A 72,089-nucleotide genomic window follows, 5' to 3' on the forward strand; every position below is an offset into this window, starting at 1 on the left:
ACAATATCAACTACAAACTAAAGACATCAAATTAAATCAACCTATACCAACCAATAAAAGAGGATTGATACTGACAATCATCTATTATGATAATATCCTTCTCATTCAGATGCGAGGAAGAAGCACTTGAGGGTCCAATCAATCAAGAATGAACTGGAATATGAGCTGTAGTACTAAGAACAGGACCAGGACCATCCAACACACTCTTTCCTTTACCCTTGTCCAATATATAACTAGAAGAAAGCAAAGTCTTACTACCCCCACTGGACTCATTAATAACAATACCCTCATTAGGCCTTGTAACACGACCAAAAGAGGGATGTAAACAATCATCAGACATCATAAACTCAGCAGATGGCCATGATGGAGTGATGCCCGCTAAGACGTCTATTCAAGTAAATAAGAGCCAAATCCTCCTCCAAGACCGGTTTAGACAGATATGCATTATAAGTCAACAAAGAAGTTATAGAAGGATGTAACACATGAGCATCCATCTGCATCCCTTACATAAGAGGAAAAGCATTAGCAACTGGTTGAATAACAAGAGGAGGTGATGCCTACAACACCTCACCTGGACTAAAGTCATGAGAGATTTCAAAAGCTTCTAGATGAGGTTCAAGACCCATGTCGAGGTCAAGAATTTCAAAAAGATCACCAAAAGATGCAAATACGCTAATTAAACTAGTGCAATGATTAAGAGCACACTCTGCCATATAGGCAGGTGCGCGATTCCTAGTAGCATAAACAGTTTAGACCCTGCAGCTTCTCTGAAAATGAGGATATGATCTATCCTTGTTGAACTCTGAGAAAAGTTTGTTATTTTATTGCACTGCCACTATGTTAGATATATTTGATAATGTCATGGCTAATATGTTTTATGTTTAGATTTCAGATCTTATTTGAACAGAACAAATCAGTACTTAACTGATCAGTACTTATACTGGAAGTCAGAACTTAAGGGATATCAGTACTTGTGTTATCAGGAGATAGATATCAGAACTTAAGTGCTGAAGGACGATCAGATAAGGACAGTAGCTGATTAAAGTTAAGAAGATCAAGATAAACATAAGAAGAGATATGCATGAAGAAGGAATTCCGTGAAGAATGGAATACTTGGAATAGAAGATATCTGATTGATATATTTTAGGAAGCAGAATTATATTCCATATCAATTAGCGAATATCTTGTAACTGTGTAGTATATAAACACAGACATAGGGTTTACACTAAAAGTGTTATCATTATCGAGAATATTATTTAATATAACTCTAGCAGCTCTCGTGATATTTTGTTCATCACTGAGAGATAACAGTTCCAGATTGTAACAGAGTTTATTGTTTAAATAAAGTTTGTTTTCTGTTACATAAGTTCTTGAAGTTTGATTTGATTGTAATAAACACTGTATTCACCCCCTCTACAGTGAAAGTGTGACCTAACAAGTGGTATCAGAGCTATCTGTTAGCACACATACAGTTAAAGATCCAAACACAATCATGTCTGACACAGAAACTCCAACTAAGCCTACCAAAACTGAGGAATCATCAAAGACATCAACTCAGAGTCGATATGAGACTATCAGAGTTCCCATATTGAGACCATCTGAATATCCCATATGGAAGGTAAGGATGACCATGTTTCTGGAAGCAACAGATCCAGAATACCTTGATAGAATCAAGGAAGGGCCTCACAAACCTACCAAGCTCGCTGTTGTAGTTGCAGGTGAAGCAGCAATGACCGTACCAAAGGAAAAGAATGATTACACTGCTGAAGATATAGCATCTATTGCTAAGGATGCCAAGGTACGTCACTTATTGCATAGTGCCATTGATAATATAATGTCAAACAGGGTAATCAACTGCAAGACTGCTAAGGAGATATGGGATGCACTGGAGACAAGGTGTCAAGGAACTGAAACAGTTAAGAAGAACAGGAAGACAATACTCACTCAAGAGTATGAACACTTTGACTCTAGGACTAATGAGTCATTGACTGATGTATATGATAGATTTGTCAAACTCTTGAATGACTTGTCATTAGTAAATAAGGAGTATGATCTTGAAGATACAAACCTCAAATTCATGTTAGCTCTTCCTGAATGTTGGGATTTGAAGGCAACAACAATAAGAGACAACTACAATCTTGATGAAACAACTCTTGATGAAATCTATGGAATGCTCAAGACTCATGAACTTGAGATGGAACAAAGAAGCAAGAGGAAAGGAGGAAAGTCAAGGACAGTTGCTCTCAAGGTTGAAGAGGAATCCCCCAAACCACCTTCCTCAAAGAAAGATAAGGGTAAAGCTCTTATCATAAAATCTGATACTGAGTCATCAAGTTCTGAGAGTGATGATGACTCAGATTCTGAAAGCTTGCCTGAAACTGATGCTGATGAGGAGATGATGAAGCTGTGTGCTCTTATGGTGAAAGGAATCACAAAGATTGCATACAGGAAGTTCAGGAAGGGAAAGAAGTTTTCCAGGAAAGGCATAAGTTCTGATAAGAAGAATTTCAGAAGATCTGAAGGAAGAGGAGGAAAGTCTGACAGAGGAGATTACGCTAATGTTAAATGTTATAATTGTGGTGAGAAAGGCCACATATCTCCTGATTGCAAGAAACCAAGAATGACAAAGGCAAAGCTCTTGTCACAAAGCAGAAAAGCTGGACAGACACCTCAGACTCTGAAAGTGAGGAGAACTATGCATTGATGGCAAATGCTGATAAATCAAGTTCTGAGAGCAGTTCTGAAGCTGCTGAAACAAAGGTACCTCAGACTACTTATGCTTTCATACTGATGATATTAATGAGTTGAGAAGATATCTTAAAACCATGTTTGTTAGTTATAGAGATCAAACTTTAACATGTGAAAGATTAACTTCTGAAAATCTTGCTTTTAGGAAAAGAAATGATTTCTTAGAAAAAGAGTTAGTCATGCTTCATCAAACTCAGCAGGATAGAGATGATGCTTTTTATGTTAGGGATGAAGTGCTAAAAATGAATGAATCTCTAAAAACTGAGTTAGAAAAGGAGAGAGAGATTATCAGAACTTGGACTAACTCTGGCAAAACAACTCAAAATTTGCTAAGCAGTGAAACTGGAAAGAGGGCTTAGGTTATGGAGAAAATAAATAAAAGGAACTGTAGAAATTAAGTCTGTTGATAAGCAAAAGCCGAAGTTAAAACCTGTTAAGTTTGTAACTGAAAAATCCGAAAATGAGAAATCAGAAGTTAAAAAGAAATTAGCTTCTGACAAACTAAAACAGGAAAAGACAGCTGAAGTTAACATAGGCTTAATGACAAAGAAGCAGCTTAAGCATAAGCTGAAAGATGTTAAGAATGCAAACAAGGTAAAATCACCTAGGAAAAACAGGAATGGAAAGGAAGGTGTGAATAAAAGCAATAACTATAAATCTGTTCCTGATGCTCCTAGGAAAGCATGTCATAACTGTGGAAGTTCTAACCATCTGGCTTCTTTTTTGCAGGAAGAATAAGAATATTAACTCCTTATCTACAAAGTCAGGAGTTAAGAGTCAGTCTGTTAGATACAAACCACAAAATCCTTGTTTTCATTGTGGTAGTTTTATGGCATTCCATTTATACTTGTAAGGAATATCATAGTTTGTACTATGATTATTATCAAATAAAACCTTCTTTAAAGAAAGTTTATGTTGTTCCTTCTAGTATAAGTTCTGATAAGAAAACTGTTAACATAAAATCTGATGCTAAATCCGCTGCAAATGTTAACAAACCTAAAAAGGCCAAAGGATCCAAGCAAGTCTGGGTCCTTAAAACTAATAATTAGTGGTCTTTTTGATTGCAGGGCAACAGGAAAAATATTTTAGTTCTGGACAGTGGATGTTCAGGACATATGACTGGAAATAAGGCCCTGCTATCAGACTTTGTGGAGAAAGCTGGCCCAAGTGTTTCTTATGGAGATGGCAACATTGGAAAAACTTTGGGATATGGCAATATCAATCTTGGGAATGTCATCATTAAAGATGTAGCTCTGGTCTCAGGACTTAAACACAACTTACTGAGTATAAGTCAAATCTGTGACAGAGGTTATCATGTTGATTTCTTTGCAGAACATTGTGAAATAGTTAGTAAATCTAAAGAAAAAATTGTTCTGAAGGGATTCAGGCGTGGTAACATTTATGAAGCTAAGCTTTCAACAAGTTCTGATGGTTCTGCAATCTGTTTAGTGAGTAGAGCCTCAACTGAAGAAAGCTGGAATTGGCACAAGAAACTCTCTCATTTAAACTTCAACAAGATAAATGAACTGATCAAGAAAGATCTTGTGAGAGGACTGCCAAAATCAGTGTTTGTTCCTGATGGTCTTTGTGACTCATGTCAGAAGGCTAAACAAAGAAAATCTTCGTTCAAGAGCAAGACTGAATCATCAATTCTTGAGCCTTATTATCTACTTCATGTTGATCTATTTGGTCCAGTGAATGTCATGTCTATTGCAAAGAAGAAATATGCGTTGGTCATAGTAGATGAGTTCACCAGATACACATGGGTGTATTTCTTGCACACAAAAAGTGAAACTGCATCTATCCTGATTGATCATGTCAAACATCTGGATAAATTGATCAAAGATTCTGTGAAAATTTTGAGGAGTGATAATGGCACTGAATTCAAGAATTTGATAATGGAAGAGTTCTGCAAAAATCATGGAATAAAGCAGGAATTTTCTGCTCCTGGAACTCCACAGCAAAATGGAGTTGTTGAAAGGAAGAATAGAACTCTAATTGAAGCTGCACGAACAATGCTTGAAGAAGCAAAGCTTCCAACCTATTTCTGGGCTGAAGCTGTGCAGACTGCTTGTTTTACTCAAAATGCAACACTCATTAACAAGCATGGAAAAACACCATATGAGATGGTGAAGAACAAGAAGCCAAATCTCAAATACTTTCATGTATTTGGATGTAAGTGTTTTGTTCTCAAGACTCATCCTGAACAGCTATCCAAGTTTGATCTAAAAGCTGATGAGGGAATCTTTGTAGGATATCCACTTTCTACAAAAGCCTTCAGAGTCTATAATTTGAGAACAAAAGTGGTCATGGAATCTATCAATGTCTCTTTTGATGACAAGAAGATCACTGGACTTGAAGATTGCATTGATCATGATAAGCTGAGATTTGAAAATGAAGATTCATATTCTGATATCTCAAGTCCTGACAGTCTAAGTCCTGATACTGTAAATTCTGATGGATTAAACTCTGATGTTATTGAAACTGTGGTGACTACGTCAAAGGAAGATGCACCAATGCAGGGGGAGCATACTCAAGATATTATCACATCTCAAGAAGCATCAGAACATACATCTGGCTCTTCAAATTCTGATTCGTCAAGTTCTGATAAGCCAAGTACTGACAGTACTGAAAATCTAAATACTGAAGGATCCAACTCAGAGAGCATAGTTTCAGGGGGAGCATCAGAAAATGAAACCGAAGACAGCATGAATCATGGGGGAGCATCCAGTTCTAGAGAAAATCTTCATCTGCAAGGAAGTGGACAAAATCACATACACCTGATTTAATAATTGGAAATCCTGAGGCAGGTGTCAGAACTAGAACAGGTACTTCGAATGAATGTCTTTACAATTCTTTTCTCTCTCAGTCTGAGCCAAAGAAAGTGGAAGAAGCTCTTCAAGATGCTGATTGGGTGCAAGCAATGCAGGAAGAGTTGAATGAATTTGAAAGAAACAAAGTCTGGACCTTAGTGCCAAGACCCTAAGAATAGATCGGTTGTTGGTACAAAGTGGGTATTCAGAAACAAAACTGACAGTGATGGCATAATTGTAAGGAACAAGGCAAGGCTGGTTGCAAAAGGATATTCTCAACAGGAGGGAATTGACTATGATGAAACATTTGCGCCAGTTGCTAGGTTAGAAGCCATAAGGATATTCATGGCTTATGCTGCTCACAAAAAGTTTACTGTCTTTCAAATGGATGTGAAAAGTGCTTTCTCAATGGAGAATTGGAAGAGGAAGTATATGTTGAACAACCTCCAGGCTTTGTAGATTCCAAACATCCAGATTATGTCTACAGGCTTGATAAAGTACTTTATGGACTTAAGCAAGCTCCTAGAGCATGGTATGAGACTTTAGCTCAGTTTTCTTCTGGAAAGTGGATTCAGAAGCAGTACAGAGCAGAGACTGAAGATTCTTCGATATCCACTTTCCAGAAGAAACTGAGCTAAAGTCTCATACCATGCTCTAGGAGCTTGCTTAAGTCCATAAAGTGCTTTATCAAGCCTGTAGACATAATCTGGATGTTTGGAATCTACAAAGCCTGGAGGTTGTTCAACATATACTTCCTCTTCCAATTCTCCATTGAGAAAAGCACTTTTCACATCCATTTGAAAGACAGTAAACTTTTTGTGAGCAGCATAAGCCATGAATATCCTTATGGCTTCTAACCTAGCAACTGGAGCAAATGTTTCATCATAGTCAATTCCCTCCTGTTGAGAATATCCTTTTGCAACCAGCCTTGCCTTGTTCCTTACAATTATGCCATCACTGTCAGTTTTGTTTCTGAATACCCACTTTGTACCAACAACCGATCTATTCTTGGGTCTTGGCACTAAGGTCCAGACTTTGTTTCTTTCAAATTCATTCAACTCTTCCTGCATTGCTTGCACCCAATCAGCATCTTGAAGAGCTTCTTCCACTTTCTTTGGCTCAGACTGAGAGAGAAAAGAATTGTAAAGACATTCATTCGAAGTACCTGTTCTAGTTCTGACACCTGCCTCAGGATTTCCAATTATTAAATCAGGTGTATGTGATTTTGTCCACTTCCTTGCAGATGGAAGATTTTCTCTAGAACTGGATGCTCCCCCATGATTCATGCTGTCTTCGGTTTCATTTTCTGATGCTCCCCCTGAAACTATGCTCTCTAAGTTGGATCCTTCAGTATTTAGATTTTCAGCACTGTCAGTACTTGGCTTATCAGAACTTGACGAATCAGAATTTGAAGAGCCAGATGTATGTTCTGATGTTTCTTGAGATGTGATAATATCTTGAGTATGCTCCCCCTGCATTGGTGCATCTTCCTTTGACGTAATCACCACAGTTTCAATAACATCAGAGTTTAATCCATCAGAATTTACAGTATCAGGACTTAGACTGTCAGGACTTGAGATATCAGAATATGAATCTTCATTTTCAAATCTCAGCTTATCATGATCAATGCAATCTTCAAGTCCAGTGATCTTCTTGTCATCAAAAGAGACATTGATAGATTCCATGACCACTTTTGTTCTCAAATTATAGACTCTGAAGGCTTTTGTAGAAAGTGGATATCCTACAAAGATTCCCTCATCAGCTTTTAGATCAAACTTGGATAGCTGTTCAGGATGAGTCTTGAGAACAAAACACTTACATCCAAATACATGAAAGTATTTGAGATTTGGCTTCTTGTTCTTCACCATCTCATATGATGTTTTTCCATGCTTGTTAATGAGTGTTGCATTTTGAGTAAAACAAGCAGTCTGCACAGCTTCAGCCCAGAAATAGGTTGGAAGCTTTGCTTCTTCAAGCATTGTTCGTGCAGCTTCAATTAGAGTTCTATTCTTCCTTTCAACAACTCCATTTTGCTGTGGAGTTCCAGGAGCAGAAAATTCCTGCTTTATTCCATGATTTTTGCAGAACTCTTCCATTATCAAATTCTTGAATTCTGTGCCATTATCACTCCTCAAAATTTTCACAGAATCTTTGATCAATTTATCCAGATGTTTGACATGATCAATCAGGATAGATGCAGTTTCACTTTTTGTGTGCAAGAAATACACCCATGTGTATCTGGTGAACTCATCTACTATGACCAACGCATATTTCTTCTTTGCAATAGACATGACATTCACTGGACCAAATAGATCAACATGAAGTAGATAATAAGGCTCAAGAATTGATGATTCAGTCTTGCTCTTGAACGAAGATTTTCTTTGTTTAGCCTTCTGACATGAGTCACAAAGACCATCAGGAACAAACACTGATTTTGGCAGTCCTCTCACAAGATCTTTCTTGATCAGTTCATTTATCTTGTTGAAGTTTAAATGAGAGAGTTTCTTGTGCCAATTCCAGCTTTCTTCAGTTGAGGCTCTACTCACTAAACAGATTGCAGAACCATCAGAACTTGTTGAAAGCTTAGCTTCATAAATGTTACCACGCCTGAATCCCTTCAGAACAATTTTTCCTTTAGATTTACTAACTATTTCACAATGTTCTGCAAAGAAATCAACATGATAACCTCTGTCACAGATTTGACTTATACTCAGTAAGTTGTGTTTAAGTCCTGAGACCAGAGCTACATCTTTAATGATGACATTCCCAAGATTGATATTGCCATATCCCAAAGTTTTTCCAATGTTGCCATCTCCATAAGAAACACTTGGGCCAGCTTTCTCCACAAAGTCTGATAGCAGGGCCTTATTTCCAGTCATGTGTCCTGAACATCCACTGTCCAGAACTAAAATATTTTTCCTGTTGCCCTGCAATCAAAAAGACCACTAATTATTAGTTTTAAGGACCCAGACTTGCTTGGATCCTTTGGCCTTTTTAGGTTTGTTAACATTTGCAGCGGATTTAACATCAGATTTTATGTTAACAGTTTTCTTATCAGAACTTATACTAGAAGGAACAACAGAAACTTTCTTTAAAGAAGGTTTTATTTGATAATAATCATAGTACAAACTATGATATTCCTTACAAGTATAAATGGAATGCCATAAACTACCACAATGAAAACAAGGATTTTGTGGTTTGTATCTAACAGACTGACTCTTAACTCCTGACTTTGTAGATAAGGAGTTAATATTCTTATTCTTCCTGCAAAAAGAAGCCAGATGGTTAGAACTTCCACAGTTATGACATGCTTTCCTAGGAGCATCAGGAACAGATTTATAGTTATTGCTTTTATTCACACCTTCCTTTCCATTCCTGTTTTTCCTAGGTGATTTTACCTTGTTTGCATTCTTAACATCTTTCAGCTTATGCTTAAGCTGCTTCTTTGTCATTAAGCCTATGTTAACTTCAGCTGTCTTTTCCTGTTTTAGTTTGTCAGAAGCTAATTCCTTTTTAACTTCTGATTTCTCAGTTTCGGATTTTTCAGTTACAAACTTAACAGGTTTTAACTTCGGCTTTTGCTTATCAACAGGCTTAATTTCTTCAGTTCCTTTTTCATTATTTTCTCCATAACCTAAGCCCTCTTTCCAGTTTCCACTGCTTAGCAAATTTTGAGTTGTTTTGCCAGAGTTAGTCCAAGTTCTGATAATCTCTCTCTCCTTTTCTAACTCAGTTTTTAGAGATTCATTCATTTTTAGCACTTCATCCCTAACATAAAAAGCATCATCTCTATCCTTCTGAGTTTGATGAAACATGACTAACTCTTTTTCTAAGAAATTATTTCTTTTCTTAAAAGCAAGATTTTCAGAAGTTAATCTTTCACATGTTAAAGTTTGATCTCTATAACTGACAAACATGGTTTTAAGATATCTTCTCAACTCATTAATATCATCAGTATGAAAAGCATAAGTAGTCTGAGGTACCTTTGTTTCAGCAGCTTCAGAACTGCTCTCAGAACTTGATTTATCAGCATTTGCCATCAATGCATAGTTCTCCTCACTTTCAGAGTCTGAGGTGTCTGTCCAGCTTTTCTGCTTTGTGACAAGAGCTTTGCCTTTGTCATTCTTGGTCTTCTTGCACTCAGGAGATATGTGGCCTTTCTCACCACAATTATAACATTTAACATTAGCGTAATCTCCTCTGTCAGACTTTCCTCCTTTTCCTTCAGATCTTCTGAAATTCTTCTTATCAGAACTTATGCCTTTCCTGGAAAACTTCTTTCCCTTCCTGAACTTCTTGTATGCAATCTTTGTGATTCCTTTCACCATAAGAGCACACAGCTTCATCATCTCCTCATCAGCATCAGTTTCAGGCAAGCTTTCAGAATCTGAGTCATCATCACTCTCAGAACTTGATGACTCAGTATCAGATTTTATGATAAGAGCTTTACCCTTATCTTTCTTTGAGGAAGATGGTTTGGGGGATTCCTCTTCAGCCTTGAGAGCAACAGTTCTTGACTTTCCTCCTTTCCTCTTGCTTCTTTGTTCCATCTCAAGTTCATGAGTCTTGAGCATTCCATAGATTTCATCAAGAGTTGTTTCATCAAGATTGTAGTTGTCTCTTATTGTTGTTGCCTTCAAATCCCAACATTCAGGAAGAGCTAACAGGAATTTGAGGTTTGTATCTTCAAGATCATACTCCTTATTAACCAATGACAAGTCATTCAAGAGTCTGACAAATCTTTCATATACATCAGTCAATGACTCATTAGTCCTAGAGTCAAAGTGTTCATACTCTTGAGTGAGTATTGTCTTCCTGTTCTTCTTAACTGTTTCAGTTCCTTGACACCTTGTCTCCAGTGCATCCCATATCTCCTTAGCAGTCTTGCAGTTGATTACCCTGTTTGACATTACATTATCAATGGCACTATGCAATAAGTGACGTACCTTGGCATCCTTAGCAATAGATGCTATATCTTCAGCAGTGTAATCATTCTTTTCCTTTGGTACGGTCATTGCTGCTTCACCTGGAACTACAACAGCGAGCTTGGTAGGTTTGTGAGGCCCTTCCCTGATTCTATCAAGGTATTCTGGATCTGTTGCTTCCAGAAATATGGTCATCCTTACCTTCCATATGGGATATTCAGATGGTCTCAATATGGGAACTCTGATAGTCTCATATCGACTCTGAATTGATGTCTTTGATGATTCCTCAGTTTTGGTAGGCTTAGTTGGAGTTTCTGTGTCAGACATGATTGTGTTTGGATCTTTAACTGTATGTGTGTTAACAGATAGCTCTGATACCACTTGTTAGGTCACACTTTCACTGTAGAGGGGGTGAATACAGTGTTTATTACAATCAAATCAAACTTCAAGAACTTATGTAACAGAAAACAAACTTTATTTAAACAATAAACTCTGTTACAATCTGGAACTGTTATCTCTCAGTGATGAACAAAATATCACGAGAGCTTCTAGAGTTATATTAAATAATATTCTCGATAATGATAACACTTATAGTGTAAACTCTATTTCTGTGTTTATATACTACACAGTTACAAGATATTCGCTAATTGATATGGAATATAATTCTGCTTCCTAAAATATATCAATCAGATATCTTCTATTCCAAGTATTCCATTCTTCACGGAATTCCTTCTTCATGCATATCTCTTCTTATGTTTATCTTGATCTTCTTAACTTTAATCAGCTACTGTCCTTATCTGATCGTCCTTCAGCACTTAAGTTCTGATATCTATCTCCTGATAACATAAGTACTGATATCCCTTAAGTTCTGACTTCCAGTATAAGTACTGATCAGTTAAGTACTGATTTGTTCTGTTCAAATAAGATCTGAAATCTAAACATAAAACATATTAGCCATGACATTATCAAATATATCTAACACCCTTACTAACGCTATCACTTTAAATAAGTTTAAATGTTCTAAAAAGTTATAAACATATATGTCTACTAATATATTTTTCATGAAGCATGTCATTTAAAGGTTTAAATGAACAAAATTAAGAATTGAATTCAATATATTTTAAAAAAATATATATAATATTAAAAAAAATATGTGTCATTCGTGTATCGCACGGGTTTTAAACTAGTAAAGATAGCAGAAGGAAGACCGACAAACTGAAATAATGACCAAAATATAAAAATAAATAATTTTAATATTTTATTTTAAGATTTCCTCAAAACAAATAGGGAGTATTTAATTTTTATTCCTCGGTTAAAGTGTTTTTGTTTGTAGGGCTGAGCATTTGGTTCGGTTAACCGAATACCGAACCGAAATTACCGAAATAATTCGGTTCGGTTACCGAACCGAAATAATTCGGTTTTTAATTCGGTTATGATATTTTGTGTTATTCGGTATTTCGGTTTTTTTACCGAAATAACCGAATTACCGAAATTACCGAAATATATATATTATAATATATATTTATATATTTATAAATATATAAATATATAAATATATGTATTATATTTTATTATTTTTCCTATTTTGCTAACCCAGGTCTTTTTTTTTTTAAGTTCAATTATGAGTTATCTATCCGCTATTTTGCTAGTGATGATATTTTCATCTCCTTTTTCCTACATATTTTGAAAAACGATAATTGTCAAGGTTTAATTTCCGTTAACATGGAGAAGCAGATCATTAATTGTTCAATAAAAATAGCAAAATTCTTATCTTAAAATTCAATTTTCTTGTAATTCGGTTTTTTAATTCGGTTTTCAGTTTTAACCGAAATAATTAATTCGGTTCGGTAAATAACCAAAATTATTTCGGTTCACTAATCGGTTATGATTTTCCTCCTTATTCGGTATTCGGTTACCTAATAATATTTCGGTTCGGTTCCCGAATTACCGAATACTCGCCCCTATTTGTTTGTTTGTGGGAGCTGCGAGACATTTTCTCTCTGCATATATAACAGATCATACACACCTCTTCTCCCCCGACTTTTCAAATCTCCGATCGTTTTCCGGCCAGATCTTCTCAATTGCCGTCGGAGAATCGTCGTTGATCCGGCCAATTAAGCCCTAATTCTACCTCGATTTGATCAATGGCGCCTGTTTCGGCTTTAGCCAAGTATAAACTTGTGTTTTTGGGCGATCAATCTGTTGGTAAAACAAGTATCATCACTCGATTCATGTACGATAAGTTTGATAACACTTATCAGGTAATTGCTAAAATTTTGACTATTATTTGTGTATTTGAATGTGTGATTTGTATTAATATGTCTTTTTTTGTTGTTTTGGAGCTGTATGATACTGATCTGATGTGTTTTTCTGTTTAAATAATTGCTTGTGTATAGAGTAACGCCTCGATAAATCGATAACGGAACTGGAGAAATATAGGATCACGTGTCAAGGTTTTAAAATTATCTAGTTTATACGGTTGATGATCAATGTGTTGAATATATATATTATATATATAGAGATGATTTTTTGTATATAGAGTAATGCCTTCGTAAATTATTTTTCCTTGATAATGGAACTGTAATGCTTAGACTAGAAAAATACGATCATATGTTAAGGTTTTAAAATTATTGAGTTTTCCTATTGATGATCAATGTGTTGAAACTTAAATGGATATATCAAAAAAATATAGAGTTGATTTTATAGAGTAAGTCCTATTTTATTTGCCTTGATAACGGAACTGTAATGGGTAGACAAGAGAAATACTCTTATATGTCAAGGTCTAAAAATTATTGAGTTTATACCATTGATGATCAATGTGTTGAATGGATATATTTTATATATAGAGTAATACCTCCATCATTTACTCTATATAGACCATAAATGTGATGTTTAGACGAGAAAAATATGATAATGTTGAGGTTGTAGATTATCGAGTTTATTTTGTTAATGATCAATTTGGTGATCGGATGTATCGGATACATAGAGTAACATCTCAATATTTTAATAGCCTCGACAACTGAAGTGTTACGTTTAATCGAGAAAAATATGATGATATATCAAGGGCCTTAAATTATCGAGTTTATTTTGTTAATGATTAATATGGCAATTGGATGTACCAGATACATAACAAGAAAATTATGTTTGAATTTTTTATTTCATTTGAAAAGCATTAGTGGAAATTTCAAGGACCGGATCCGGAGCCATTGTTTTGTTCACCAGTTTTTTTTTTCTTTCGGTCCCTTTTCGATGGAGAACAATTTCTTATAGGACTAATTGTACTTATTCCTTAATGCGACTAATGTTCTGCGAAGATTTTAATTTTACCTTTAAGGTTTGAAATATTGATTTTTGTGACCATTGTTTTATCTAAGCTGTACTGTGAGGTTTAATGATCTTCCAGCGTTTAAGTTTTCCAATCCAGTCTAAATAGAGACTTTAAACAGTTAAAGTGGATAACTGTAGTTAGTCAAGAATAGCTGAGTTGTAGAGGACCTTCATGCGTTGGACCATTAACTGTTCTATGAGATTATTATATTGGCACTTGTTAGCAAAATTGTTTGTAGATTATTGTTCATATGAATTTAAGTATCTGACTTGGTCCGTACATGATACAACTTGTTGTAAGAAAATCATCTACCGCTATTATGTTATACCTTACACACAGTTGCTGATTTTTTTGTTTAAAGTAGGGTCATCCATCATTTTATAGCAAGTATAATAATTTACTTTCGTGTTGCAACTTGCAAGTAATTTGGATATTGGTTTGTATGGAAAACTTCATTCAACAAATGTTCTACAACTTGAATGTTCTAATCTTGCTCAATTTGTATATGTTCTACTTGGTGCTCAATATATGCCATACTGACATAATTAATGTCCCTCTATTGTTGATTATCCTGACCCAGTTTATCATAAATACTCTTTCTAGGCTACAATTGGCATTGACTTTCTGTCCAAAACTATGTACCTCGAGGATCGAACTGTTCGCCTGCAACTCTGGTAAGACTATGCAGTTGGTATTGGGCACTGCTTAGTGCTGTTCTAATTTATTTTAATTGGATATGCCCTTACTGAGGAAATGGGAGTTCTAAATTCTAATCATATTTATCTTATTAAAGCCTTTATAAAATATCTTCGTAGACTTATTCAATATTTCCATCGACGTCTAGTTGAGAATCATCTATTCCTTTTCAGCGCCTTAATTTCTAAGAGATTTTATGTTTCTATTCAATCTAATTTGAGTTTTAGAATGTCACTTGATAGTTGCTTGTTGTTTGATTTGAAGTAAGAAGTGTCGGTTGCTTTATAAATAGAGTGTAAGGTAGAATTTAGATTTGATAGATAATTTTAAAATAATGTTGAAAATGGTTACAAAATTGAAAACTATGATCAGCCTTCTTGGGTTTGGACTTTTGACTTTAAGAAATGTAGGTTATGCATTGTGTCCTTCCAAATGCAAAGATCAAGTTTAAAGTTATACCACATCGGCCTGGAAATTAGTGAATATTTGATATTAGTGGTAACTTCTAGATAAGATGAAAATCTATTGGTAAGTGGTAACATCCTATTTACTGGAGAATCTAGCTAGCTTGAGAGTAGAAATATAGATCTCTATACATGTAACGATGTGTTTGACTTGTGGTGTGGATAAATCTTTGATGGGGTGTCATTTGGGTTGCACAATATAAATGCAAATTCTCCATTATCTTGGGACCGGACCAGATAAGGGTCCTGAAACTGGTTTCAGTTTTGTAGCATAAGGTTGTTGTCTTTATCTGGATATATATGTAATCATGTGTTTGAGGTAACGAGTTGTGATGTCGGTCGATCTCCGATGCGGATGTCTTCTGAGTTCCTTCAATTTTGAGACTAGCTAAGGGTTCTAAAAGTGGCTTGAGTTGTATGGAATTTAGTTGGTGTCTCTGTCTCATGTTATTATGGTGTACATTAGTACAGTACATGTAGATACTAAAAAGTAATAGAGGTACAAATCGCTGAAACTTTTTTTCCCAAACTGGGAAGTTAATATAGCTTGTTTTTGACAGCAACTTTTTTTTTTAAATAATAAAACAGTTATATAACACCAGATTTCATGAATGATGATAGGATGCTACAGGTACTTATATTTATTGGTAGTTGTTTTCTTGTTTCTTACTTTGGAAATATCCCAAACCTTATGATGAATTTACGGATGAGACTAGAAGTAATCAAGTATCCTGAACGTCTGTTATGAATGTTAATAAAGTCATACTTGAACTTCAATTAGTAATCTAGGAGATATTAAAATTTTCCCTTAATATTCATTTTGGGGAAATTATTGGTTATCACTTATCAGCTTGTTAGTTCCTTGCCCTTGGGTGAAGATACAGTCTACAGTTTTATCCACTTTTTTTTTTCTGTTTGACAAAGTGCTTAAAAGTATATATGGCATAAGGAAATTTAAAAATATTATGTGAAGATATTATGTAATATAGGTTGAAAAATGACAACTTAAGTATAAGCAAACTATGGAAGATATATTATGTGTAATCAGTTTGTGTATGGATGTATGTGTGTGTGTGTGCGTTTGTGTGTCCATAAGCATCTTTTAGGCCACGTGCTCCATAACCTTATGATGGATTGCTATTATTGGTATGATGATGCTTCAATGGTAAACTTTTGTATTCACCTACAGGGACACAGCAGGACAGGAAAGGTTCAGGAGTCTCATTCCAAGCTACATTAGGGACTCCTCTGTTGCGGTCGTTGTATATGATGTTGCAAGTATGCAATTTGTATTTTTCCTTCTCCTGCATATTCAAACATGCATAATTTTATAGTGTAATTTACTATTGTTTTAATATCCCATAAGTTGTCTGTTTCTCAACTGCTGCATAGGCAGCAGGAGATGCCCGTCTAAGCCCCAAAGTTTTGACCTGTCATGCGACTCACTATATGCAGTGTTATTGTCTATTAACATAGTTTCCAGAGATTAAGACAAAGACACCAGTTATTTCCCCACCTTGTCCTGTATTGTCGATACCCTGAGGGTCTCTTAATTTTCCTCTGCCAAACTGTGATACAGAACCATCTTCAAAGATCTCAAACTCTACCCTACTCATAAACTGCGCCAAACGAAGTTCATGAACAGAAACTAGTAGATATCTTTCATTTTCATACTTGGGATTGATTCTACCTCTAATTTTTTCCGATTAGATAAGGAAAACGCACATGTTCTAAAACCTGCTTGGTCTGACTTGATGTCTTTTCATGATTGATTCCATGAATAATGTATGCCTCTCAGCAATCTGTTTGCTATCTAGAAATCTCCCTTCATTGTTTAATTTTTAGAACATTGCGAGTCACTCATAAAGTACATGTATATGATGGAGAAAATAACATCAATATTTATTATCAGAAAATATTAATTGTCAAACCATGGATATATTAACATATAAATCTTAATTACACAACTTAATTTGTATGGCATGATTCATCTACAATGTACATGACTTGATATAAATTGTGTATACTTTCTATTTGTTATTTTATAACTGATAAAGTTCCTTAATTGTATCAGGTAGGCAGTCATTCCTGAACACTGTAAAATGGATTGAGGAGGTTCGTAGTGAGCGAGGCAGTGATGTCATTATAGTCCTTGTTGGTAATAAAACTGACCTTGTGGATAAGAGGTACTGATTATATGTAGTATTTATATACTTCAAGCTACCAGAAGATATAGACAATATATACAAAAAATTAAAAAAGAATCTTACTAACAGAGTACGAATGGATTCATGTTTCAGTAATAACAGTGTTGATATATATATCGCATAGCTAATTTTGAACAACCAATTTGATAACCCTAAAATCAAGTTGTTTACATGTTTAGTAATACTTAATATCAGATAGATTTTGTTTGTCTTCTGTTGTTTAATTAGGTGTGAATATTTGTTGGGTTTAGTGATGTTGGAGGTCTCTTTGTTGTTTCAAATAATGATTGCCATCTGAGAGGTGGCATTTCTTTTGCTAGGACTCTTCTTGTTCTTCAAAGCGATTACTATGTTACAAAATTTATTTTTGTAGTAGTAAGTACTCATTGTTAGAAAGTGTTTAGTAACCCAGCAGTCTTTCAAAATCTCAAGGTAACGAGGAGAAGGCCTTCATTTTGAGTTTATACTATTTTAACACTCCCCTTTGCTCGTGTGAGTGCACATCAAGACAGAAAAACAGGACAAGCAAACAATTGAATTTAAAGAATCGGGGAGGGAGACTCGAACCAGAGTCCCATCCCTTTACTGGGTACCATATTAAGTAACCAACTCTCCCAATATATTAAGTCATTAGGAGGTGGCCTTGATCGGATCTTGTTCTATATATTCAACAGAAAGTATACGTAGCTATTACTCAAGTTTGGTGTAGGTTAAGGGTATACTTTCAAAGAACTAGATAGTACAAATGACAAAATACATTTGCAAATAATCACATCTTCAGTCTGTTAAAACTGCAATGACTATAATTTAGCAAGAAAAAACTGTAACGACTATAAAGCATGTTCATCATATGTGGATTTAGTTGGTATGTAAACCAACTCTGTTATCTGCAGTATACATCTGTCTTAATTGTACTCTACACTCTACAAGTGGTTTGTGTAATATTACAAAATTCTCATACTTGTTATTAATATTCGGTTTGAAGATACTTTGATTCTGGAAGCATATAAATACAGAAAAATTGCATACTATCGCTAGAATTGTTTCCGGTGAATTATACTTCTCTAGATCTGTTCAAGTAATCCTTTGTATGTCAGTATATACAAATGCTTTATAAAAAGTAAATGTCGATTTTTTTATGGCCTTTATAATGTGAAAATTATAGTCTTTATTCAACTGTGTTTCAAGATTAAACATGGGCATGTTGTGGCTATTTACAGACAAGTCTCAATAGAGGAAGCAGAAGCTAAAGCTGGTGACCAAAATGTTATGTTTATTGAAACCAGTGCCAAAGCGGGATTCAATATTAAGGTAAATTTCCAGCTTAATAATCTGTAATTGCACAACTATTCTGAACATTAAAAAGCTTGGTGGCGCAAATGTGCTCCAGACTTCGTTCCTATTTGTCCATAGTAATCCTAACTTTTTCTAAAAATGAAAAGCTTGGTGTCTACCAAATGGCTCGTGCCTTAATGGAAGTGGCTAAGGGTTCACCCTTCGGGGAAGCAAAGTGGTTTGTGTCAATTAAATAATTAAAAAAATGAAATAATAACCGGATGCTCTAGTCTCTCATCTGTAACTGTAAGACAACTGTAAAGTTAATTCTAATGGATTTGCTATTTCTTCTGATGTTTTGTCTGTAATGTATGTTGATACTTTGTTTGATGAACTGGGACATGATATGATGATATATACAGGCACTATTTCGAAAGATTGCTGCAGCCTTACCAGGAATGGAAACACTATCTTCTGCAAAGCAAGAAGATATGGTTGACGTTAATCTTAAGTCAAACGCAAATTCGTCTCAGGCACAAGAATCAGGAGGATGTTACTGCTGATAGCTTTGGACAGTAGGCTTCCATTACATGCCGGTTCCTTTTCTTTTTTTGCAATCTTTGTGCATGTTTGTGTAATTTCAGAATATTGAGGCTTTATGACATAGAACATAAACATTTTAAGTAATGGTAGGTTGAATCTATTTTATGTTTGATTGTTTTGGAACTTTTTTGAGAAATTTTGTTTGAAATATAGTTTGAATGTTTATTCTTGTCTGCCAGATGAGTGAGTGGGGAAATAAATATGCTCAATTGTGACCAATTTTGCACAAGTTTTAAATGTCATGTTATGTTCTGGGAATTGGTTGCAGTTGCATTTTTCCAGGGTCTGACTATTTGTGCTAAATGCTGAATTGCTATAGTGGAAGATCTAATTTGTTTAGTGTATTATGTTTTAAGTTTGATCTATCTTTAGATGAATTTTCTTAATACGTAAATATATGTTTATGTTCCCTTCGTCTTTCAAACTATATGGAATTATGTCCGCAAAATAGGGTTAGAAAAATCGGCCGATTTTTCAAAAATTGTCAATAAATCGTTCAAAAATTGATTAAAAAAAATTGTTCGATTTGACTGATTCCCGATAAGTTGCAATTCGGTACCTCAACAACTGAATAGTTACGATTTTCGAAATATGTAATCATGACATAAATCAGCATTTTAACATATATTATATGGACCTAAATATGTTACTTCAGTAATCACTACACTTGCTCGTACTTGTAAGGTTAGAACGTGAAACTAAAACAAGCTTTGTAGTCTTGACAACAAATGTGAATCGGAAATGACCACATTTTAAACGAATTTGGGCTTTTTTGTTCGCTCCACTTCAGCTTCACAACTAGTTTGAACCAATTATTTTTCATATTGTATTATCTTAAACAAAAATGTAATTAAAAGGTAAACTATTTTTACGAAACAAATTAAAAATGTAGTTTAACGAAGGAGTAGGGAGGAGTATTGAATGTCATATGTATTGAGAAAACCATTGTAATGGCAAATTTGCAAGTACAAACGGTAAACACAGCCCGCTTCACAAAAATATTCATATATTTATTTTCTTTTAATATCAGGTAAATCTTCTGAGTTCATCCTCGGACTAGCAATCCCATCTATATTAACTAAGGTTCATTTTTAACGAGATAAAGTTTTACGAGAAGACTCCCACATGCATGTAATATAAAGATAGATGGTACTGTTATGATGTACTAGCAACAATGATGAAATGATTTGCAATGCGAAAGGTTTCAACCAGTAGGTCAAAAGCACTCGAGAAGTGGAGTGAGGTTAGTATCATATCACTTTCCACTTGGACACCAACTCTTATGATTGAAATATTTGGTGGTGGATTCATTTGTGTACCTCGGGTAACATGCTCGTGAAAAAGCCAGCAAATCTATACCATGAATTCAGTGTGAACGTTTGATTGAAGTGATGTCCATATTCAGTTAATGGATTTTTCTGGCCCCAAAATATTGTCCCGCAAACTTAAGTATGATCTTGTTCCAAGCTCACCGCTTCTCTCGAAAATAAAATGTTAACCTAAAATTTATTTTAACCGTGCCTATGAATTTTTTTTTTAAAAAAACAGCTAAACAATTCATTAATATAAAAATACATGACATTTACAGAAATTATCAAAACTGAACAAAAATATGACAAAATAGATCATATCAAAATTTTCTTCATTCAAACTACGATCGTTTATCAAATTTTAAATCGCATCCCCTCGTATCAGTGAAATAAACAATGTTTTTAAAAAGACAATATAACAATTCTTTCTAGTCGTCAAAAACACATGCACCTGGTGATAGGGTATAAGAGACCCGGTTAGAATTCAACCTGGATCTAAAGGATACCAGGCTCGATCGATGGACCGAGACCCCCCTCTCCCAGAACAATCAAATGGAGAGACCAGACCCAGGCCCATCCCATGACCCGGATCCGGAACCAACCCGGAACCCGGACCTAATGCCTACCCGGATCCGGATCAGGACTCAAGCCACCATGAGGGGGTTCCTAGCAAACACATGCACATCCCACAACCCGTCAAGCAAGGGTACGTGGGCACGTGACTTTGATAGCTATCAACAACCAACACACCAGACAAGCACGACGCGTGTCAGAGGCCGTTAGGACACTCTGAAGGTGGTCCTCCCCTGGACACGTGTAAGCCATCCCCCCAAGCCAGGCGTTCTCCGCTCCCAAAATCCAACGGCCCAGATTTAGAGGTAACTACCCCTAAACCCTACCTTGGGGCTATATATACCCCCAAGGCTGAAGGGTTTAGGGGTTGGAAAATATTCACTCTTGCACACTCACACTCTCTCATACACTCAAAAACTCACAGCAGCCACCACACATACACATCCACACACAAACACACAGTAGCCTTCACATTACTTACATAAACCTTCTCATTCTCCAAAGCCTGCTCTCATTCTCACACCGGAGGCGCCGTGGGAGCCAAACCCTCCTTCCGGTGTTGTTTTGCAGGCGCCCAACCAGCAGTTACACCTCACCCCCGCACAGAAGATCCAGGAACGCCGTCGGACGGAGCCGCCCGCTCACCGGAGTTATCATTTGGCGCTAGAAGGAGGGGCGCTCCATCCTTGGGTCTCGGTGCCCCTGGATTCATCTTCATCAGCAAACTCTTGAGAGAGTCCACTTTCAAACCTGTAAGAACATAAACAACCAAACCCTTTCTTGAATATGAATGTTCGTTTTAGCCACGTTTGTGTGAGCTTGTTGCTTTAGGCCATATTTGTGTGAGCCCGCTCTTGTTTGTTAAGTTTTGCTTGTTTAGGGTATGATAATCTTAATAATCTTGAAGCCTGTGGTTTGATAGTCTTGGTGATTTTAAAACCCAGAACTGTTTTAGCTTGCATATTTTCTTTTGTGTTCAAGAGCCTGCTGTTCTTGTTTGGTATTATTGTTAGCAAAACCCAGAAAGTTTGCTTGCTGTTATTCTGGAAATTTTTCGTAACATTCAAAAAAAACAACCTCCGATCCACATTTGTAGCCTCAAATCTTGGTCAGTTGTTTGTACAATTGTGATAATGGCAAGAGCAGGAAAAAGTACAGCTGGTAGGCCCTCCGCCAGTACCCACTCTCCCAGAACAATCAAATGAAGAGACCAGACCCAGGCCCATCCCATGACCCGGATCCGGATCCAACCCGGAACCCGGACCTAATGCCTACCCCGATCCGGATCAGGACTCAAGCCACCATGAGGGGGTTCCTAACAAGCACATGCACATCCCACAACCCGCAAAGCAAGGGTACGTGGGCACGTGACTTTGACAGCTATCAACAACCAACACACCAGACAAGCACGGCGCGTGTCAGAGGCCGTTAGGACACTCTGAAGGTGATCCTCCCCTGGACACGTGTAAGCCATCCCCCAAGCCAGGCGTCCTCCACTCCCAAAATCCAACGGCCCAGATTTAGAGGTAACTACCCCTAAACCCTACCTTGGGGATATATATACCTCCAAGGATGAAGGGTTTAGGGGTTGGAAAATATTCACTCTTGCACACTCACACTCTCTCATACACACAAAAACTCACAGCAACCACCACACATACACATCCACACACAAACACACAGTAGCCTTCACATTACTTACATAAACCTTCTCCTTCTCCAAAGCCTGCTCTCATTCTCACACCGGAGGCGCCGTGGGAGCCAACCCCCCCTTCCGGTGTTGTTTTGCAGGCGCCCAACCAGCAGCTACACCTCACCCCCGCATAGAAGATCCAGGAACGCCGTCGGACGGAGCCGCCCGCTCACCGGAGTTATCACCTGGCTAAAACAATTCATTCCAATTCTAGATGATCTTTCAAAAGAGGCCTCAGATTTTTCTTTGTACTAATATATTTCCGAAAAATTAATATTAAAATAATGCACAAGGTGGACTTGTTAACAGTACTGGTTAACAGTGTATAGAGCAAAAGTTAGCAAATCAAAATTTTAATTCAATTTCAAAAATATAATCATTATTCATTACTATACCAACACTTTTATAACTGATAAAAAAGTTTAATGTCGACGCATGATAAATGTTGGTGTGTGAAATTAAAATAAGCTTTATAGGCTTGATACCAAATATGAACCCTGATAACTCTAATTCTTCCCGGGTCTTCTCCTCTATCATGTAAGCTAGAGCCCTGTCCACGTGGCAGCTGGTGTGAGGTTAACCTGTCAGGTAGGGGACTCTGCAAAATAGAACCGGAGGAGGCTGCTTCCCGCGACAACTCCGGTGTGAGAATAAGAATGGGGTTTCTTGAAAAAGAAGAAAAAGAGGGAAGAAGGAGCTATTCAAAATATGTATAGTGGTGTGTGTATTGGTGTATAGCAGTTAGATATTTTCCAACCCCTAAACCTCTTTTCTTGGGGCCTTTTATAGGCTTCAAGATTTAGGGCTTTAGGGGTTTGTACCTCCTAATCCTAACCCTTGATCATTCTTAGTTGGTGAGTGAGTGGATGGTTTGCATGAACTGTGGGGTTGGATGGTTTGGATGGACTGTGGGGCTGAATGTCCTTCTCCCATCAGTGTTGTCTTGGGATCCCTACATGTGGACGGCTGTGATGTAATTGTTACATTTTAGGTAACATGAGACAGTTGACATTTTTGTCCTGTGCCACGTGGCTCCGGGGACTACCCTGGTTTGGGCCCGGGGTGTCTTCTATGTGGGCTTTTGCTTCATTTCATTTGGGCTTGATTATTTATGGCCTATCATTTGCCTCCCACTCCCTTATGCGGGTTTTCCCGGATGGGGGAGTAGTTTTTTCTTCTGGAGGTGTATTATGACCTGCGTGACTGAGAATTTTTTTTGCATTTTTCCTTTGATTGGTGGGCCCTAACCTCGGGGTGTTATTGGATACATGTCCCCGGGGTTGTGTTTGGGTGGGCCCCTTGATTCTTGTAATTTGATTTTTTTTTGCACTTTTCCTTTGATTCGTGGGCCCCTAACCCCGGGGTGTTGTTGGATACAAGTCTCCGGGGTTGTGTTTGGGTACTCCCCTGGATTTTTGTAACTTGGAAATTTTTTGCATTTTTCCTTTGATTCATGGGCCCTAACCCCGGGGTGTTGTTGGATACAAGTCCCCAGGGTTGTGTTTGGGTGGGCCTCTTGATTCTTGTAACTTGGAAAAATTTTGAATTTTTCCTGTGATTCGTGGGCCTCTAACCTCGAAATGTTGTTGGATACAAGTCTCCGGGGTTGTGTTTGGGAAGGCCCCTTGATTCTTGTAACTTGAAATTTTTTTGCATTTTTTATTTGATTCATGGGCCCCTAACCTTGGGGTGTTGTTGGATACAGGTCCCCGGGGTTGTGTTTGGGTAGGTCCCTTGATTCTTGTAACTTGGTACGAATGTGACATGTACACAGTGTCTGGCATTTTTCCCGGAGTGTGAGGCGGCGTTTGAGTTTCCTGTAAGAATATATGTATACCTATACATATATACGAAATGTTGCAGTCCCCCCCCCTTTTCTCCTCAAAAGCCGCGCTTGTTAAATAATTACAGAGATGTAATCATTAACTACAACGGTTATTTTTCTGGACACTCAGGATTGTGCCACGTGTTTAGATCCGACGAGCACGATCGTGTGGCAGTTTAGTGGTTTATTACCTCACTTGTACCTATAAATACCCCTCCTTTACCATTTCTTTTTTCTTTACACAATATCGAACACTCTTTACCACTTTTTTCAAGGCAAATTTGGGAGCTCTTCTCTTTGAAGCCGCCTTATTTCTCCTGCCTTCTGGTAAGTTTTCGAACTTTTCTCTGCATTTTTGCTTTATCGTGATTGCTCTTTGAGTTTATGAATATTTGTAGTTTGAGTTTTTCGAATGCATGCGTATCCAACATCCGAATCAGTCTATTTTGTTGTTTTGAGTTTTACGATTTAAATGTGGAATTGATGTTGTTCGATGTTCAGAGTTTTAGGTTTTTCTTGCATAAGAACAATTGATGTTTATAGTGAATATGTGTTTGTTTTTTGGCTTTTGTATATGTACGAATAAGGGGTTTGATTTATGCAAGAAACTGGGTCTGTTTTTGTTGTTCGTGACTGTTCGTGACTTGTACTTGTAAGCATATATATGTATGTATAGATTGTAGGATATATCTTGGTGTTTCAATTCGAAGGTTAACTGTTTCTGAGTGGCATTCTGTTTTTCTTTTTCTCCTTTTCCTTTCTTTTCCGAAATGGCATAGACTCCGAGGTTATATGGTTAGGAGAGGAAGCGTGAAAAAACTAGCTAACCTTAAATGTAGGCCCGACCATCCCCACTTCGGATTTCCTGACCATTCTTCAAGTGATTCTTCTCCGGAACCCGATAGTATGCCTCCCCATCGCCAAACCGTAGTTGAGGAGTTGCCCACCTTCCTTCTGAATCCGGGGCATACTCTGGGTAGACGAGATGAGTCTTGGGCAGACATAGACCACTATTTTGTTCAGACCCGAGAGAATAGTCCCCCGCATGATTACTATTTTAGGTATCTGTCTGCTGTTTATAGGCCCGGGGGGAAGGAGCCTTATGATGGGGCATGTATGGATCAGCTTTTCTATAACGCTCCTGGGACTAGTTATGTTCCAGCTCCCCGTCACCCCGACCTTTCCGAATATACCTTCGAGCAAATAGATGACTTAGTGAAAGTCGTTTTCCACTTCGGGGAGGGTATGGAGTGGAGGTGGCCCGAGCCTCACGAGAGGGTTTATCACCGTCCCGTGGGTGGTTGGGTAGCTATTCTTCTGGAGCATCTTCGTAGCATGAGGCCAAACCTTCACCAATTCACCAAGTCTTTATGTCGTGATATCTAGGGGATACCATTTACTCAGTTGGCCCCGAATTCTATTAAGTGGGTTTCTTGGTTCCTTGTTTGTTGTCATGTGAAGAAGTACCTGCCTACCTTCAAGCTTTTCCACTACCTCTTTAAGATTAAGAAATCCACCTTACCTCCCCTGTTTGAGTTCACATTCAACATAGATGGCTGCGGGTTTCCTGCTGATGTCAAGAGTGCACCTGTCTTTATATTGAATTCGCTCCGGCGCTGGCACCAAGAGTTCATCTTCGTCCGGGGTGAGGACCTTGAGTTTATGCCTGTGTATAAAACTGCTTTAAAAAATAACAAGTTCCTAACCGAGCAGCTCGGTGGAGCTGCCCTGGCGAAGATGTACGATTTTGTGGTGGCTCTGGGTGCCCAGTGGACACTGGATACTTTTTTAGATAACCAAACATTGTATAATATTGACTGTAAGTGTTTTACTCTGTAGTTTTTCCCTGTATTTTTTCTCAACTTATATCTGTGCCCCAATGTCTCCTTTCTAAACTGTTGTTCCCTTGTGCAGGTATCCCGTTGCTCAACCCGTTCCGTCACGCCATGTCGCAGCAATTCAAGGATTTGGCTGGTAGGTTCAAGAAGATCGGTGATGCTGTGCAGCTAGACTCGAGGAAGAAGAAGGTTGGTGTTGATAGTGGCTCGCAAGCCCGGGATGCTGGTTCCTTGGGGAATAACGTAAGGCAGAGTGCTCCGGTGGTTACTACGCCTATTATCCCGGAGCCCGATGAGGTTGAGATGTTGGAGCTGGAGGAAACGGAGGTTGGAGCGTTGAACCCTCGCAAGAGGAAGGTCGCGAAAGATGCTGCTGGTGACTCCGGAACTCCACAGCGTAGGAGGGTATCTACTTCGAGCCCTACTGAGGAGGAGAGCCAGAAGCTGGTGGAGGAGGACGCCTTGAAGAGCCTCTTGGCCCGGATGACTCTTGACGATCGCCGAAACGAGATGTTCGACAACTATGCCTCCCCTGCTGACTTCGAGTGCTATGTCAAGGAGGATCTGGATACTTTCCTTGATCATCTTGTTCGGTATGTTTCAAAGTTAAGAGTGTTCCCTTATCATCTTTTTTATTTCTCCCTTTGTATCAACACTGAGTCTTTTTTATTTCTTTTCAGGCTAACGCCCGGATCAGCAGCTGCTCTACCATCCTTCATAATTACCGTATAAGGGAGGCCAAGAATAAGACAACAGTGAAGGAGTTGGCTGGTGAGAATGAAAGATTCATCAAGTACCGGGAGGTGAAGGAGAGAGGATCCCGGGAGCATAAGCAGGCTGTTGCTGAAGCGGTGAAGGCCCGGGAGTCTGCTGAGCAGTTGGTTGGATCCCTCCGAGCGGAGGTGGAGAACTTGAAGAATGAGCTTGCTTCCAGGCCTGGGCAGAGGGAGTCCTTGAATCCTTCTGGGGTACTCCAACCTACTACTAGGAGCTCAACAACAAGATTTTTGAGAAGGTCAATATCTACCGGGACATTGCTTCTGCTTACCTGGCTGAGAATCCGGGCAGTGATATGGACGGGTTCATAGAGCTGTACCTCGCAGAAGAGCTCCATCGTGAGGAAGCAAAAACTGCTGGAGAGGGTACCTCCGGGGCGCAGCCACCTCCTCCTCCCGAAGAGGTCCGCGAGAAGACTCCTCCTCCCGAGAACTGAAGAATGAAGATCCAGGCTTCATGCCTTGTAATTTGTTTTCTTAGTTTGCTATCGTTCCATACTTAGCCCTTGTGGCTTTTAAACTTGTTATTTAAATTTTGTTTGACTCTGGCTTGGATTTGGCCTGGGGCTTGTTTTGCTCTAGGCAAACATGTAAATATATTTCCCTTTCTGTATTTGGTTTTTGCTATTTTTCGTTAAATTTTTCCTAAGTACACTTGATTTGTGTATTGGTCCCCGAGATGGGGTTTAAACTTTTAACTGGGTGAAAATTTTTCTAACACAAAGTTTGTGCAATCATCCCCGGGATGGGGTTAAGACTTTTAACTAGGTAAAAATTTTCTTACACACGGTTTGTGTAGTCGGCCCCGGGATGGGGTTAAGACTTTTAACTGGGTTAAAATTTTCTTACACATGGTTTGTGCAGTCATCCTCAGGTTGGGGTTAAGGCTTTTAACGGGGTAAAAATTTTCTTACACATGGTTTGTGTAGTCATCCCCGGGCTGGGGTTAAAACTTTTAACTGGGATAAATTTTTCTTACACATGGTTTGTGTAGTCGTCCCCGGGATGGGGTTAAGACTTTTAACTGGGTAAAAAATTTCTTACACATGGTTTGTGCAATTTTTCCCGGGATGGGGTTAATTTCTATTTCTCAGAAATTTTTCTAAGTTATATGGCGACAGTAAACAATCAACACAATAAAATTATCATTAAGCTATGGGGTGCTTAAAGTGAAGTTTTTCATTCAGATCAAAATAAAGCAAACATTACATTCTGGGGTGAACGAGGAGAGTGTTTACATTAAGTTATCATAACATAAAAGTAGAGATGATCCCAGGATGTGCACCTTGCCCCTACTAGTAGAACTTTCTTAGGCGGGCTCTGTGCCAAGTATTTGGGACTTCGCCTCCGCTGAGATAACATTTTTGTAGGTTCCAGGGCGTAGCACTTCCTTAAATATATAGGGCCCTTCCCAGTTGGGTTGTAGCTTCCCTTGGTTGGTCGGGTCTGAAGCTTCAGTGTGCCGAAGTACCAAATCTCCCATTTCATACTCTCTGATCTTTGCTTTCTTTGTGAAGTAGAGTTTTGTCTTTTCTTTATAGCTCTCCATCTTTCTTACAACCCGATCTCTTACTTCGTCCAGGAGCTCTAGGTTGGTCTTGAGACCTTTAATGTTCGAGACTTCGTCAAAGTTGGTGACCCTGTGGGAGGGGGCCCCGGTTTATCTGGAGGATGGCGGTATCGGGGATGGTTTCCAGAATATCTCGTACTATTGCTTGATATTACGCCAATTTAGGATCTTTCGCAATGTATTCACCAGTGGTTTGCTTGACCACGATCTGAAAGTTGCTGTATATGGTCATCTTCTAAACCCCGAGAGATTTTACTAGTTTGAGCCCGGAAAAGAGTGCCTCATACTCGGTTTGATTGTTCGTTGCTTTGAAAGCAAAGGTTATTGCTTGTTGAATGGTGAAGCCTTCTGGGCTAATAAGAATGAGGCCAGCCCCGGACCTTTCGGCCATTGATGATCCATCAACATAAAGCTTCCAAGAGTCCGTGCCTGGATCGGCATCTTCACTGTCAATCCTGCTGGGGGTAGGTGATTGTGGCTCGGGGAAGGTGTATTTCATAACGAATTTTGCCAGGTCCTGGGCCTTTATCGCCGTCCGCAGAATAAACTTGATGTTGAACTGGCTTAACTCAATGGCGTCTGGCTTGTGGATGATTTTTCTGAGCTGCTGATCTGTAATCTCTCTAATTTCTCGGCCTTTGAAATATTTCCTTAACTTCCTGCTGGAGTGCACGAGGGCTAAAGCGAATTTTTCCAGGTTTGGGTACCGAGTCTCGGCATCCTTGAGGACTTGGCTAACATAGTAGATGGGGCTTTGGATTCCTCCTTCCTCCCGGATTATGGTAAAAGAGACGGCTTTGGGACCATCGGCGATATAGAGAGATTAAGGCTCTACGGGCTTGGCTTTTGATAGCACCGGGGGGTTCATCAAGTGCTGTTTGACCTCTTCAAAAGCTGTGTTGCATTTCGGAGTCCAATCTACCAATTTCTTGTTCCGGGCGCATTTTAGTAGCTCGAAGAATGGAAGGCATCTTTCTGCAAGCTTTGGGATAAACCTACATAGGGCCGCTAGGCATCCCGCCAACTTCTGGATGTCCTTCTGAGTGCGGGGTATCTTCATCTCCATTATGGCCTTGATTTTCTCCGGGTTTGCTTCGATTCCTCTTTCATTGACTAGGAAGCCCAGGAATTTGCCTGAAGGTACCCTGAATGTGCATTTTTCCGGGTTCAGCTTCATGTTGTACCTCCTCAAATTATCAAAACATTCCTTGAGGTCCTTGATGTGATCCGGGATCGTGAGTGACTTGGAGATCATGTCGTCTACATAGGATTCCATATTCCTCCCCAGTTGGCTTTTGAAGATTGTGTTTATCATTTTCTGATAGGTGGCCCCGACATTGATGAGCCCGAAGGGCATCATGATAAAAGCGTAGACTGCCCGATGAGTAATGAAGGATGTTTTGGCGATGTCTTCGGGGTTCATGCGGACTTGGTTATACCCTGAGAAGGCATCCATAAAGCTGAGCATCGTGTGACCCGAAGTCGCGTTGATTAGTTGATCGATATTGGGGAGGGGATAGGAATCTTTTGGACATGCAGCGTTGAGGCTCGTGTAATCGACGCACATTCTCCACTTCCCATTCGGCTTCTTGACTAACACCACATTGGCGAGCCAGTCGGGGTACTTGATTTCGCAGATGATGTCGGCCTTGAGCAACTTCTCTACTTCTTCGTCTATAGCTAATTGCCGCTCCGGGGTAAAATTTCTCCTTTTTTGTTTGATCGGCCTCTTTCGTGGGTCCACATCCAGACTGTGCATTGCCACAGACTAATCTATCCCGGGCATGTCTTCCGGTGTCCATGCAAACACGTCCGCATATTCGTTTAGTAACAGGATGAGCTCATCCTGGAAAGATGTTTCCAAGCCTTTTCCAATCTTCAGCTTCCGGGTGGGGTTCCCGGGTTCTAACTCTACCTCCACAGTCTGCTCCGCAGGTTCTACCTTGATATTTTCTTTGACTTCCACAAATTTCTGTATCCGGGCATCGGCGTTGGTCACGCCGTACCCTGAATCCTCTATCATGTTGATGTCTAACCTTGGCCTTTTGCTAAGATGTTCACGATCCTTCTTCCGGCTTTGGCCTTTGGGTAAGGCCATTGCCTTCTTCCTGTTTTTGGGCTCGGTTTCTGCCATTACTAGGGCTTGCCCATAGCATCTTCCGGACACACCCCGGTCCCCTTTAATTTCTCCAATGCCTCCCGGGGTGGGAAATTTTAGCTTCAAGTGAATTGTTGAAGGGATGACCCGGAGCTTGGTGAGGGTGGGCCTCCCCAAAATCATGTTGTAGGAGGACGTAGCACTTATCACGTAGAATTTCATGACATGAGAGACTTGCTGAGGTGCGGTGCCGAAGACCATGGGGAGATATATTACCCCGCGGATCGGGATCATATTATTTTCAAACACGTAGAGGGGGTCTTCGAGGCATGGGTCCATACGAAGGTGTCCCAACTTCATCTTGTTAAGTTTGTGCTCAACAACAATGTTAGCGGAGGAACCATTATCAAACAGAATTCTTTGTACCTCATTATCGGCGATATCGAGAGTCACGACTAGGGCTTAGTTATGTTCGGGGTCTAGTCCCTCATAATCCGAGTTAGAGAAGTATATGGGTGCATCTTCAACAGGCGGGATCATCATGACATCATTGTCCATGTCCGGGCTCCGGGGTGGGGAGGAGGTTCCCCCGAAGATCACGTTGACCACATGCTTTCCGCTACTAGAGGACTTGTCTTTGTCATTAAGTTTCCTTTGCAGGTACTGGTTCATATTGCCCTTCTTAATCTGGTCTTCGATAAACATTTTGAAAGAAAAGCAGTTTTTCGTGGTATGGCCATGATCCTTGTGATATCCGCAATGTTTGTCTCGTGCCCTGTTCTCAAGAGGTGCTAGCAATGGCTTTGGAGGGTAATAGAAAGGTTTTCCTTTGACCTCTCTTAAGATGTCAGCCCGGGGTCTGTTAAGTGGTGTCCACTCGGGTTCTGGATTGGGCTCTCTCTTAGGCTTGGGCTTTCTTTCAAACCTCTGAGATCTGGAGTAGTTATCCCGGGGTGGGGTTCCCCGAGACTGCTGTACATAATTGGTCTGCCTGTTTGTCTTGTGCCTCTTTTCTTTTCTGTAGGAGGAGCGACCTTCCGGGGACTCATTATCGTCCCGGATTCGCCTATTCATCTTCATGGAGGTGAGGAAGTCATTTTCCTTGATGAACTTTGAAGCCATTGCATAAGCAGAAGTAAGATTTTGGGGCTCTCTATGGATCAGGTCTTTTACGTAGCCTTCGCATGAAACCGGTTGGAGGTTTCGCCGAAAAATATTTACGGTTTCCTTCTCCTCAAGGTTGGAGAGCTGATTGACCGCTTCCCGAAATCTCTTGATGTCTTGAGGTTCTTTTCCTTCCATAGGTCCATAGCCGCTTGAATTTGTTCCGGAGTCATGTTCCCTCAAGGGTTTGTAGAGGTTTCCGCATACTTGTGGGCTGCTTTCTCTATAGTTATTATGTGGTCTCCGGGCTGGAGTTGAGACAAAGCGCGAGTTATGGGGGCTCCTCTTCTATCTCCTCCATCTCGCCGTCCCTGGGTGGGGCAACGATGGGCTGAATAGTTCCCGAGACCGAAGTTTTGCTCTTCCTTGTGGCCATTTTTTCAGAAAATGGTATGGGAAACGGTAGCAGAGGTGCAACAAAGTGTGTGACTGTTTTGGAAGGAAGTTACAAGAAATGAGTTGTGAAGAGAGTGAGGCTGTTGTTGTTACTTGGGAGGGGGTTTTCTTGACTCTTAGAGCTGTGTAACATAGCTGGAGACGGCACCACACCGCCGGAGGTTCGACCCCCTCCTTCTAGCGCCAATGATAACTCTATTTCTTCCCGGGTCTTCTCCTCTCTCACGTAAGCTAGAGCCCTGTCCACATTGTAGCTGGTGTGAGGTTAACCTGTCAGGTAGGGGACTCTGCAAAACAGAACCAGAGGGGGGGCTGCTTCCCGCGGCAACTTCGGTGTGAGAATAAGAATGGGGTTTCTTGAAGAAGAAGAAGAGGGAAGTAGCTATTCAAAATATGTATAGTGGTGTGTGTATAGGTGTGTAGCAGTCAAATATTTTCCAACCCCTAAAACCCTTTTCTTGGGGCCTTTTATAGGCCTCAAGATTTAGGTCTTTAGCGGTTTGTACCTTGATCATTCTTGGTTGGTGAGTGAGTGGATGGTTTGGATGGACTGTGGGGCCGAATGTCCTTCTCCCATCAGTGTTGTCTTGGAATCCCTACATGTGGACGGCTGAGATGCAACCACCCTGGTTTGGGTTTGGGATGTCCTCTATATGGGTTTTTTGCTTCATTTCATTTGAAATTGATTATTTATGGCCTATCAAACCCAAAATGATCACACATTAAATGATTTATTTATTTTTCGACGCTCCCCTTCATTCTTCACCACTAGTCTGTGAACCATTTCTCAAGCATATTATGTTGAATAAAAAATGTAGTAATGAAAAGACAAACCACTTTTTTGGAAACAAATCTAAGCAAGTCAACCGTTCTCACACATTCTTGGAGAAATAACAACTTTCCAGAGGCATTGGATACTTGTAGTTGTTGTAATGTACATTAACGAACGTCAATAGAATTCTAGAATCTACACATGTAAGAATAGACCATAAGTAAGAATGCAGTTGCCAGCTGTGCAAATTGTTTACACAATTAATAGAAACGAAAAAATTGGCTGTAACATTTATGATTTTAGAGAGCTCACTTGTGTTTTGGTTCGCTAGAATGTACTTGCGTCTAAGGGTGTAGATTGCATAAAGAGATAACCGAAGTAATACGAATTTATTTTCTCAATTTTTGGACTGGATTCCTAATGAATTTGAGATTTACTACCACCAAGGTTTTGGTATTCATTTATGCATGAGGTGGGTGTATGAATTGTAGTCATGACGGTTGAGCGTGTAAATTGATCTAGTCACCTGTTTATTAGAAATAGAAACAGGGTACATAAGCTTTCCAGAAAAATATTGTACATGTGAAACAAAATTCTAATATGATTGAATATACAAATTCAAGTAGAGAATCAAAATGATTGTGCCTGTAAACTGGTTTAGCCACCTCCTGATTATTAGAAAAAAAAATATACAAGTTTACTAAAAAACATTGTACATGTGACACAAAATTCTAATATGGCTACTTGGGGCACACAACAAACTTTTATATTAGTTCGTTTGTACTTTTCTTATTAATTTTAAGAAGATTTAAGAATTAGTAAATTGTTTTAAAAATATATATACGCAACTTAATTGTCGAAAGTTCAGTTTGGCTGTTTACTATGGGACTAAAAGGAGAACAATCATGACAATGCTGTCCTTGAATTTGATTGTTTACAAGTAGTTCAGGCGATTCGAAATTCCAATGTAATGTTGGCTTCTCTTATCTGGGAAGAATGTTTAACGAATGTTGCTACTTGCAAGCTTGAATATCAAAATTGTGAAGGTTGGATTTATCAAACGATTGCCAATAATGAGCTTATTATTTAGCGAGATATAACTTTTTTATTTGTATTTAAAGAATAGAGAATGTCCATCCCGATATTCATCTTGTACTTTTGAATGATTTGCGCTTTTAATGATTTTCATTGTTTCGTGACCACCTGTACCAAAAACAAATGCAATTTGAACACTGCACATTTAAGAATCTTTCTTACTTGAATACAAAAATAAAATTTGCATAGAGCTTGCCGCTTTCAGACCGGCACTTGGTTTAGGTTTACTACAAGAACAGGGATCATGTCAGATTTAACATAAAAACTGAAAATAGGAGTGAAATCATTTAATGTTATATATCTCTTAATTTAAAATTTTTATTATGTAGAAAATATGACGTTTAACTAGAAGAAAGAAGAACATGCAGAAAGAATGTTAAAAATAAAATTTTTTTGGTACAAGTGGCTGAAAATATATATTTTAGCAGTGAATGATTGTTAATACCGTCCTGAAATACGTATTTGATAAATTCGTATTTTAATGGTAATACACAAATTACAAATGCGTATCTTTAGTAATTTTCTTAAATATCTAATTCTCAAATGCGTATTACACATACCTAATTTAGAAATACGTAACTAAAACGGCATTTTCAATCATATGTTTTCAAGTTGGGTATTTTGAACAATTTTACCCAAAAATGAGTATTTTTAATCATCATCCGAACATGTATGACTATAAGTACTGGCGAATGACAATAACATATATAATTAGTTAAGCTTGCGTAAACATCGGTAAATCAGATTACCTACCAGCGTACGATTATTACTATTGCAAATACCTCTGATTGAATAAATTTTTATTTTCGAATAATTGTTCAAATTACCAATTTCTTATGCTGTGATCATCAATTGAGTAATGCTCATGACACATATTTTGGATTTATGACTCTGTCAAAATGCAAATAGCAATGGCATAGACCCCCGGGAAATACGATTAAGATCAATACTCATATTACGCTTTGTTTGCGGATTCTAACAGGTACACTTATTTTATGATAGCTAGAGACAATGTAGGCCGGTTAGAGCAACTCCGATAGAGTCCTAATACATTTCATAAAATTATTATTATAAAAATGAATCCTAGTATTTTAGGATATTTAATTATATGCCAACTCCAACAACATTCCTTATAAAATATATTCTGGTAATATTTTATTATTATATTTGATAACTCCTGTGAGCGGGGCGGCTCCTTCCGACGCCGTGCCTGGACCTTCAGGGTATGAATAAGGTGTAGCTGCTGTTGGGCGCCTGGAAAACAACACCGGAGGGGGTTTTGTCCCCGCGGCGCCTCCAGTGTAAGAATAAGAGCCTGATTGGGGAAGATGAAGATAGAGTGGACAAAGGTGATTGTATGTGTATAAGCTGTGTATATGAGAGTGTGTAATGGAAAATGTGTCTAACCCCTAAACCCTTCATCTTTGGGGGTATATATAGCCCAAATGTAGGGTTTAGGGGTTGGTACCTCTAGATCAGGGCCGTTGGTTGCTGGAGGCGGAGGACGCCTGACTTGGGTGGATTGCATACACGTGTCCAGGCGATGACCACCTTCAGCGTGTCCTAGCGGTCCTCTGACACGCGCCGTGTTTGTCTGATATGTTGGTTGTTGATAGCTTTTTTCGTCACGTACCCAGCCCCTCCTTGGCGGGTTGTGGAGTGTGCATGTGCTTGTTGGGACCCCCCCAGGGTGATCCCGGTTCTGGGGTGGATCCAGGTAGGCAGGTGATCCAAGTCCTGGGCTGGACCCTGGTAGGCAGGTGATCCAGGTCATGGGCTGGATCCTGGTTAGGAGATGATCCAGGTCATGGGTTGTGTAATAGCCCCAAAATTTTGAACTTTTTGTAACCCTTATGAATAGTGTTTTTGTTGATTATGATGAATAAGAAATCTTTTCATGCCACACTATGTAGGGGTTCTTTTATTGTTATTCTGAGATCTTATTAGTACTCTGTATGGTATATAAGTGTATGTAAAGATCGTCAGAATCCAAATTCGAACACTTTGATTTTTCCTGAAAATCCACCAAATACCGAAAGAATTGAGTATAAGATAACAGGATAAAAATGATTTAAATTCAAGAATTATAAGAGAGGATCATAAAAGGAATATAATGTATTGAAAAAGGTTAAGGGAACCTAAGTAATAAGATCCCGGGTATGATCCCTCAAACGAGAAACGAGAACGAAAGTTAAGCGAACCGTATAACAAATCAGCGGTCATTAGGCAAGCAATTAGGAGTTAATCAAGGAGGTTAGGGATGATGATGTCATCAAACCAACAAGAAGAGGACAAGTGTGGGAAGATGACATAAGGATGATGACCTAAGCATGACAAAAGGGAAGGAAGTGTGGTTGATTTCAAGCCACACAAAAATCACCATGGTTGAAAGGTAATTAATTAAAACAAAAGGCAAAAACAACCAACAAACAAATCACAACTTCAAAAAGCACAAAACACTCCATATTTCAAGAAAAGCTCTCGGCTTTCAAGGAAAAAGAAAGGAAGAAAAACTCAAATCCTAGTTCCAAACTTTGTTAATTAGTGAGGTAATTATCTAAGGTTCCTTGTACATAGATATGGATATCCTATAAGTTTAAGCTTCAAATTCCTTCACAATCTCTTCCCATAATTCATGGAAGAAGAGGGTGAATAGTGTTTTTCAAGAACTTGAAATTTTGTTCTTGAGTTTTTGTTTAGATTAAACTTTGGTAAGGACTTTCAAGGGTGATTCCAAGCTCCTTAGTTACTTTTACTCACCAAGGAAGGTATAATCTCATACCCTAGCCCTACTTTTGTATATTTAGAGTTTTTGTGTTTGGTATGGTTCATGAGAAGATTGATTATTGTGTATTTAGAGATGGGTTGGTTTTGTGATGTGTTTGGAGTTGTAAATCTTGATGATTAGTTAGTCCATAATTGGGAAGTAGTATAAATTGGAAATATTGAGTTGTTGGGGCTGTTGTAGTATTGTATGGATGGAGTTTGGTTATGTGGTTGAATTGTGTTTGATTGTAGTTGATTTGGAGTAGGATAAAATTTGGTAATCGCGTAAATATAGCCGTCGTAATGCCCGATTTACGTTAGACTGTTTTTGTTCTTAACGTCAGGACCCGAGAACTCACGGTTAGGTTTTGACCATTGCCATGATTAGATAGTTCATGTTACGAGCTTCATTTTGATATGTGGTTCGTTTGAATCCGATGTACGGTTTAGGAGAAACGACCGTTTTAAGTAACGGCGCTTCGCGACCAAACCATTACCCCTTGCCTTACTTTGAAACATTGGTTAAAGACCTTAAATGACTAATTGGAGTATGAAACATTTATGTAAAGTGGATTAGGCAGTTGGTAAGGTGCTCGCGAAAGAATCGCCTTAAAACTCTTAATGGTTAATTTATTAAAAATGGTGGAGCCGAGGGTACTCGAGCGACTTAAGAGAATCATTAAGCGCAAAGCGAGCGTTAGAGTCTAATTTGTTAAAGTATAGATTCTTAAGCGACTTTGGTTTAATTCCAACTTATATGATGTTTATAGGTTACCAGACTCATCCCAGGACTTTTACCACCCCCAGTCGCTCAGGCAAGTTTTCTACCCGTTATACTGTTGTTGTGATGTAAATATATGTATATGCATTATCTTGTGATAAGTGCATGATTGTTATTAGCAAATTTTGTGATATATTGGAGCATGCTGATATGGTATATATGCATGTCTGTTTCGTAATCTTGATATCTAATTGTTGATTCAAATGCTTATAATTGCATAATACCTATGCTAGAGATAAGCAGTAGTTGCGTATACCATTAGTATAGGGGACCCAAAGGTGAACATTTTCTAAAACCGGGAGTCGATGTTCCCGAGTATATTATATATATTTATATATATATATAGATATGGTTTTCAAAACTATTAATCGAATAAGGTTTATTCGATAACTTTATTTTTATTAATGAATATTACTTTGAATATTTATTCGAGGACTTATGACTCCGTTTATTTTATTTAATGAATATTACTTTGAATATTCATTCGAGGACTTATGACTCCGTTTATTTTATTTAATGAATATTACTTTGAATATTCATTCGAGGACTTATGACTCTGTTTATTCTATTTAATAAATATTACTTTGAATATTCATTTGAGGACTTATGACTCCGATTATTTACTAATTAATATTCTGTTAGATATATTTGATAATGTCATGGCTAATATGTCTTATGTTTAACTTTCAGTTCTTGTGTGAACAGGATAGATCAGTACTTAACTGATTGATCAGTGCTTATACTGGAAATCAGGACTTAAGGATATCAGTACTTATATTATCAGGAGATAATCATCAGGAGATAGATATCAGAACTTAAGTGCTGAAGGACGATCAGATAAGAACAGTAGCTGATTAAAGGAAAGAAGATAGAGATAAAACATAAGAAGAGATATGCATGAAGAAGGAATTCCATGAAGAATGTAATACTTGGAATAGAAGATATCTGATTGATATATTTTAGGAAGCAGAATTATATTCCATATCAATTAGCGATTATCTTGTAACTGTGTAATATATAAACACAGGCATAGGGTTTACACTATAAGTGTTATCATTATCGAAGTTATTAATATATATAACCCTAGCAGCTCTCGTGATATTTGTTCATCACTGAGAGGTAACAGTTCCATATTGTAACAGAGTTTATTGTTTCAATAAAGTTTGTTTTCTGTTACTCAAGTTCTTTAAGTTCGATTTGAGTGTACTATACACTGTATTCACCCCCTCTACAGTGTGTGTGTGTGACCTAACAATTGGTATCAGAGCTTATCTGTTAACTTACATACAGTTAAAGATCCAAACACAATCATGTCGGACACAGAAACTCCAACTAAGCCTACCACAACTGAGGAACCACCAAAGACACAAATTCAGAGTCGGTATGAGACCATCAGAGTTCCCATACTGAGACCATCTGAATATCCCATATGGAAGGTAAGGATGACCATGTTCCTGGAAGCAACAGATCCAGAATACCTGGATAGAATCAAGGAAGGTCCTCACAAACCAACCAAACTCGCTGTTGTAGTTGCAGGTGAAGCAGCAATGACCGTACCAAAGGAGAAGAGTGATTATACTGCTGAGGACATAGCATCAATTGCTAAGGATGCTAAGGTACGACACTTACTGCATAGTGCCATTGATAATGTAATGTCAAACATGGTAATCAACTGCAAGACTGCTAAGGAGATATGGGATGCTCTGGAAATAAGATGTCAGGGAACTGACACAATTAAGAAAAACAGGAAGACAATACTCACTCAAGAGTATGAACACTTTGACTCAAAGACTAATGAGTCATTGAATGATTTATATGATAGATTTGTCAAACTTTTGAATGATTTGTCATTGGTTGATAAAGAGTATGATCTTGAAGATTCAAACCTTAAGTTCCTGTTAGCTCTTCCTGAATGCTGGGATTTGAAGGCAACGACAATAAGAGACAACTACAATCTTGATGAAACAACTCTTGACGAAATCTATGGAATGCTCAAGACACACGAGCTGGAGATGGAACAGAGATGCAAGAGGAAAGGAGGAAAGTCAAGGACAGTTGCTCTTAAGGCTGAAGAAGAATTCCCCAAAGCAGCTTCCTCAAAGAAAGACAAGGGTAAAGCTCTTTTCATAAAGTCTGATACTGAGTCATCAAGTTCTGAGAGTGATGATGACTCAGATTCTGAAAGCTTGCCTGAGACTGATGCTGATGAGGAGATGATGAAGCTGTGTGCTCTTATGGTGAAAGGAATCACAAAGATTGCATACAGGAAGTTCAGGAAGGGAAAGAAGGTTTCCAGGAAAAGCATAAGTTCTGATAAGAAGAATTTCAGAAGATCTGAAGGCAGAGGAGGAAAGTCTGACAGAGGAGATTACACCAATGTTAAATGCTATAACTGTGGTGAGAAAGGCCACATATCTCCTGACTGCAAGAAGGTAAAGGGTGACAGAGGCAAAGCTCTTGTCACAAAGCAGAAAAGCTGGACAGACACTTCAGACTCTGAAAGTGAGGAGAACTATGCATTGATGGCAAATGCTGATAAAGAAAGTGCTGAGAGCAGTTCTGAAGCTGCTGAAACAAAGGTACCTCAGACTACTTATGCTTTTCATACTGATGATATTAATTAGTTGAGAAGATATCTTAAAACCATGTTTGTTAGGTATAGAGATCAAACTTTAACATGTGAAAGATTAACTTCTGAAAATCTTGCATATAAGAAAAGAAATGATTTCTTAGAAAAAGAATTAGTCATATTCCATCAAACTCAGAAGGATAGAGATGATGCTTTTTATGTTAGGGATGAAGTGCTAAAAATGAATGAATCTCTAAAAACTGAGTTAGAAAAGGAAAGAGAAATAATCAGGATTTGGACTAACTCTGGCAGAACAACTCAAAATTTGCTAAGTAGTGAAAATTGGAAAGAGGGCTTAGGTTATGGAGAAAATAAGAATGATAAAGGAACTGAAGAAATTAAGCCTGTTGTTAAGCAAAAGCCAAAGTTAAAACCTGTTAAGTTTGTAACTGTAAAGTCTGATAATGAGAAATCAGAAGTTAAAGAGGAATTAACTTCTGACAAACTAAAACAGGAAAAGACAGCTGAAGTAAACATAGGCTTAATGACAAAGAAGCAACTTAAGCATAAGCTGAAAGATGTCAAGAATGCAAACAAGGTAAAATCACCTAGGAAAAATAGGAATGGAAAGGAAGGTGTGAATAAAAGCAATGATTATAAACCTGTTCCTGATGCACCTAGGAAAACATGTCATAACTGTGGAAGTTCTAACCATCTGGCTTCTTTTTGCAGGAAAAATAAGAATATTAACTCCTTACCTTCGAAATCAGGAGTTAAGAGTCAGTCAGTTAGATACAAACCACAAAATCCTTGTTTTCATTGTGGTAGTTTATGGCATTCCATTTATACTTGTAAGGAATATCATAGTCTGTACTATGATTATTATCAAATAAAACCTTCTTTTAAGAAAGTTTCCATTATTCCTTCTAGTATAAATTCTGATTCAAAGTCTGATAATGTAAATTCTGATAAGAAAAATGTTAACATAAACTCTAATGCTAAATCCGCTGCAAATGTTAACAAACTTAATAAGACCAAAGGATCCAAGCAAGTCTGGGTCCTTAAAACTAATAATTAGTGGTCCTTATGATTGCAGGGCAACAGGAAGAATATTCTAGTTCTGGACAGTGGATGTTCAGGTCATATGACTGGAAATAAGGCCCTGCTATCAGACTTTGTGGAGAAAGCTGGCCCAAGTGTTTCTTATGGAGATGGCAACATTGGAAAAACATTGGGATATGGCAATATCAATCTTGGGAATGTCATCATTAAAGAAGTAGCTCTGGTCTCAGGACTTAAACACAACCTTCTGAGTATAAGTCAAATCTGTGACAGAGGTTATCATGTTGATTTCTTTGAAGAACACTGTGAAATTGTGAGTAAATCTAAAGGCAAAGTTGTTCTGAAAGGATATAGACGTGGTGACATTTATGAAGCTAAGCTTTCAACAAGTGCTGATGGCTCTGCAATCTGTCTGTTAAGTAGAGCATCAATTGAAGAAAGCTGGAATTGGCATAAGAAACTCTCTCATTTAAATTTTAACAATATAAATGAACTGGTCAAGAAAGATCTTGTGAGAGGATTGCCAAACACAGTATTTGCTCCTGATGGTCTTTGTGATTCATGTCAGAAAGCCAAACAAAGAAAATCCTCATTCAAGAGCAAGACTGAATCATCAATTCTTGAGCCTTATCATCTTATACATGTTGATCTATTTGGTCCAGTAAATGTCATGTCTATTGCAAAGAAGAAGTATGCGTTGGTCATAGTGGATGAGTTCACCAGATACACATGGGTGTATTTCTTGCATACAAAAAGTGAAACTGCATCTATCTTGATTGATCATGTCAAACAGCTGGATAAAATGGTCAAAAATTCTGTGAAAATTCTAAGGAGTGATAATGGCACTGAGTTCAAGAATCTGATAATGGAAGAGTTCTGTAAAAGCCATGAAATAAAGCAGGAATTTTCTGCTCCTGGAACTCCGCAGCAAAATGGAGTTGTTGAAAGGAAGAATAGAACTCTCATTGAAGCTGCACGTACAATGCTTGAAGAAGCAAAGCTTCCAACCTATTTCTGGGCTGAAGCTGTGTAGACTGCTTGTTTTACTCAAAATGCAACACTCATTAACAAGCATGGAAAAACACCATATGAGATGGTGAAGAAAAAGAAGCCAAATCTGAAATATTTTCATGTATTTGGATGCAAGTGTTTTGTTCTCAAGACTCATCCTGAACAGCTATCAAAGTTTGATCTAAAAGCTGATGAAGGAATCTTTGTTGGATATCCACTTTCCACAAAAGCCTTCAGAGTCTATAATTTGAGAACAAAAGTGGTCATGGAATCTATCAATGTCTCTTTTGATGACAAGAAGATCACTGGTCTTAAAAGATTTCGTTGATCATGACCAGCTGAGATTTGAAAATGAAGACTCATATTCTGATACTGAAAAACCTGACAGTCTAAGTCCTGATACTACAAACTCTGACGGATTAAACTCTGATGTTATTGAAACTGTGGTGACTACGTTAAAGGAAGATGCACCTATGCAGGGGGAGCATACTCAAGATTCTACCACATCTCAAGAAACATTAGAACATGCATCTGGCTCTTCAAGTTCTGATTCGTCAAGTTCTGATAAGCCAAGTTCTAATAGTGCTGAAAATCTAAATACTGAAGAATCCAACACAGAGAGCATAGTTTCAGGGGGAGCATCAGAAAATGAAAATGAAGATAGCATGGATCATGGGGGAGCATCCAGTTCTAGAGAAAACATTCCATCTGCAAGGAAGTGGACAAAATCACATACACCTGATTTGATAATTGGAAATCCTGATGCATGTGTCAGAACTAGAACATGTACTTCAAATGAGTGTCTATACAATTCTTTTCTCACTCAGACTGAGCCAAAGAAAGTAGAAGAAGCTCTTCAAGATGCTGATTGGGTGCAAGCAATGCAGGAAGAGTTGAATGAATTTGAAAGAAACAAAGTTTGGACCCTAGTGCCAAGACCAAAGAATAGATCTGTTGTTGGTACAAAGTGGGTATTCAGAAACAAAACTGATAGTGATGGCACAATTATAAGAAATAAGGCAAGGCTGGTTGCAAAAGGATATTCTCAACAGGAGGGAATTGATTATGATGAAACATTTGCACCAGTTGCTAGGTTAGAAGCCATAAGGATATTTTTGGCTTATGCTGCTCACAAAAAGTTTACTGTCTTTCAAATGGATGTGAAAAGTGCTTTTCTCAATGGAGAATTGGAGGAAGAGGTATATGTTGAACAACCTCCAGGTTTTGTAGATACCAAACATTCAGATTATGTCTACAGGCTTGATAAAGCACTTTATGGACTTAAGCAAGCTCCTAGAGCATGGTATGAGACTTTAGCTCAGTTTCTTCTGGAAAGTGGATTCAACAGAGGGACAATAGACAAAACACTGTTCTACCTCAACCATGGAAAGGACTTACTTTTGGTCCAGATTTATGTTGATGATATCATTTTTGGATCTACAAATGACAAACTTTGCAAGAAGTTTGCCAAACTAATGCAGTCAAGATATCAGATGAGTATGATGGGGGAACTTAGCTATTTTCTGGGCCTTCAAGTCAAGCAGAATGAGGAAGGCACTTTTATTTGTCAAACCAAGTACACCAGAAACTTGCTAAAGAAATTTGGAATGCAAGATTGTTCAAGTGCATCCACCCCAATGGCCACTGCAACAAAACTGGATAAGGATACTGATAAATCAGTAGATATTACTGACTACAGAGGTATGATTGGCTCTCTACTCTATCTAACTGCTAGTAGACCTGATATCATGTATGCTACCTGTCTTTGTGCAAGATTTCAAGCAGATCCAAGAGAACCTCACTTAACAGCTGTAAAAAGAATCTTTAAGTATCTTAAAGGAACAGCTGCTCTGGGATTATGGTATCCTAGAGAATCAGATTTTAAACTAATAGGTTACTCAGATGCAGATTTTGCAGGTTGCAAAATTGACAGGAAAAGCACAATTGGAAGCTGCCAATTTCTTGGAGGCAGATTGGTTTCTTGGTACAGCAAGAAACAAAAGTCAATTTCCACATCAACTGCAGAAGCAGAGTATATTGCTGCAGGAAGCTGCTGTGCACAGATTCTTTGGATGAAGAATCAATTACTGGATTATGGGTTAACATATTTTAAAATCCCTATTTACTGTGATAATCAAAGTGCTATTGCTATGACAGGTAATCCAGTTCAACACTCAATGACAAAGCACATCAGCATCAGGTACCACTTCATCAGGGAACATGTGGATGAAGGTACAGTGGAATTGCATTTTGTTCCCACAGATCAACAGTTGGCAGATATCTTCACAAAACCATTATGTGAAGCTACTTTTACAAGATTGGTAAATGAACTTGAAATGGTTTCAGGTTCTTTCTTTAAATCTGCTTAGACTTGTTCTGTGTTATCAGACTTTATGCTCAGTATTTACAGAATTAATATCATTGTGTATTCTGTGCTAAATTGATAAATGTCTTTAAGTACTGACTGTTGTCTGATATATGTTTCTAAACTCTGATAAGTGATATGTTTGTTTTAGTACCTATTCAATCCTATGAGGATAACTGTGCTAGATACTGACCTAGTAGTCTTCAATAAACAAATGACTCCATGAAAGAAGTAATTATTTCAATGGAAATCTTATGACACTAGCAAATTCTGATAATTGAGCTTAGTTAAGTTTACTTTGTATATCTTATTACTAAGTCACAAATTAGAATAATGCTACTCATCTGTTAAGTTCTGATACTAGTAAAACTGCTGAGTGCACTAAGTGCTGATAGACCTCTCTTATCAAAAGAAAAAGCAAAAAGATTAAAGAATAAAATCAGGTACTCCTTTGAGATCTAGAGTAAAAATGTGAAAGGGACGACCCAAGTGCATTGCTGGTATTAAGTAAATATGCATTAGAAAAGCAAAATATTTTCTTGGTGACTTTTCACACTCTATGATTACTGGAGAAATACTCTGATAATAACATAAATTCTAATAAACAGTCGTGACTCACTTACACTGAGAAGCCACTGTAAAATAGAATTTCAAAAGATGCATAAAATGAGCACAAAACAGATGAGGTGGACTCAAGCATGAACTCATTCATCAATAGGTTTCAGGACAATGACAGATCTTTAGCAAAATTTTAGTTATGCCTTATTTCTAAGATATACTGAAGTGAATCAGCCTTTACTCTTTGTCTGTTTTTAGCTTAATGCACACACTAATCACTCCATCTGAATGATGAAAATTTCAGTGGTGGTCTATGTTATTTTAGATAAACAGTCATTGTGTCATTTTTGCACAAATTCTGAGGACAAGTTCTAAGTTCCACGTTCTGATGATTTAGTTCTGACGTCCATAACTCAGAACTTGTATGAGTATTTACTAAGATGGGCATTCCTTTTTCGAGTTAAGAAATTATGTTCTGATGACTGTTAAGTTCTGGTATAGGTCTAAGTTCTGATTTCTCAGTCTAATCCTTTACTTGGCTTATCTGTGAATAAAATTTGATAACAGTCTCAGTTCGAACTCGAATATATTGAAGTGGAAGATTAATAGTCACTATGATTAGGATTAATGGTATTTGTACTTGTACAGTCCATTGTTTCTTGTGTCTTGTGCAGTCTAGACCATGCTTCCTCTTTCCAATGACTGTTACTCTTTTTCAAAGTCTAGGGAGACGAGGTAGAATTAATTCTACCTGTCAGCATTAAATATCTTTGCATCTCTTGGCATTCTCTTGCCTATTTAAACAACCACTTCACATCAGTCTTTCCATCACATTCTTCTCACACACTTATCCTTCTTCTTCTGTCAAAAACACAATGGTTCGATACAACATGTTTTTGAACACACAAACCTTCACAATGGAGCTCAGTTGTGCTGACTGGCAGCAGGAGTGGCATGTAACAGCCATTCCTGAGGAGATCTGGGACTCTGTCCCACAGGAGGTGCTAGCTCACCTTCTATTCTTCGAGATGGATTATCATCGCCATCTGGAGCGCCTGGAGGAGGAAAGGCGGGAAGCTATCCGTCAGCAAGAGCGAATCATATGACTCGCCATCTTGTTCGTCGAAGATAGGAAGAGGAAGATGACTTAATCTCATCTTCTTCCTGTTCTTCTTCATCCTCAGCTTTGTCAGGCTTCTTAGCTAGGACTAAAGCTGTTGACGTTAGGATTAGAAGCTTAGGGAAAATCTTGTATAAGTACTGATGTAATTTTCATTTCATCAATGTATTGTCTTGATATATTAATGAAAGTTGTTTTTACTTCAAGATTTTGTCTCTGAGTTATTTTATCTTGTGTTGTTAAATCTTGCTTGATATTCTGATGACCATTTAAATTTTGTCTTTATTTAAGTTCTGATTCTTTGTCAGCACTTATTCATCGAAATTATCTCGGTCATTTTTAACATGATTCATTTTCAGAATATTAATGTTGCAGTGAAAAATACTTCAATCAGTGCTAACGGTTTAAATTTTGAATTAAAACTGTGTCTCTTGATAAATGGAACGGTTTTTCCTTGACACAAGGCAACTGGGTAAGTAATCATTCCTGTTTTCTCGAGCCCAGTAACTATCCGTTATTACTGCATGTCTGACAGGTGTCCAACGGTAATATTTTTTTTGTATAAGTACAGCAGAGAGAAGATTTCTGTAATCTTTTTAATTTCTTCATCTTTTATCTCTCTTCTTACTTTTACTCTCCTTCACTTTACTTTTTCCGTTGTTTTCATACAGATATTATCTCAAACACCTAACAGGCATACTTGAATCTCAATATTTTTTCACATGGCACCAAAGGATTTAATCATTGATGGAGCAAAGTTTGTTCCAAACAACTATGCTGCAATTCTTGATCATGCTGAAGCTCCATCTGAATTGCACTTTGTGCAAGATCTTCTTGCACATAGTGAGGTTGGGTACGCCTTAACTCAGCCTGAATTATTTTCAAGTCAACAAGTTCTGCGATTCTGGAGGACTGGAGTTTTTGATGATGGTGGTAAACGAGGAACTCCCAGTATTATCTTCCAAGTGGGTGATTCATCCTATGTAGTCACTCCTGGTACAGTACGAAGAGCATTACATCTTCCAGAAGATTGTACCTTCTCTATACCAGAGGAATCAGAACTTCGGGGGTTAATGACTGAATTGGGATATGAAAAGAGTCTGACGAAACTTGGACAGTTGAAACGGGCTAATATCAGAAGAGAATGGAGTTTCTTCTTCGATTGCATCACCGAGGCTTTTGGCAACAAGTGTTCAAATTTTGATGCCATCCCAATTCTGAGTCAGCACATCGGGTATGCTATTATTCATCAAACTCATTTTGATTTTGCAACTGGGATAATTGGTTTTATTGGGGATAGGATGACAGAGGATCGAGATGTTGTTTATTTTGCTAGATTCTGTCAACTTATTTACACGTATTGTACTGCTGAATCCCAGTTAGTCAGCACTCAAACCCCACCTTTTAAGGTTGCAAAAAGGTACTTTAATGACCTGATAAATGCTGACACAAAGAAATCAATGGTGAGACAATTACAGATTCCTCAGTCTGTAAAACAGATTCTGGTAAATGCTGATCCTGCTACTTACAAATCTGTTTACTCAAATGTTCAACCAACTCACCATAACCAAAATCCATCAACCTCAGTACCTACCTCTCATTCTACTCAACCTACCCTCAGAACTTATCTCCAATCATATCTCTCCACTTCACAGACTGCTCAACCTTCTTCTTCAGCACCTACTGTGAAGCCTACATCCTCTACGCCAAAGAGAACAAAGACTGTTCCTCACACATCTCAAAAGAGGAGGAGAATTACTTTGAGAGATGAATCAGATTCTGAGGATCAGATTCCTTCTTCAGAACCTGTAGTCAATGAAGCTGAGAAGGCAACTTCTCAGAAGGATTCTGCATTTGGGGGTTCTAGGCTTCTCAAGAGGCTTAGACGTATGACGGTTCCTGACACTCCCAAGGAATCCAAATCAACAAGGAAGTACAAGAAACAGAGGGCACAAAGGCCAGTTTCAGATGATAAGGAGGAAGCAGCTAAGGAAGGGGATCAGGAATCTCTGATCTCACAAGACAAGGAATTTGCTCCAGTCACTTCTTCTCCATCAACTCCATCTCAGGAACCTGTATCTGACAAGGCTAATTCACCTTCTGTATCTCTTGTTGATCCAGGCACAAGTGCTGAAATTGATATTCAGAACCTGGTTGTGCCTGAAATACTTTTCTTAGAAGCTCCAACAGCAAATAATCCTTCCACAACACCTGTTACTGATGCTGTTCAAACTCCTGAGTTATCACTCACACCTTCTCTGCATCAAGATGCTGATGATCAGATTTTAGGTGAGCATCAAGATATGGCTGTTGATCAGAACTTAATATCAGATCAGCAATTAGAGGATGCTGAAGCCTCCATTGCTACTCACACTGTTGTCTTATCAGAAGATACTGATTCTCTAAGTTCTGATGCTGCAAATGTTGGAGATACTGGTGAGGCTGCTACAACTGTAGATGCTGATGAAGCAGGTCCTTCAGGACATACTCCTCCACTGACTCTTCCAAAGTCTGAACTGGTAAAGGAGTTTGTTATCGGGGATGCACCAGTACCTTGGAGTGAAACTCCTGCAGGTCAGGAGTGGACTAAGGAATGGAACTTAGTTTCCTGTGTTCCAAATGCTTTACATCTTGCTGAGCACTTGACTAAAGCTGATGAAATGTTACATTCTGATGATTTTAAAACCCCGCTTAGAGTCACTGCATTGAGTACTAAACATTTACAAGGTCTTCATTCTAACACTCATGCAGAGCTACACAAGATTCAGGAGAACTTTATCAAACAGGAACAAGTTTGGAAAATTGATAAGAAAAAGTTCTTCCAACCTACCATTGACAGAGTTGCTTATATTGAGAAAACTCAAGAGAAGCAACAAGCTCAGATTGATCAAATTCTGAAAAACCAAGCTTCTCAGCAATCACAACTTACTGAAATCCAGACCTCAGTGGAACTACTTATCTCTCTTTTATTACCTGCTGATGCCAAAAAGGGGGAGAAGGTAATTAAGTCCAAATGCAAAATCAACAAGACACTGCAAGGAAAGGATGATGGAAAAGATGACCAAGGAAACTCTGGAATGGGTAGTGGTCATAGTCAAGGTAGAAGGTTTACATCAAGACAAGATAGTCACAGAACAAGTTCTGATACTGGGAAAAGAATAAGTTCTGCTGCTGGTAAAAGGATAAGTTCTGATGAACTTCTAGATCTTGATGAGGAAATGTCAAGACAGTTATTTCTTCAAGAAAATCCAGGGATGGACTTGGAAAGTTTAAAGAAAGAAGAAGCCAGACTTAAATCAGAGAAAGTCACATCTAAATCTGAAGCTTCTGGTAAAAAGTTACTTCCAAAACCTAAAGGCATTGTGATCAAAGAAATGATACATACTGAAGAAACTTTGACTAGATCACAACCACAGATAGATCCAAGATCCAAGGGTAAAGAAAAGGTTGGTGAACCTATCAAGCCTTATGTATCTCCTGAGAAAGAAGAAATTACTGATGGAAAAGATGATCTTGCTCTGACTTCAAGAAAAGTTCTTAAAACAACCTCTGACATGGCTCAAGTTGTTCAGAGTCAAGAAATTGTAAGTTCTGATATTCAGAAGAAGCAAGTAACCTCTGACAGTGCTCAAGTTAACTTGATATCAGAAAATAGATCTAAAACACTCCTACCAGGATTCACTAAAGCAAAACAGACTCAATCTTTGAAGACTACTCCAAGTGGTTTTGAAGCAAGAGTAGTTACTGGAAAGGAAGCTAGAGATAAAACTGGATTGGGAAGTGCTGATGAAAGAAGAGTACACAACACTACCGATGATCCAACTTCCTTGAGTGAACCAGGTATTGGAGCAACTCCTGAGAGATTGAATCAACTAGAATCTGTACAGATGGTTTACCATACCTACTTGAAAGAATACATCATGTTGTATTTCATGATAGATGGTAGGGTTTATCATATAAGACAAAATGCCATTCCTTTGAAGTATTTTGAAGAATTGGAGCATGTACTTTTCTTACTTCAAGTGGATGACAGAATAACAGAGACTGCTGCAAACTACTTAAAAGAACAGATTCAGAGACAGAAAAGGCTTTATTCTGTTAAGTCTGACAGCAGATATGTTCCAAAGTACAGAGATCACAATGGGGATATTGTTGATATGAAGCCTAATACTGCACAGATCAGAACGTATCTTGGTATTAAGGGACTTGAATTCAATCTTGAATCTGACAAAGCTTATGTCATAAGACTAGACCAGGAGTTAAGGAAAGCAAAGATTAATGATCTCAGAGCTGCAATCTTTCAAACTGGTGAAGATACTGCAGAGCTTAAAGGTGTTAAAAGGAGAATGATTGATGAACTAAGATATGCTGAGAAATGTTTGTTGAAGAACTATCTCAGAATAACTCCTGACATCAGAGAGATCAGAAGTTGATGAAGCCAAGTCGAAGATCTACAACTGCTTAAATTCTGATATTTATGCAGATTGAAGTTGTTATCAGAAGTTGAAATTGGTAAAACTTTAAGGACTATAAGTTGTAGTTATCTAGTCTATTTCTCATGCATTTGTACTTAATGTTTTTGACATCATAAAATATCTATTTAACTTGTATATTTTGTTAATTTACAAGTTGGGGAAGATTGTTAGATATATTTGATAATATCATGGCTAATATGTCTTATGTTTAGCTTTCAGTTCTTGTGTGAACAGGATAGATCAGTACTTAACTGATTGATCAGTGCTTATACTGGAAGTCAGGACTTAAGGATATCAGTACTTATATTATCAGGAGATAATCATCAGGAGATAGATATCAGAACTTAAGTGCTGAAGGACGATCAGATAAGGACAGTAGCTGATTAAAGGAAAGAAGATAGAGATAAAACATAAGAAGAGATATGCATGTAGAAGGAATTCCATGAAGAATGGAATACTTGGAATAGAAGATATCTGATTGATATATTTTAGGAAGCAGAATTATATTCCATATCAATTAGCGATTATCTTGTAACTGTGTAATATATAAACACAGGCATAGGGTTTACACTATAAGTGTTATCATTATCGAAGTTATTAATATATATAACCCTAGCAGCTCTCGTGATATTTGTTCATCACTGAGAGTTAACAGTTCCATATTGTAACAGAGTTTATTGTTTCAATAAAGTTTGTTTTCTGTTACTCAAGTTCTTTAAGTTCGATTTGAGTGTACTATACACTGTATTCACCCTCTCTACAGTGTGTGTGTGTGACCTAACATATTCTGTATTTTATTAAAGAATAATGTGTCGATAATCAAACTTATTTTTGATTATCCAAATAAAGATAGTACTTTCGTATAAGTATATATTTGGTTATTTAATACCCATTTCAAGTATGAGTTTTAACACTTCTACTTCGATTATTTTTATAGAGATTATCCTTTTTGGGAATATTATTTAAATAATAATATTCAGATATTTTCTAATATATTGGGACTGATTTATTTTAATAAATCAGCAGTACTCCAAACATTCTTAAAAATGTTTCGAGTCTTCAAAATGATTTTTAAAAGTTAGAGCGGATCCCAAAACTCATTTTTATATTTAAGATCTTCCTTTCAAAGGGGATTTAAATACTCGCTCAAAACCTGAGGGATCCGGCTCTGTGGTGTATTTTATATTCGCAACGAGGTTGCTGTTTGGATAAATGAATCGATTACTTACCCAACGTTCGGGAAGTAAGTCCATCTATTGATTCGGCATAAGCAACATGGGCTCAGTGGACGTCCATGAAAGTGTAAGTGGCTCAGTGGGAGTCCATCAAATGCGTAAGTGGCTGAGTGGCAGTCCAGCATAAGGTCCTATTGCGGTCAGGGTGATGACCAGTGGGGAATTCGTCCATCTACTAGTTAAGAAGGTTACTTATTGGTATCTTTGCCTGATCAGCAAGATATCAGGTTTATGCCAAGGTTTTCTCCTTCCAAAATTCATTGGATATTGCAACTCTGTTTATAATTTTCATAACAGAGGTTTTCAAGGAGTGTATGAAATGTATATATATAGGTGTATATATATATCGGGACTTAATGAAGTATCTCGTAACTTCATTTCTTTCAAATGATATTTCAAAGATTGAATCTATTCAAGTCTTATCTTGTAGTCTCATCTATGTGATGAACTTTCGAAACTGTTTATACCTTGAACGGTGGTGGTTCAAGTAGTATTCGAAAAAGATATAAGTATATTGGAGTATCTTGTAACTTCATCTTTTCAACTTATATCCAATTAATGATTATCTTATGCATGACAAAGATTTTCAGAAAAACGTTGAGACAAGGTTAGATATATAAGATCACCTTGCAACAATATTTTTATACAGTTATAAACTGGAACTCTGTGTATATTATACATGTCAGAGGATTTCAAATATTGTGAAAAGTATATATATGTATATACTGAATATTTTGCGACGTGGTCGTATTAAGATATCAAACTTGGTTCATTTCTTCTTGACCAAGACTTTCATGAGTACTATGAGAATGCTCATATATTGTTAATTATTATACATATTATTTTGGTGGGCTTGTTGCTCACCCTTGCTTTCTTCTTTCATCACAAAATAACAGATAGAAAAGATGAACAGGACTAAGCTTCCAATTTGCAAGCGGTTAGGAAACGTTCCGCAGTTTTCTGGAAGCATTGATGCCGCCGTAGCTGAGGTAGGAGCTACCAATAGGCTAGATTTTCAACTATTGATGAACCAAACTTATGTATAATATGAATTGTAATAATGGCAAGGAATATGTAAATTATTCAGAAACCCTTTTAAGGTGTAACGGTTTATGATTGTGGAATAAAATGACTTGTGTTATTTTTGGTATTCATCTCTGAGACTATAACTTGTGGCGTGTTTGTGTATATTGTGGGGTCACAATACTGAGTAGTTGGTTGACTGTTAAGATTAAGTATTGATAAGGGAAATAGAACTCGTGACAACCCGAATCCCCGACCCCGGATTTGGGGGTGTTACAGAAATGGTATCAGAGCCAAGCGTTATAAACCTCAGAGATGATGTGACGTTAAAATAATAAGTTCACTAAGATAATAAGAACTCTTGCCAAGTTCATAGTCGGACTACCTAACGTAGTACAGACAGTTAAAACCCTTATGGGAACCCTTATAAATATCGTGATAGAAGCGTAGTTCGTTATCGTATATGGTAGCGGGACTCCGAACCCTGAGGTTGAGGAGCAACAGCGCGATGATGTTTTACTACATATTGGGGATCAGATTGTGGATCCGATAGAGCGTCCTAACGAGGGACCGGATGATGTTCATATTGAGGATGTAGCGATTGAGGATGTTTTCCTAGAAGGGATTGTTGCTGAGGAGGATCCCGTGGAGGATCCTGACAAGAATGAATAAAGGACCACTGAGGAATTGATAACCATGGTTAGAGCGACTACCAGAGGTAGGATTGGCCGGTCACTACCGGAGGTTCGTTCAAGTTTGTAAAGATAATAGCCCCTTTAACGCGGCTTACTCGTAAGACTGAGAAGTTCGAATGGACAGAGAAATGCGAGAACAGCTTTTAAGAACTGAAGCGAAGGTTGGTGAAGGCCCCTATGTTGGCGTTGCCGGATGGAAAAAGGAGATTTTGTGATTTGTAGTGACGCTTCGCATAAGGAATTAGGGTGCTTCTTATACAGCACAGCAAGGTAATCGCGTAAGCGTCAAAATAATTAAGGGAATATAAAATTTGATATCCCCACCCATGAGCTTGGGCTCGTGGCAATAGTTTTGCCCTAAAGATTGGAGGAACTACTTGTATGGAGAGAAGTGCGAGATTTACACAAGCCATAAGTGCTCTAGTGCATTTTTACGCAGAAAGAGCTCAACATGCGCCAGAGGAGGTGGTTAGAGCTAATTAAGGATTACGATTATGAGATTCTTTATCATCCAGGGAAATCCATTATGGTGGCTAATTCCTTAGTAGAAAGGAGAGATTCAAGATGATAATGTCTTTGGGAGAGTTGATAAGAGATTTCGAGAAAATGGAAATAGAAGTGAAGGTAACCGGAGCCGGTACCGAAAAGTTGTTTGAGATTATAATGCAACCCGAGTTATTGGAAAAGATTAGATTGTGCCAAGAAAAAGTAATGAATGAAGGCTGAGAGTCAATGACTGGAGAAGAGATCCATACCGAGAAAAATGATAAGGGAATAATGAGGTGTTCTTACAGAATTTCGGTTCCAAACGTTCAAGAGCTTAAGGACGGGATCTTAGATGAAAGTCATAGTTCGAGGAATAAGATTTAGGGCAAACCCTGAATGTGATAGTCAGGGAGGTCACCATCAAGATAGAAGGAACCTATAACATAATGAAGTTGAAAATGAGGATTTAAAATATGTAGGATGACCCCGATTATGGGGAGGAGGAGGAAATATTTCATACTAAGAAAACAGAAGTCGAGCAAGATAGGGAGAACTAGGACGGTACTCCTATGGGGCAATTCATGGACTTGCCTAAACAAAACTTATACTTTTATTCCCAACCACCACCTTGAGGAAACAATGCGGTAGGAAATTCTTTCATGACCTTTAAGTCGCTAAGCTCTCAGAGTTCCAAGGAACAAGTTGACCCGGTCGAGGCAAGAGCCTGGCTAAAGGAAATATAGGAATCATTTGAGATTCTAAATGATTGACGAAGCGTAAAAGACTGTTTTTGTCACTTACCTTCCTAAGAGAGAGGCCACCCGCTGGTGAAAGACCAAGAAAGGCACGGAGCCAGAGGTTATAATAAAATGATTAAAGTTCAGTCAATTGTTTCGGGAAAGTACTTCCCAAGTTTATAGAGATAGGGTGAAAGCTTTAGAGCCAGAACAAAAGTGGACGAGTATGATGAATTATGAATCTAAGTTATAAAAGTTGTCAAGATTCATTCTGAGGACAAGAATCCCAGAACGATGTGATGTTTGAAGTCAATAATTAGTGGGTTCATGAAATGATTGTAAGAGAAAGGAATATAAAGGTAATAGAGTTTGAGGAATGATAAGGGAGTTGGGTATGAGGAAACCCTAAAGACCCGTAGCAATAGAAATAGAAAAGTATGTAATCGTCAGGATGAGGGTGATTTACCATGAGTTAAAATTGATGGTTGAAGGCATAAGAGATACATATATTTTATCCCCTTTAAGTTGGGAGGATTCGAGGAAACCTTGAGATAGTTTGAAGGATAAATAATGAGACGCAGATAGACTGAGGAGACAAGAAAGTAAGAAATTAGGAAATTGGATGAAGGAAGTGACCTTCAAGAATGTGAATTATAAGTAACGCATGTGAATTGATACCCAAAAAGGGAGACGCCAGGTATGAAAGATATCCCCACATTGAGATGACTGTTGAGATAAACAACAAAAGTAAATAAGGATTTATTAAGAAGAAGTTCACGTTGAACAGGACCAATATCTTCCAGAACATCCTTGTGATCATTACCAAATCAGGAAAGAAAAGCGGATAACCATTTTTTTATCTTTTGGAGGCCATATTGATTGACCTCAGTTTGAATACAGATGTTATTGTGAAATTAGGCATATACTATCGAGGTGGGAATGATCGAATAAGATACCCTTATCAGGGATATATGACTTGAATTATCCATGGAAGGATGCATGTACCTTGTTAAAGGTGGAATTAAGAATAGGACATCGGTAACTTAAAATGAATCCTAGGGGAATGCATAAAGGTTGGCATTTCACCATTAATAGGGATAGTAAGAGTTTTGACAGTATGAATTAGAAAGGATTAAGGTAAAAACAACCTTTAAGGATCAGTGGAGAAATTTTTCAGAAGTATATAGACAATGATTCTGGTATTAGTAAATGGTATCTTGATATGCCCTGTGCCTAGGGTGTACCAGATGAAGGATTTAAGGATAACCTTAGAGGTTTTACAAGGGGAAATGTAATATTCAAAGTTCTCAAGAATAGAAATTTTGATAAAGAAAATATGACATAATAATAATGCCAAGTGGGGCACATGTTAAACCATGAGAAAGTATAGATTGAACCCAATGAAGGCCAAGATTGGTGAAAACAAGAAGGACCCAAGATAAGAGACGTCCTAACTATGATCAAGAGTCAGTCGTGACAATGTTAACCTCTAAAGACCGAGGCAATAACTTATGGAAAAATGGTGATATTTTTTTTCTCACCAAAGCTTAAGGAAGAGCATTTTCACACAAGCAGTGATTTGAAATAAGGTAGAAAATTTAATTGGAGGTAGTTAAAATGACATTGATTGTAAGGAAATTTTACTATCAGGAAAGGCCAAAGAGGTGGCCGACACTTTAAGTGTAAGAGGACAATTATAGGCGCTCGTGCTAGAGGAATACAGTGATGATGGTTAAAGCCGTGAAGGTTGTATTATGGTGTGAAAGATTGACATTCCTTCTGATGATTGTGCGATACTCAACCATAATAGTAGTTTGGTAAAGATTTAATTCACGTTATCGCTGTGAGCGGGCTACATATCTTAGAAGGTCCTATCTTGAGATAAACCAAGACCATGTTATGAAAGGACTAAATGAACCTTTGAGCTTCATATCTCCTAATAAAGAAATATGATTAAGAATGGTATTAACCTGCTATCGTTGCTTTTATTAAAACTCTTCTGCAATTTTATCTACTTCATGTCATATGTACGCCAAGTTCAGGAGTGTTCGTCATGAATCATGGAATGGCGATTATGTTCCCTCTCTAGAAGATTTTGGTACGGCAGGAATGGACTCCGTATGATTAACTATTAAGATTTCATGGAAAACGAATGACTATAGTAGGTCCGTGGTGGACTATGGTAATACATCAACGATTCATTGAATAATGAGGTGATAACAACTGTGAGAGTTGTATAGGAATGGATGTTGAGATTGAGTACCACTAATCGGGTCGTGATGATATATAAGTCATCATTGAGAGACTAATTAAGTCGATTATCTACTTATGATATATTTATTCTTTCTTATCAATAAAGAGTAGTATTACTATACGAAGAAGGTTGCGGTATAGCAATGGATTCTAGTAGCGATGATGTCTAGAATGAAATCCCAGATTCGATATTCGGTGTCGAGGGAGTTTCAAAGGTGATTGTTTATAAGCTCGAGCAAGAGCATGGGTCCATAGAATGATGGACGTAATAGCAAAAATATTTAGGCATGTGAAATGCGATGTTATAATACTTGATGTTGATATATATACGTATATGTTTTGTTCTCTTATGACAAACCTCTATAGTTCAAATGTAGATTCCAAGCCAGATATTTTGTGGCAGTATATTTTTTCATATATACAATTCTCTTCAATTCGTTCTTTTCTCTTCTTTTCATTTCATATAAGCTGAGAAGAACAAACCTTCCAGAAGGGGAGGTATTTCCGAATGACTATCTATCTGTGTGATAGAAACCTAGTAGGATACCCCATGTTGTTTAATTGCTTGTCAAGTACTAAAGTCTGGTCACCTTCTGTACTAACTATGCAATAGAACAAGTTTTCATGATCATAGTGATCTCTCAATAAATTCTTTTACTTCTACATGAAAGACCAAGCTTTCAAAGATGGAGGCAGCTAGAGATGAAGTGGTACCAAGTGTGGTGGTATTCAGAATGGAAACGCATTCGCGATACTAAGGTTGACGCGATTATTAAAAGGTTATAAAACTCTAGCGAGTAAAGGTATATCTAGAATAAGATTCTATACAGAAGATAGTAATGACTACAAACTGGAAAAGAATGGGTATTGAGAAGTAAAAGCTATAATGCTAGAAGCTATGCGGAGAGTCTGTGCAATAGACTTGAAATAATTTAGAATGATCACTTAACGCGGATTAAGTTTTCTTACGATAATATATCGTATATCAGTATCGAGGTATCGCCTTATGAGATCCTTGAGGGAAGACAATGTCGATCTCCCTTATGTTAGGATGAAGTTGTAGAGCGCAAGATGTTCGGACCCGCAGTAGTCCAAAGGACCAAGGATATAATAGATCTAATCAGAGGATGGCTGGTAGTAGCCCAAAATGGACATAAGAAGTATGTTGATTTGACATGAAAGGATAAAGAATAGGAAGTAGGGGACCTAGTGTTGTTATAGGTATTCCCTTGGAAAGGATGGATGAGGTTCCAAAAGAAAGGAAAGCTAAGCCTACGAATTGTTGGACCCTTTGAGGTATTAAGACGTATTGGGAAGTTAGCATATGAGCTAGCCCTACCCCCGAACATGTAGCAAGTTCATAACATGTTCCACGTATCAATGTTAAGAAAGTGTAATCCGGATGCCAGACAAATAAGGGCATATGAGCGCATAGGCATGCAACCAGACGTAACCTATATGGAGCAACCAGGAAGGGTTATAGAACAAAAATGGACAAGTGCTTAGGAGAAGGGTTATCAAACTAGTCAGAGTTTGATGGTAGAACCACAATGTGGGAAAATTATGTGAGAGTTAGAAAGTGCAATGCTAAGAGAGTATCCCTATTTGTTTTCTATTTTGATTCCGGGACGGAATACTTTTAAGGAGGGGAGACTGTAATAGCCCCAAAATTTTGAACTTTTTGTAACCCTTATGAATAGTGTTTTTGCTGATTATGCTGAATAAGAAAACTTTTCATGCCACACTATGTATGGGTTATTTTATTGTTATTCTGAGATCTTATTAGTACTCTGTATGGTATATAAGTGTATGTAAAGATCGTCAGGATCCAAATTCGAACACTTTGTTTTTTCCCGAAAATCCACCAGATACCGAAAGAATTGAGTATAAGGTAACAGGATAAAAAGGATTTAAATTCAAGGATTATAAGAGAGGATCATAAAAGGAATATAATGTATTGAGAAAGGTTAAGGGAACCCAAGTAATAAGATCCCGGGTATGATCCCTCAAACGAGAAACGAGAACGAAAGTTAAGCGAACCGTATAACAGATCAGCGGTCATTAGGCAAGCAATTAGGAGTTAAACAAGGAGGTTAGGGATGATGATGTCATCAAATCAACAAGAAGAGGACAAGTGTGGGAAGATGACATAAGGATGATGACCTAAGCATGACAAAAGGGAAGGAAGTGTGGTTGATTTCAAGCCACACAAAAATCACCATGGTTGAAAGGTAATTAATTAAAACAAAAAGCAAAAACAACCAACAAACAAATCACAACTTCAAAAAGCACAAAACACTCCATATTTCAAGAAAATCTCTCGGCTTTCAAGGAAAAAGAAAGGAAGAAAAACTCAAATCCTAGTTCCAAGCTTTGTTAATTAGTGAGGTAATTATCTAAGGTTCCTTGTACATAGATATGGATATCCTATAAGTTTAAACTTCAAATTCCTTCACAGTCTCTTCCTATAATTCATGGAAGAAGAGGGTGAATAGTGTTTTTCAAGAACTTGAAATTTTGTTCTTGAGTTTTTGTTTAGATTAAGCTTTGGTAAGGACTTTCAAGGGTGATTCCAAGCTCCTTAGTTACTTTTACTCACCAAGGAAGGTATAATCTCATACCCTAGCCCTACTTTTGTATATTTAGAGTTTTTGTGTTTGGTATGGTTCATGAGAAGCTTGATTATTGTGTATTTAGAGATGGGTTGGTTTTGTGATGTGTTTGGAGTTGTAAATCTTGATGATTAGTTAAAGAACTTAAGTAAGCTTTTAGTTCATGATTGGGAAGTAGTATAAATTGGAAATATTGAGTTATTGGGGCTGTTGTAGTATTGTATGGATGGAGTTTGGTTGTATGGTTGAATTGTGGTTGATTGTGGTTGATTTGGAGTAGGATAAAATTTGGTAATCGCGTAAACATAGCCGTCGTAATGCCCGATTTACGTTAGACTGTTTTTGTTCTTAACATCAGGACCCGAGAACTCACTGTTAGGTTTTGACCATTGCCATGATTAGATAGTTCATGTTACGAGCTTCGTTTTGATGTGTGGTCGTTTGAATCCGATGTACGGTTTAGGAGAAATGACCGTTTTAAGTAACGACGCTTCGCGACCGAACCATTACCCCTCGCCTTACTTTGAAACATTGGTTAAAGACCTTAAATGACTAATTGGAGTATGAAACATTTATGTAAAGTGGATTAGGCAGTTGGTAAGGTGCTCGCAAAAGAATCGCCTTAAAACTCTTAATGGTTAATTTATTAAAAATGGTGGAGCCGAGGGTACTCGAGCGACTTAAGAGAATCATTAAGCGCAAAGCGAGCGTTAGAGTCTAATTGGTTAAAGTATAGATTCTTAAGCGACTTTGGTTTAATTCCAAATTGTATGATGTTTATAGGTTACCGGACTCATCCCAGGACTTTTACCACCCCCAGTCGCTCAGGCAAGTTTTCTACCCGTTATACTGTTGTTGTGATATAAATATATGTATATGCATTATCTTGTGATAAGTGCATGATTGTTATTAGCAAATTTTGCGATATATTGGAGCATGCTGATATGGTATATATGCATGTCTGTTTCATAATCTTGATATCTAATTGTTGATTTAAATGCTTATAATTGCATAATACCTATGCTAGAGATAAGCAGTAGTTGCGTATACCCTTAGTATAGGGGACCCAAAGGTGAACATTTTCTAAAACCGGGAGTCGATGTTCCCGAGTATATTATATATATTTATATATATAGATATGGTTTTCAAAACTATTAATCGAATAAGGTTTATTCGATAACTTTATTTTTATTAATGAATATTACTTTGAATATTCATTCGAGGACTTATGACTCCGTTTATTTTATTTAATGAATATTACTTTGAATATTCATTCGAGGACTTATGACTTCGTTTATTTTATTTAATGAATATTACTTTGAATATTCATTCGATGACTTATGACTCTGTTTATTCTATTTAATAAATATTACTTTGAATATTCATTTGAGGACTTATGACTCTGATTATTTACTAATTAATATTCTGTATTTTATTAAAGAATAATGTGTCGATAATCAAACTTATTTTTGATTATCCAAATAAAGATAGTACTTTCGTATAAGTATATATTTGGTTATTTAATACCCATTTCAAGTATGAGTTTTAACACTTCTACTTCGATTATTTTTATAGAGATTATCCTTTTTGGAAATATTATTTAAATAATAATATTCAGATATTTTCTAATATATTGGGACTGATTTATTTTAATAAACCAGCAGTACTTCAAACATTCTTAAAAATGTTTCGAATCTTCAAAATGATTTTTAAAAGTTAGAGCGGATCTCAAAACTCATTTTTATATTTAAGATCTTCCTTTCAAAGGGGATTTAAATACTCGCACAAAACCTGAGGGATCCGGCTCTGTGGTGTATTTTATATTTGCAACGAGGTTGTTGTTTGGATAAATGAATTGATTACCTACCCAACGTTCGGGAAGTAAGTCCATCTATTGAGTCGGCATATGCAATATGGGCTCAGTGGGCATCCATGAAAGTGTAAGTGGCTCAGTGAGAGTCCATCAGATGCATAAGTGGTTGAGTGGCAGTCCAGCATAAGGTCCTATTATGGCCAGGGTGATGACCAGTGGGGAATTCGTCCATCTACTAGTAGAAAAGGATACTTATTGGTATCTTTGCCTGATCAGCAAGATATCAGGTTTATGCCAAGGTTTTCTCCTTCCAAAATTCATTGGATATTGCAACTCTGTTTATAATTTTCATAACAGAGGTTTTCAAGGAGTGCATGAAATGTATATATATAGGTATATATATATATATCGGGACTTAATGAAGTATCTCGTAACTTCATTTCTTTCAAATGATATTTCAAAGATTGAATCTATTCAAGTCTTATCTTGTAGCCTCATCTATGTGATGAACTTTCGAAACTGTTTATACCTTAAACGGTGGTGGTTCAAGTAGTATTCAGAAAAGATATAAGTATATTGGAGTATCTTGTAACTTCATCTTTTCAACTTATATCCAGTTAATGATTATCTTATGCATGACAAAGATTTTCAGAAAAACGTTGAGACAAGGTTAGATATATAAGATCACCTTGCAACGATATTTTATACAGTTATAAACTGGAACTCTGTGTATATTATACATGTCAGAGGATTTCAAATATTGTGAAAAGTATATATATGTATATACTGAATATTTTACGACGTGGTCATATTAAGATATCAAACTTGGTTCATTTCTTCTTGACCAAGACTTTCATGAGTACTATGAGAATTCTCATATATTGTTAATTATTATACATATTATTTCGGTGGGCTTGTTGCTCACCCTTGCTTTCTTCTTTCATCACACAACAACAGATAGAAAAGATGAACATGACCAAGCTTCCAATTCGCAAGCGGTTAGGAAACGTTCCGCAGTTTTCTGGAAGCGTTGATGCCGCCGTAGCTGAGGTAGGAGCTACGAATAGGCTAGGTTTTCAACTATTGATGAACCAGAATTATGTATAATATGAATTGTAATAATGGAAAGGAATATGTAAATTATTCAGAAACCCTTTTAAGGTGTAACGGTTTATAATTGTGGAATAAAATGACTTGTGTTATTTTTGGTATTCATCTCTGAGACTATAACTTGTGGTGTGTGTGTGTATATTGTGGGGTCACAGTACTAAGTAGTTGGTTGACTGTTAAGATTAAGTATTGATAAGGGAAATGGAACTCGTGACAACCCGAATCCCCGACCCCGGATTTGGGGGTGTTACAGGTTGGATCCTGGCTGGGGGATGACCCAGGTCCTGGGTTGGACTTAAGCCTGGGTTTCTCCACTTGATTGAACTGGGTGAGGGGGTCTTGGTCCATCAGTTGAGTCTGCTTCACCCTAGATCTAGGTTGGGCCCTATCCAGGTTGCTTATACCCTATCATTTGCCCCCCACTCCCTTATGCACATTTTTTGGATGATGGAGTAGAGTATTTTTAAATAGCTGTTGTATTTGGGAAAAAATTCTGCTTCTCTGTTTCCCTCCAATCGGGGTCTTTTATAGTAGAGACATATCCGGATTAAGGTAGATGAAATTGGTTGCTTTGAAAAAATTCTGCTTTTCTGTTGCCCCCCAATCCGGGTCTTTTGTATTAGAGACAAATCCGGATTAAGGTAGATGAAATTGCTCGCTGTAAAAAGTTCTTGCTGTTTGCTGCCCCCAATTCGGGTCTGTTGTAGTAGAGGCAGATCCGGATTAAGGTTGATGAAGCTGCTTCCTGTAAAAAGTTCTTGTTGTTTGCTGCCCCCCAATCTGGGTATGGTGTAGTAGATACCAATCCGGATTAAGATAGAAGAACTTTGCTGCTTTTGAATTTTTTTTTGCTCCCTGTTTCCCCCCAATCCGGATTAGGTGTAAGGGATACCAATCCGGATTGAAGTAGTTGAAAATTTGATGCTTAGAAAGAATTATGTTCTTTTCTGCCCCCTAATCCGGATCTAGTGTAGTATATGCCAATCCGGATTAGTGTAGAAGGATTTTGTCTCTTTGGAAGAATTTATGCTCCTTGAAGACCACTGATCCAGGTTCATTAGGATCTGGGTAGGTCTTACTGATCCGGGTTGAGGGCTATGGATTCTAAAAAAGGGATGAATTTGTAACTTTTTTTGCAGTTATTTCCCCCCTTTTATTTTGAATAGTTGGAAGTTAATTGCCCTTGAAACCCGCCCCATAATAATTATGGGGTTTAAATGTGCTGTGTATATATATATATATGTGTATGTATATATTATTTGTAACCGCCAGGTAGTCCAATCTCTGGCTGCCACGTGGCAGGGGGAGTTACTCTACCCTGCGCCTATAAAAGGCTGCCTCCCCCTTCTCTTTCTTTTTTATTCATTACTAAAAGAAAAACCAACAGTCACCACTTTCTCTCTTTTTTCTTGATTTTCCGGTGATTCACAAGGTTGCGGGCCGCTTTGGTCTCCTCCTTTCGCGACTGGTCTCCGTCATTTCTTTCTTTCCATAACTCTTAAGTCCCTTTGATTTCTTGCAATTTTTCTTTAAATACATGCTTCGAGTTCTATCTTCCATTCGTGAATTTTTCTTTAGTGTTTTTTTTGTGGTGGATATTGTTATTCTGTGCTTTTGTATGTTTAGATCTCTAGGTTTTTGGCTGTTTTCGCTACGTTTTTTGCACGAAAAATGGGTTTTGGCATTTTATTTTTCTGCATTTTTTAGGTCTGTTCTTCGTGTTCTTGGTGGGGATGTATATGTGTATATGCAAAATGTACATGATCTATTTTTTGATTCTTGGTTTAGTTGTTTATGGTTAAGGGTTTTGACTTTAATCCGGGTAGGGGGTGCATAACCCGGATCCAGATCAGGTTGCTTGGGTAGGATTGTAAGCTTTAGGATGTAGAAGTTATTCTTGGTTACTATTGATCCAGAACTATATATTTGATCCGGATCCGGGTTCATGACTTTTATATGCTCTTAGTTGGTGTTGGATCTGGAACTATGGATGTGTTTAGGTTATTGTTTTTGTGTTTGTAGTTTACATGATCCAGATCGTTGATGTTTTTTCCGGGTTGTACTTGCATTAGTGGTCCAGATCATTAGGTTATGGTAAAACTAACAAAACACACTTGATCCGGACCGCTTATTAAAATAAATAAAATTTGTAGGGCCCAGGCTAACTGACCTTCATTTTAATAGGTATATGGTCCGGACCAAGAAGCGGGCTAGGAGAGTCTTTAACTGCTACCCAAACTTTTCTGGGGACGAGAGTGACCCGGATTCAATTGGAAGAGTATAGATCCGGGTTGAAATGGTGAAGATGGGTTCCGGATCCGCTGAAGTAATTACCAGTTTTCGGTTCAAGAGGCTTCCAGAAAAATCGGTTCTCTTTAAGCCCAAGGGCCGCTGGGCCAACATCAAATAACACTTTGTCAAAAAACCAACCGAGTTCGAGAATAGCATTTACTATGCCCGGGTTAGATATGAGAAGCATGAGGATGGTCATCCCGGGGTGTATGACCAGGGGGCTCTAGAGGAAGCTTTTTCTATGTTCCCAATTAGCCGGGACCATTACCAGCTGAAGGACTTCTATGCGGAGGCTGACCCGGCTGACATGGATATAACAATTCGGGTTACATTCCAGCTAATTCCTGATATTGCTTGGAGGTGGCCGGAACCTCACGAGAGGATTTACCACCGTCATGGCTTCATCCTGGTTTGGCTAGAGCATTTGAGATTCGGGTGGAGTCCTTGTTGTCATATGTTTGTTAAACATCTCTGTAAATACATTTATTAGATCTCCCCGATACAAATCACCCCGAACGGTATTAAGTCTATGACCTGGTTTATAGCCTGCTATAACAAGTCCGGACTCTTGCCTACCTTTAAACTTTTTTATCAAATCTTCTATCTCTCCAAATCAAGTCAGAAACCTTTCTATAAGCTAAGATTCCGGGCTGCAGAGTGTGGTTATGGCCCGGGTGTAGCCAAACCAGTTATGCACCAGACTTCCTTGAAGCACTGGAATGGGGAGTTGATTATGTTGAAGGAATTTGACCTGGATTTCTTGCCCTACTTTACCCTGGGAGATGTTCAGACAAAGTTTAATCCTGCAATCTTAGAAGGGGAGGCTGTGACCCAAATAAAGAAATTTTGCGGCTGTCTCGAGTTTCAGGAAACCCGGGATACTTTTATGAACCACAAGCTGCTGTTCCAACTCGGTTGTAAGTTTCACGATAACCCGAATTACTTTCTTCCTTTATTTGTATTTAGAATAGAGAATTCGGATTATATGCCTTGCGCCTTTTGTTTTTTTCAGGAATAGGAGTTGCATTAGTTTGATCCGGATTGCCCACCATACCTGGGATCCGGTTTAGCTCTCCTTTTATTTAACTCAGATTGTTTGTTGTGCATCCAGTCCGGGTTGCTCAACCTTAGTAACCCGGGTTGTATTATTTACTTGTTTTTGCATTCATATATCTGCTTCCTGAATTGGATTCTAGGTTGAATTAGGGGATCCGGGTTCCTTTACTTTTTATTGTTGGTTGCTTGGTCCAGATCACTCGATAACTCAATTTTGACTTTGTTTTTTTCCCTATTCTGCAGGTTTGCCGCATTATAATCCTTCTTTTAAGGCGATAATGTCTTCTTCTGCCTACGCTGCTGCTTTTAATTCCTTGGGCCTGGCTTTTAAGAGCTCCAAGGGAGCTCCTGGATCCGGTTCTGTAGATGCTGAGGGGGGTGTTGAGTTTTTTGCCCCCCAGAATATGGATGATGATCCGGAAGTCCTTGGTTGACCTAGCCGGGTTCATGTCGAGCATCCCCTCTGAAGACGACTGGGATGAGGTAGAGGGCTCTAGTATGGCCGCTACTTTCAAGAGGGTGAATGGCCAATAGGGGCAGGTAACCATCAAGCACTTTCTGATTTCCCGTCTGGATCGTACTTCCCTAAGTTTCTTTTATTTCTGTAAGTTTCTTTTCTAAATTATTCCAGGTTAGAAGCGCCATATCCATTTGCTCGGATATCGCTTTTACAGAGGTCCGGGAGGCTAACAACATGACCAGAGCTAAAAGGATCTGGGAAGATAACCTAAAAGATGAGCTGGATGAGGCCCAGGAAGGCTTCCGGACCGTGGAGTCTGGGCTGAAGAACCAGCTCGAGGAAGAGAAGGCTCGGGCTGATGGCCTTGCTGAAGAAGTGGAGAAGCTGAAGGCTGACCTAACTACCAAGGAGGATTTAAACAAGGAAGCTATCATTGCCGAGTTCAAAGCCAATGATGTTTTTGACTTTGAGGTCGCCGAGGTCAGGGTGCCTGAGGTTCGCAGGTCCTGGATTGTTGCTGAAAGGCATATCAAAATTGATCCCTTGGCTTCCTGGGAGAGCTTCATCCAAGAGTTCCTGGCGGCCAAGGCAACTGTTGAACAGGGCAAGGGGGAACCGGAGCCCTATAATGGTCCCAGCCCCAGTTTCCTTTAGATTTGCTCGGGCTTTGTTAAGCTTCTCGGGCCTTGCCCATTTAATTTACATTTTCTAGGATTTCTGATTCCCGTACTTTGATTCAAACTATTTGTAATATTTGGACCTATCCGGATTGGTGGCAATCCGGATCTTGCTTTTACTTAGACTGTTTCCCTGATAATTTGCTTTTTTAGAAGATATTGTTTCTATTTAAGCTCTTGATCCGGGTTAGAAGGCCTTCCCGGGTGATTTCGCTTTGCGGCTTGATCCGAATCCTGGCTTGGATTATAACCGGGGTTGTGGTTGGCATTTGGGAGATATTTAGTGCAAAAGTGATTTTAATCCGGGCTGCGGCTATGGCCCCCAACCCGGATTGGGTTTATAGTCGGTGTTATTCCGGGTATGAAACCGTGTCCGGGTTAATTTTGGCTTTTTATATTGGCTGTCAATCTGGGTATGACACCATATCCAGATTGTTATTTGCTTTTTTTTGCTTTATGTACTTAGAGAATAATCTGAATATATAATAGTTATTTTCAACCCGGATTTAGATGTTTATCCAGGTTAATTTTTGCTTTTAATATTGGCTTTCAATCCGGGTATGCTAACATTCCAGATTGATGTTTGCTTTTGCTGCTTTATGTACTTAGAGAATAATCTGAGTACATAATACCTATTTTTAACCCGGATTTAGATGCTTATCCGGTTTAATTTTTGCTTTTAATATTGGCTTTCAATCCGGGTATGCTAACAATCTGGATTGATGTTTGCTTTTGCTGCTTTATGTACTTACAGAATAATCTGAGTACATAATAGCTGTTTTTAACCCGGATTTTGATGCTTATCTGGGTTATTTTTTGCTTTTAATATTTGCTTTAAATCTAGGTATGACTCCGTGTCCGGATTGATGGTTTCCTTTGCTTTTAATATTTGCTCTATGTACTTAGAAATTTTCTAAGTATATAGTGGTTGTTGTTAATCCGGATTTGAATATTTATCCGGGTTTTATGCTTACAATTTTGGCTTTCAATCCGGGTATGAGACCATATCCAGATTATTGGTTGTTTGCTTTTCTAGTAAGGTAAAAAAATAATAACTTTGTGAGAAAGGAAAATTCTTTTCATTGACTTGGAATTTTCTTCATACAAAATATTGGATCATAGATTGGTTCATAGATTGGTTGCTTGCCATAGGCTACAAGTTTTTTGGTTGCTTTTGGTTGCTTTTTCTACTGATAGAATTTTCTGAGCCTAAATCCATGCCAGGTGTTTGGGATCTCGGATATATTCATGTTCATCAGCTTATATGTACCCGGCCTTAACACTTCCTTGATTTTATAAGGACCTTCCCACCTTGGCATTAGCTTCCCAGTGTTGGTTGGATCTGAAGCTTCTGTGTCTCGGAGTACTAGGTCTCCAACTTGAAATTTTTTGACCCTGGACTTCTTGCTGAAGTGCTCTTTAGTTTTTTCCTTGTATTTCTCCATCCTTGCAATAGCCTGGTCTCGTACTTCATCAATTAGCTCAATATTTGTCCTGAGCCCCTCATTATTGGCTATTTCATCAAAGTTAATTGCTCGATGGGAGGGGGATCCTACTTCAATTGGTAGCATTGCTTCTGTTCCGTAAGCCAGCTTGAATGGTGTTTCTGCTATGCTTGTGCGGGGACTGGCCCCGTAGGCCCATAGGACATTAAGCAATTCTTCTGGCCACTTGGTTTTGCTTTCCCTAAGCCTCTTCTCGATGCCCCGGAGAAGGATCTGGTTGGTTACTTCTACTTGGCCATTTCTTTGAGGGTAGGCTACAATGATTTCTTATGCCGGATGCCCCGCTATTGAAGGTAGGATTCAAACTCTGATCCAACAAACTGTGGCGCATTATCCGAGACCAGTACTCTTGGGATTCCGAACCTCATCAAGATGTTATCCATGAACTTGATACAATCTTGCTGGTTAATGGTTCTCATCGGCTTCGCCTCTACCCATTTTATCATGTAATCAATTGATACTAACAAGTACCTGAGGTCTCCTCTGGCCCTGGGAAAGGGTCCCATGATGTCAATACCCCAGACAACAAAGGGGATTGGTGATAGGACTGAGGAGGGTAGGACTGGGCTCATCCGGGTCACATTGCGGAAGAGTTGGAATTCCTTGCATTTTTTCACAAAATCTATTGGATCCTGGTGAATAGTTGGCCAGTAGTACCCTTGTCTTACGATCTTGTGAGCTAGGCCCTTTGCGGACATATGATCCCCACATATCCCTTCGTGAACTTCCATCAGACAATACTGTGCCTCTCCTGGGCCAATGCACTTCAGGATTGGAGATGAGAAGGTCCGGCGATAGAGTATCCTTTCTTCAATGAAGAATTTTGCTACTTTGGCTTTTAACCTTTGAGCCTTCCCTTTGTCTTCCGGGAGCTCTCCCTTCTCCAAGTAGTTGATAAATGGTGTCATCCAATTCGGGCTGTTGTCTATTTCCATGACCTCTTCAGATTCTATGCTTGGTCTCTGTAACTTTTCGAAGTAGACGGAGCAATCCAGGTCTGATGAGTTTTGAACCAGTTTAGATAGTGTATCAGCCTCTGAATTCTCCTCTCTACAGATTTGAAGGACTTGTGTTTTTGGTATTAAGGCAAGGTAGCTTTGGACCAGGGCCTGGTACTTGGCTAAAACTGGATCCTTGGCTATGTACTCGCCATTTGTTTGCTTTACTATGATATGTGAGTCGCTGTAGATTTTGAGGTCCTAGATCCTGAGGGTTTTTGCTAGCTTCAATATTTCTATCAGCACTTCATACTCTACCTGGTTGTTGGTTACAGCGAAGCTAAAGGAGATGGCATTTTGAATTGTGAAGCCTTCTGGGCTCTTGAGAATGAGCCATGCTCCTGACCTTTTATTTGTTGAGGATCCATCAACTTTGAGAGCCCAGGCTCCCGGGTTATTGTCATTGCTGCTCTCTTGGTCAATGCTCATGGGCCTAGGCTCGTCTTCCGGGAAGTTGCATTCTATTATGAAGTCGGCCAATGCCTGGGCTTTGATTGTTGTTCTTGGGATGAAACTCAAGTTGAATTAGCTTAGCTCAACTGCCCAATTTACCAACCTTCCTGAGACTTTTGGCTTGTGTATTATCTTCCTCAAGGGTTGGTTAGTTACAACCCAGATCTCCCTTCCCTAGAAGTAGTGTCTGAGTTTCCTGGATGCTGTGACCAAGGCAAAAGCAAATTTTTCTAGCCTTGGGTATCGGGTCTCCGCGTGTATTTAGTACTTGGCTCACATTGTAAACTGGTTGTTGTTTGCCATTCTCTTACCTTATCTGGGCTGCTCCAACTGCCAGGGCCCCCGCTGATAGGTAGAGGAATAGGGGATCCCTGGGTTGGGCTTTGGTAATACAGGAGGCTGAGAGAGATACCTTTTAATTTCTTCAAATGCGCTTTGGCATTCCGGGCTCCAATTAACTTCTCTCTTGTTGGTTGCCCCTTTCAATAGATCAAAGCAGGGTAGGCATCTGTCAGCTAGCTTTGAGATGAATCTTCTAAGTGCTTCCAGTGACCCTACTAGCTTCTGCACATTCTTTTGTGTTCTAGGAGGCTTCATCTCCTGGATCGCCTTTATCTTTTCTAGATTGGCTTCAATTCCCCGGTTGCTGATCATGAATCCTAGAAATTTTCCTGCCCCTACTCCGAATGTGCACTTTTCTGGATTGAGCTTGAGTGAGTATTTTCTCAAGTTGTCAAAGCATTCTCATTGGTCTCCTATATGATCGGGGATGCTTGTGGACTTTGCAATCATGTCGTCAACGTAGGATTCCAGGTTCCTTCCAAGCTGGTCTTTGAAGATTTTATTCATTGCTCTCTGGTAGGTTGTTCCCCTATTAGTCAATCTGAAAGGCAGCATTACACTAGCATAGACCACCTTGTGGGTGATGAAGGCTGTTTTCAGGATATCTTTCGGATTCATTTTAATCTGGTTCTACCCCGAGTAGGCGTCCATGAAACTCAGAATGATGTGCCCAGATGTGGCGTCAATCAATCGATCAATATTCGGCAAGGGATAAGGATCTTTGGGGCAGGCACTATTCAAGTCGGTGTAGTCGACACACATTCTCCATTTCTTGTTTGCCTTTTTCACCATTACAACATTTTCCAACCATTCTGGGTACTTAACCTCGCATATGATCTTAGCTTTCAGTAGTTTCTCAACCTCTTCATCTATTGCTTTCTGCCTCTCTGGGGCAAAATTTCTTCTCTTCTGCTTAACTGGTTTCCTCTCAGGGTTGATATCCAAGCTATGCATTGCTATGGATTTGTCCAGCCCGGGCATATCTCTTGGGCCCCAGAAAAATATGTCAGAGTACCCTCAGAGTAATGATACCAGGGCTTCTCTGAAGGTAGCCTCAAGTCTGAATCCTATTTTTACCTTCTTAGAAGGATTGCTTTCATTGATCAGAATTGTTTCCATTTCTACTACAGCCTTAATCTTGGCATGATCCATGCTTGATACCAACTGCTGGATCCGGGCATTTGTATTCTTCTTCATATAGACCTGACCCTGGGCTGTCATTTCTTTTTGGTTGCTTTCCCCTACTTCACTTATTTCAGGGGTTGTTGCTTGCACAGTAGGATTGCCTTGGCCGAGGTCTGAGCTCAATTCAATCTCTGTTGTGACTTGGTTGCTTTTTTGCTCTTTCGAGCTTGGCTTGGTTGCTTTTGGATCCGGGATGGATTCTATAATCTGTACTTCTTTTCTTGCATCATCCCTTGAGTGGGGGCGATGTTTCTTAATGCTTTGCTGTTTGCGGAGGACTA

The 72,089-nt window shown here is 38.3% G+C and overlaps 2 protein-coding genes across 2 annotated transcripts; one reads left to right on the forward strand and one right to left on the reverse strand.

Moving 5' to 3' along the window:
* The first annotated feature begins 12,464 nt into the window (after positions 1 to 12,464).
* LOC141692886 (ras-related protein RABH1b) lies at positions 12,465 to 19,228 on the forward strand. Its single transcript, XM_074497837.1, has 6 exons — positions 12,465 to 12,747; positions 14,418 to 14,488; positions 16,164 to 16,252; positions 17,049 to 17,160; positions 18,402 to 18,492; positions 18,879 to 19,228. Exons 1-6 carry the CDS (start codon positions 12,631 to 12,633, stop codon positions 19,017 to 19,019), a joined length of 621 nt encoding a protein of 206 aa, XP_074353938.1. The 5' UTR covers positions 12,465 to 12,630; the 3' UTR covers positions 19,020 to 19,228.
* A 49,284-nt stretch (positions 19,229 to 68,512) lies between these two features.
* On the reverse strand, positions 68,513 to 68,896 carry LOC141690731 (uncharacterized). Its single transcript, XM_074495505.1, has one exon. The coding sequence runs from the start codon at positions 68,894 to 68,896 to the stop codon at positions 68,513 to 68,515; it is 384 nt and encodes a 127-aa protein (XP_074351606.1).
* Between the last annotated feature and the right edge of the window lie 3,193 nt (positions 68,897 to 72,089).

This window comes from Apium graveolens, chromosome 10 (assembly GCF_009905375.1).
Source record: "Apium graveolens cultivar Ventura chromosome 10, ASM990537v1, whole genome shotgun sequence".
Lineage (NCBI taxonomy): Eukaryota > Viridiplantae > Streptophyta > Magnoliopsida > Apiales > Apiaceae > Apium > Apium graveolens.

Excerpts from the sequence above, each read along its gene's own strand:
- LOC141692886 (XM_074497837.1), top strand. The coding sequence starts at position 12,631 with ATGGCGCCTGTTTCGGCTTTAGCCAAGTATAAACTTGTGTTTTTGGGC. Across the intron at positions 14,489-16,163 it reads ACTGTTCGCCTGCAACTCTG|GGACACAGCAGGACAGGAAA; the intron begins GTAAGACTATGC and ends ATTCACCTACAG. Across the intron at positions 17,161-18,401 it reads ACTGACCTTGTGGATAAGAG|ACAAGTCTCAATAGAGGAAG; the intron begins GTACTGATTATA and ends GGCTATTTACAG.
- LOC141690731 (XM_074495505.1), bottom strand. The coding sequence starts at position 68,896 with ATGCTACCAATTGAAGTAGGATCCCCCTCCCATCGAGCAATTAACTTT.